Here is a 62,589-nt window from a genome sequence, read left to right as displayed (position 1 = left end):
TGGTGCCCCAGCCGTGCACCCAGGTGTCCCTGGTGTGTCCCAGGGGTGCCCCAGGTGTGCCCAGGTGTGCCCAGGTGCCCCCAGGTGTGCCCCCAGGTGTGCTCAGGTGTCCCCAGGTGTGCCCCCAGGTGTGCCCCCAGGTGTGCCCAGGTGTGCCCAGGTGTGTCCCTGTCCCCAGGTGGTGCTCCCAGCCTTGGCCTCCCTGCGCGTGGCCGCCTACGAGGAGGGCGGGCGGCTCCTGGGCCAGAGGGTGCTGCCCGTGGCCACGCTGCGCTCAGGTGAGACACGGGGACAGGTGAGGGGACAGGTGAGGGGACAGGTGAGGGGACAGGTGAGGGGGTGGGGGCTTGGGGGGGTCCTGGGGGGGTCCCAGTCCCAAATTCGATCCATCCAGGGTTCCACTTTTTGGGGGGGGTCTCTGATTTGAGGAGGGGGCTCTGATTGATTTGGGGAGGGGTCCCCAATTCGGGGAGGGGTCCCCAATTCGGGGAGGGGTCCCCAATTCGGGGAGGGGTCTCTCTGTCCCCAGGGTACCACTACGTGCCCCTGCGCAGCGACAGCAACCAACCCCTGCTGCTGCCGGCGCTGCTGCTGCTGACCCGGGCCGGGGACCACGTACCTGCGGGGCACCAAGGTAACACCTGGGCAGGGAACACACCTGGGGGGTTAAACACACCTGGGGGGTTAAACAAACACACCTGGGGGTTAAACACGGGGTTAAACACACCTGGGGGGTTAAACACACCTGGGGGTCAAACACACCTGGGGGCTAACACACCTGGGGTTAAACCCCTGGCGGCTGCTCACCTGGGGGGTTAAACACACCTGGGGGTTATCACGCACCTGGGGGGTAAAACACCAAGGGGTTAACCAGCACACCTGGGCGGTAAACACACCTGGGGGACACACACCTGGGGGAACACACCTGGGGTTAAACTCACCATTTGGGGGTTATTCTCCCTGTTTCTTTGTGGTTTAAAAACACATTTTTTGGGGTTTTTTTCCCCATTTTGGGGTTTTAAACACCCATTTTTGGGGGTTTAAACACACCTCTCCGTTTTTGGGTTTTTTTCTCCTCCGGTCCTGGGGGTCCCCATTCTTGGGGGTCCCCATTTTTGGGTTTTACCCCATTTTGGGGGTATCACACCGCTTGGGGGGCCACTTGTTTTTCTCCCCGTTTCTGGGGGTTTTTCCCCTGTTTTTTGGGGTTTTCCCCCATTTTTGGGGTTTTTCCCCCCCATTTTTGGGGGTTTTTCCCCGTTTTTGGGTTTTTTTCTCCTCCGTTTTTGGGGGTTTTTTTTCCCCATTTTTGGGGTTTTTCCCCCATTTTTGGGGTTTTTTCCCCAATTTTTGGGGTTTTTCCCCCCCATTTTTGGGGGGGTTTCTCTCCGTTTTTGGGTTTTTTTCTCCCCGTTTCTGGGGGTTTTTCCCCCATTTTTGGGGGTTTTTTTCTCCCCATTTTTTTGGGGGGGTTTCTTTCCCGTTTTCTGGGGGTCTCCCCCCATTCCGTGTTGCCCCCCCCGAGCCCGTTTTGCCCCCAGACGTGGCCGAGGCCCTGAGCAATCCCATCCGGCACCTGACGCTGCTGGACCGGCGGCAGCGGCACCTGCGGGCGCTGCTGGGGGACCCCGAGGTGAGACCCCCAATTGGGGGGGTCCCCGAAATCCGGGTGGGGGGCTCTGAAATCTTGGGGTTCCCAAAATCTGGGGGTTTGGGGAGGATTTTGGGGCGTTCTGGGGAGGATTTGGGGGATTTTGGGGTTTCCAAGGGGATTTAGGAGCTCCCAGGTGGTTTTGGGGGGTCCCAGGTGAATTTTGGGGGTTCCCAGGTGATTTTGGGGGTTCCCAGGTGAATTTTGGGGGTTCCCAGGTGGTTTTGGGGGTTCCCAGGTGATTTTGGGGGTTCTCAGGTGAATTTTGGGGGTTCCCAGGTGGTTTTGGGGGGTCCCAGGTGTTTTTTGGGGGTTCCCAGGTGGTTTTGGGGGGTCCCAGGTGATTTTTGGGGGTTCCCAGGTGTTTTTGGGGGTTCCCAGGTGAATTTTGGGGGGGTTGCCCGGTGGTTTTGGGGGTCCCAGGTGATTTTGGGGGTCCCCCCCAGGGGCCCCGAGCGTCCCGGCCGGCCCCTGTCCCCCAGGACTGGGGCGCCAGCCGACCTGGGGGCCCCCCCCCGAGCCCCGCGCCCCTCCCCCGGCCCCGCCCCCTCCCCCGGCCCAGGTAAGTTTGGGGGGGGGGGGAGGGGTCGGGCGACCCCAAATTTGGGGGGGAAACCCCAAAATCCGCTGAGTTTTGGTGTCGTCCCCCCCCCCCAGGGCAGCGTGGGGACCTCATCGCCTCCGTCCTCACAGGTAGCCCCAAACCCGCGGGGATTCACCCCAAAATCGCCCCAAACCCTCCGGGGGTCCTCACAGCCGGGGGGGGGGGTTGGGGTGTCCCCTGAAACCCCAAAATCCCCAAAACCACAAAAAATCCCCCCAAATCCCCAGGCCGGGCTCACCTGGGCCAGGTGCCCTCCCCGGGTTTGGGTTTTTTGGGGTTTTTTTTTGGGGTTTTTGGGTTTTTTGGGGTTTTTGGGGCCCCCGGTGATTTCGGGGTGCCCAGAGGTGGCCCCGGAGCCGCTGGAGGCGCTGAGGCAGCACCGGGGGTACCTGAAGCTGCTGCAGAGGCACCGCAGCGACCTGGAGAGGCTCAGGAAGAAACACCTGCGGGGGCTCCTGGCGCTGCACAGGAAAAGGTGGGACCCCAAATCCCCCAAAATCCCCCAAAATCCCCCAAAAATCCCCCAAAATCACCTGCGGGGGCTCCTGGCGCTGCACAGGAAAAGGTGGGACCCCAAATCCCCCCAAATCCCCCAAAATCCCCCAAAAATCCCCCAAAATCACCTGCAGGGGGCTCCTGGCGCCACAGGAAAAAGGTGGGACCCAAAATCCCCCCAAATCCCCCCAAAACCCCCCAAAAATCCCCCAAAATCACCCCAAAATCACCTGCGGGGGCTCCTGGCGCTGCACAGGAAAAGGTGGGACCCAAAATCCCCCAAAATCCCCCCAAAAATCCCCCAAAATCACCTGCGGGGGCTCCTGGCGCTGCACAGGAAAAGGTGGGACCCAAAATCCCCCAAAATCCCCCAAAATCACCCCCAAATCCCCCAAAATCACCCCAAAATCACCTGCGGGGGCTCCTGGCGCTGCACAGGAAAAGGTGGGACCCAAAATCCCCCAAAATCACCCCAAATCCCCCAAAATCACCCCAAAATCACCTGCGGGGGCTCCTGGCGCTGCACAGGAAAAGGTGGGACCCAAAATCCCCCCAAATCCCCCCAAAATCCCCCAAAAAATCCCCCAAAATCACCCCAAAATCACCTGCGGGGGCTCCTGGCGCTGCACAGGAAAAGGTGGGACCCAAAATCCCCCCCAAATCCCCCAAAATCCCCCCAAATCCCCCAAAATCCCCCAAAATCACCCCAAAATCACCCCAAAATCACCCCAAAAATCCCCAAAACTGCCCCAGACATCCCAAAACTGCCCCGGGATTTGGAGATGTCCCAGATTTTGGGTTTTTCTCTGAATTTTGGGTTTTTTTCCCAAATTTGGGGTTTTTTCCCCCAGCAGAGGCTCGGACGTGGCGCTGCTGCTGGAATTGGGGGATTTTGGGTTTTTTCCCAAATTTTGGGGTTTTTACCCCATTTTTCCCCCAGCAGGGGCTCGGAGGGGGCGCGCTGCTGGGATTGGGGGATTTGGGGTTTTTTCCCAAATTTGGGGTTTTACCCCATTTTTCCCCCAGCAGGGGCTCGGAGGGGGCGCTGCTGGGATTGGGGATTTTGGGTTTTTTCCCAAATTTGGGGTTTTTACCCCATTTTTCCCCCAGCAGGGGCTCGGACGGGCGGCGCTGCTGGGATTGGGGGATTTTGGGTTTTTTCCCAAATTTTGGGGTTTTACCCCATTTTTCCCCCAGCAGGGGCTCGGAGGGGGCGGCGCTGCTGGAATTGGGGGATTTTGGGGTTTTTTCCCAAATTTTGGGGTTTTTACCCCATTTTTCCCCCAGCAGGGGCTCGGACGGGGCGGCGCTGCTGGGATTGGGGGATTTTGGGTTTTTTCCCAAATTTTGGGGTTTTTACCCCATTTTTCCCCCAGCAGGGGCTCGGAGGGGGCGGCGCCGCTGCTGCAGCTGCGGGAGGAGCAGCAGCAGCTGGAGCTGCGCAGGAGACGGGAGCAGCTGCGGGAGGTGCGGGGCAAAGCCGGCGGGTTTGGTGCAAAAAACGGCAAAAGTGGCACAAAAATGGCACTGGGGGGACTGGGGGGGACTGGGGGGAAAAAGCGCGGCAGTTTTGGTGCAAAAAACGGCAAAAATGGGACAAAAATTGGCCCTGAGAGGGACTGGGATGGACTGGGATAAAATGGGATAAACTGGGAGGGTCTGTACTGGTTTATACTGGTTTATACTGGTTTATACTGGTTTATACTGGTCCATACCAGTCCATACTGGTCCATACTGATTTATACCGGTCTGTACTGGTCCTTATTGGTTTACACTGGTCTGTACTGGTCATTACCAGTCCATACTGTCCCTTACTGGTTTACACTGGTCTATACTGGTTTGTACTGGTTTACACTGGTTTGTACTGGTCTGTACCGGTCCATACTGGTTTATACCGTCCGTACTGGTCCGTACTGGTCCGTACTGGTCCGTACTGGTCCGTACTGGTCCGTACTGGTCTGTACTGGTTTATACTGGTCCATACTGGTCTATACTGGTTTATACTGGTCCGTACTGGTCCATACTGGTTTATACTGGTCTGTACTGGTCCATACTGGTTTATACTGGTCCGTACTGGTCCATACTGGTTTATACTGGTCCATACTGGTCCATACTGGTTTATACTGGTCCGTACTGGTCCATACTGGTTTATACTGGTCTGTACTGGTGCAGGCGCAGCAGCGGCTGCGGGAAGTGGCGCTCGAGGCTCAGCAGGCCCAGCTCAAACGGCTGCGCCAGACCAGTGAGAGGTACTGGGGAAACTGGGGAAACTGGGGGGACTGGGGGGACTGGGGGGACTGGGGGGAAACTGGGGAAACTGGGGGGACTGGGGGGACTGGGGGGGGAAACTGGGGAAACTGGGGCGGGGAAACTGGGGAAACTGGGGAAACTGGGGAAACTGGGGGGAACTGGGGGGGGAAACTGGGGAAACTGGGGGGGGAAACTGGGGAAACTGGGGGAAACTGGGGGAAACTGGGGGAAACTGGGGAAACTGGGGGGACTGGGGGGACTGGGGGGGACTGGGGGGGGGGATTGGGGAATTGGGGTGGGGGTTTGGGGTTGGTTTTCTGTTTTGGGGTTGTTTTCTGTTTGGGGTTGGTTTTGGGGTGGGATTTGGGAAACTTGGGATTTTGGGGTTTTGGGTTGGTTTTGCTGTTTTGGGTTGGTTTTGCTGGTTTTGGGTTGGTTTTGCTGTTTTTGGGTTGGTTTTTGCCGTTTTGGGTTGGTTTTGCTGTTTTGGGGTTGGTTTTGCTGTTTCTGGGTTGATTTTGCTGTTTCTGGGTTGGTTTTTGGCCGTTTTGGGTCGCAGGGAGAAGAAGGAGCTGCAGAAGATTCTGGAGCGGAAGCGCCACAGCAGCATCAGCGAGGCCCGGGGGGGGCGCCAGGGGGGGTACGGGGGGACTGGGGGGGATTTGGGGAATTTGGGGGATTTTATGGGGAATTTTGGGGGGATCTGGGGGGGTTTGGGGGGGATTTGGGGCAATTTTTGGGAGAATTTTGGGGGATTTTGAGGTGGATTTGGAGGGGGGATATAGGGGGGAATTCTGGAGGGATTTGGGGGGGATTTTGGGGGGATTTTGAGGGGATTTTTGGGGAATTGGGCAGTTTGGGTGGATTTGTGGGATTTTGGGGGAATTCAGGGGAATTTTTGGGAGAATTTGGGGGGATTTTGGTGGTGGATTTGGAGGGGGAATACAGGGGGGAATTCTGGGGGGATTTTGGGGAGATTTTGGGAGGGATTTTGGGGGGGACCCCAAATTGTCCTCTCCCCTCCCCAGGGAGCTGCCCGAGATCAACCGGCGCCACATCAACGAGTCGGTGACGTCCATCCGCAGGGTGAGGGACCAAAGCTCCCTGAAATGCCCCAAAACAGCCCCAAAACGCCCTGAAATGCCCCAAAACAGCCCCAAAACGCCCTGAAATGCCCCAAAACAGCCCCAAAACGCCCTGAAATGCCCCAAAATACCCTAAAGCAGCCCCAAAGTCCCCTGAAACAGCCCCAAAAAGACACCAAACCCGCCCTGAAACGCCCCAAAACCAGCCCGGAACGCCCTGAAACACCCAAATGTCACCCAAAACCAGCCTGGGCTGCGTTTCAGGCTCCCTGACCTGTTTTTGGGGTCAATAACTCCATTTTTGGGGTGAATAATGCCGTTTTTGGGGTCAATAACTCCATTTTTGGGGTGAATAATGCCATTTTTGGGGTCAATAACTCCAGTTTTGGGGTTCAGTTACAGGAAGCCCAGCACTACCGGGGGCTGATTTTCTGGTTTTGGGGTCCATAACCCATTTTTGGGGTCAATAATTCATGTTTTGGGCTGAATAATGCCATTTTTGGGGTGAATAACCCATTTTTGGGGTGAATAATTCATTTTTTGGGGTCCATAACCCATTTTGGGGCCTATAATTCATGTTTTGGGGTGAATAATGCCATTTTTGGGGTCCACAGCCCATTTTTGGGGTGAATAATGCCATTTTGGGGTCAATAATTCATGTTTTGGGGTGAATAACCCATTTTTAGGGTGAATAATGCCATTTTTGGGGTCCATAATTCATTTTTTTGGGTCCATAACCCATTTTGGGGTCTATAATTCATGTTTTGGGGTGAATAATGCCATTTTTGGGGTCCATAACCCATTTTTGGGGTGAATAATTTATGTTTTGGGGTCAATAACCCATTTTGGGGTCCATAACTTTCCATTTTTGGGGTCAATAATTCATGTTTTGGGGTCCATAACCCATTTTTGGGGTGAATAATGCCATTTTTGGGGTGAATAATTCATGTTTTGGGGTCAATAACCCATTTTGGGGTCTATAATTCATGTTTTGTGGTGAATAACCCATTTTTGGGGTGAATAATGCCATTTTTGGGGTGAATAATGCCGTTTTTGGGGTGAATAATGCCGTTTTTGGGGTCCATAACCCATTTTGGGGTCTATAATTTATGTTTTGGGGTCCATAACCCATTTTTGGGGTGAATAATTCATTTTTTGGGGTCCATAACCCATTTTGGGGTCTATAATTCATGTTTTGGGGTGAATAATGCCAATTTTGGGGTGAATAATTCATTTTTTGGGGTCCATAACCCATTTTTGGGGTGAATAATTCATGTTTTGGGGTCCATAACCCATGTTTTGGGGTGAATAATTCATGTTTTGGGGTTCATAACCCATGTTTTGGGGTGAATAATGCCGTTTTTGGGGTGAATAATGCCGTTTTTGGGGTCCATAACCCATTTTTGGGGTGAATGTTTTGGGGTGAATAATGCGTTTTTGGGGTATACCATTTGGGGGAATAATCCTTTTGGGGTGAATAATGCCGTTTTTGGGGTCCATAACCCATGTTTTGGGGTGAATAATGCCATTTTTGGGGTCAATAATGCCGGTTTTGGGGTCCATAACCCATTTTTGGGGTGAATAATGCCGTTTCCGGGTGCAGCTGCAGGAGGCCCAGCGCTGCGGAGGCCTTGGGGGCGGGGAGGAGCCCCGGGGTCCTGGAGCAGAGGGGGGAGCGGGGGGGACCCCAAAAACGGGGGGGACCCCAAAAGGGACCCCAAAAATGGGGATGGGGGAGTCCAAAGGGGGCTGGGGGGGGCACCAAAAGGGACCTCACAAATGGGGCTGGGGGTCTGGAGGGGTTGGGTGTCCCCAGTGGGTTTGGGGAAAAATTTGGGGGCCCCCGGGGGTCTGGGGAGATTTGGGAGCTCTGGGGGTTCCAGGGGGGATTTGGGGGATTTTGGGGGTCCTGGGGTGGGGGGGGATCCCAGAGGGGATTTGGGGATTGGGGGGGTTTGGGGGATCCCAGAGGGGGGGGGGGGTCCTGGGGGATTGGGGGGACCCCAGAGGGAATTTGGGGGATTTTGGGGGTCCTGGGGGGATTTGGAGCACCCCAGAGGGAATTTGGGGGATTTTGGGGGGTCCTGGGGGGAATTTGGGGGACCCCAGAGGGAATTTGGGGGATTTTGGGGGTCCTGGGGGGATTTGGGGCACCCCAGAGGGAATTTGGGGGATTTTGGGGGTCCTGGGGGATTTGGGGGATCCCAGAGGGAATTTGGGGGATTTTGGGGGTCCCCGTCTCTCGCTGATTTTGGGGTCTCCCCCCCCCCTTTGCAGCTGCTGCAGGAGCTGGAGCAGGAGCTGGGGGGGCCCCGGGACCCCCAAACCCCCCCGGGGCCCCCCCCGGGGCCCCCCCCGGGCGGCTCCACCCCGCTCTGACCGGGGGGAACCCAAACCCCCCCCAAAATCCCCCCTGCAAGATTTGGGGGGCCTCTGAATGGGGGGTCCTCGATGCCTTTTGGGGGATTTTGGGGGTCCCCCCAAATTTCAAGCCCCCCTTCCTGTGGCATTTTTGGGGGGGTCCCGGTGATTCAGGACCCCCAAAATTTGGGGGGAGGAGGGAGAAACCGCCAAGGGCTCCCCCGAAATTTGGGGACCCCCCCCCTCATTTTTGGGACCACTAAAGGGGGGGATCACTCCCTTCCCCCCCCCCAGATTTTGGGGTTTTTTGGGTTTTTTTGGGGGGGGGTCGCTGCCTCACGACACTAAAATCACTCCTGGCCACGCTTCTGCCCCCAAATTTGGGGGGGGGGCTCCCCAAAATCCCCCTCCCCACATTTTGGGAGGGGAGGGGCTCCTCCCAAGGGCTTTGTTTGTTTGTTTTTTGGGGTTTTTTTTTTTTTTTTTCCCCAATTTTGGGGAGGGGTCTCGGGGGGTCCTGCCTGTCCTGCTCTGCTGTTGGGGCCCCCCCGAAACTGGGGGGGCCCCCCTGGAATTTGTACAATAAGAGAAATTTATTCTTCCATGGAGACGCCTCTGCTGGGGGTTTGGGGGAACTTCGGGAGGTTTTGGGGTTCGGGGGCGTTTTGGGGAGATTTTGGGCCATTTTGGGGTCGCCCAAGATTTGGGGAGGGGGTGCCCAAATCCACCCCGACCCCCCCATTTTGGGGGCTCTTTTAGTTCGGGGACATTTTTTGGGACACCCCCCTCATTTTTGGGGGATTGGGGTTTAATTTGGGGGGGGGGGAGCATTGATTTTGGGGGATTTGGTTTGATTGTAGAGGATTTTCTTTAATTCCGGGGGATTTTGTTTAATTTTGGGGGTTTTCTTTAATTCTGGGCCAATTCCTCCTCTTTTTGTGACCCCCTCTCATTTTTTGGGGGGGGGGGTCTCATTCCAGCCCCCCAGGATTTTGGGGGCCGCTCCCATCACCCCCCAAGAAAACCCTAAATTCTCATTTTTTTTTACAAACCCCCACACTTTATTGCCCCCCCCGCCCCGAATGGATTTGCTGTGGTTGGGGGGGGGGCTCAGGGCGGGGCCGCGGGGGGGGCGGGGCGGGGCCGCCGGGAGCCCCCCCCCCACCAGGCCCGGAGGGTCTCGCGCCAGCCGCCCCCCCCCGGGGGGGCCCCCCCGAGGCTGCGGGGCCGCGGCAGCACCTGGGGGAGGGGCGGGGCGCAGGGTCACCGCGGGGTCACCGAGCCCCCCCCAATGTCCCACCTGTCCCCATGACCCCAATGACCCCAATGACCCCGATGTCCCCAGGTGTGCCCAGGTGTGGCTGTGTCCTCCAGGTGTCCCCGATGTCCCCAATGTCCCCAATCCCCCTGAGGTCCCCAATGTCCCAGGTGTGTCCCAGCTGTGTCACCTGCAGCTGGAACTCGTCGCTCATCCGCCCGAGTCTCCGCCCGTCCCTGTGTCCCCAGTGTCCCTGGTACCCCAATAACCCAAATCGCCCTGATCCCCCCGATGTCCCCAATGTCCCCAGGTGTGTCCCAGGTGTGCCAGGCTCTCACCTGCAGCTGGAACTCATTGCTCATCCTGCACAGCCACCGCCCGTACCTGTGTCCCCAGTGTCCCAGCTGTCCCCATGACCCCAATCACCCCAATGTCCCAGGTGTGTCCCCAGGTGTGTCCCAGGTGTGTCCCCAGGTGTGTCCCAGGTGTGTCCCAGGTGTCCCCAGGTGTCCCCCCAGCTGACGTGTCCCAGGTGTGCCCCCCGCCCGTACCGTGTCCCCAGGTGTGTCCCCAATATCCCTGGTACCCCAATAACCCCGATGCCCCCGATCCCCCCAATGTCCCCAGGTGTGTCCCAAGTGTCCCCAGGTGTCCCCGTGTCCCACCTGCAGCTGGAACTCGTCGCTCATCCTGCGCAGTCTCCGCCCGTAGCGCTGCGCCGCCCAGAGCACGGGCGGGGCCGAGCGGGAGCGGCCGCGGGGCGGGGGCGGGGCCGGGGGGGCGGGCCCGGGGGCTGGCCCCGCCCCCCCGCGCTCCGAGAGCAGCCGGGGCCGCGCCTCTGGGGGGGGAGGGGCGTCAGGGGACCCCGGAATGGGGGGAGGGGCAAAATGGGGGGGGAGGGGCAAAACGGGGGGAGGGAGCCCACAGACCCAGCCCAGCCCCCACCCCCGCCCCCCCAGGGGGGTTTTGGGGTTTCTGGGGGGAGGTTTGGGGGTGTTGGGGAGGGGTTCGGTTTTTGGGGAGGGTTCTGGGGGGGTTCCGGGGCTCTCACTGACCTGGGGAGGGGGTCCCGGGCTGGCTGGGGGCGGGGGAGCCCCCCCAGGGCGAGGGGGGAGGGGAGCCGCGATCCTCGGGGGTCTCGTCCAGGCGGAACATGGGGGGGTCAGGCCATGGGCTGGGGGAGGGGCGGGGGGCTGAGCCCGAAACAACCCCCGGGGACCCCAAACCCACCTCAGGGACCCCAAATCCCCCCGGGGACCCCAGACCCCCCAAAAGGAGCCCAAATTCCCACCCAGAGACCCCAAACCCGACCCCAGGGACCCCAATTCCCCCCCCTCGCCCCCGCCCACGGAACAGCCCCGCATTCCAAGGCCCCCCGCTAATTGGGATCCCCGCTAATTGGGATCCCCGCTAATTGGGATCCCCGCTAATCGGGATCCCCGCTAATTGGGATCCCCGCTAATTGGGATCCCCGCTAATTGGCCCCTCCCCCTGCCCAATTAATGACCCCAAGCTCCGCCCCCCTGACCTTTGCTACCCGGAAGTGCCCCCTGGGTACCCCAAAACCGCCCCCCCCCCAACCCAGGGCACCCCAAAAATGCCGAGACCCCCCAGAACCGGATCCGCCCCTCCCCCACCGGGGGCACCCCAAACCCCCCCTCCCCCACCCCGGGGCACCCCAGAACCGCCCCCCCTCCCCCCACCCGCATCTCCGCCCCTCCCCCCGCGCCCCCTCCCCCTTCCCCCCCACGGGGATCCCCCCCCGGCCCCTCCCCCCCCTCCGGGGACCCCCAAATCCGCCCCTCCCCCCCCCCAACCTCGGCTCCGCCGCGCTCCGGCCCGGCCGCGTCACCCGCGTGATTGACAGCGGAGCGGACCAATCAGCGCCGGGGCTCCCCGCGGCGTCACAAGCCAGGCCGCGCCCTTGGCCACGCCCCCGATCGGCCCCGGAGTGGGCGGGGCCTCGCGCGCCCGCGGCCAAGATGGCGGCGGCGGGAAAGAGGGGGCGGAGCCACCGGGGGGGCACAAAAATCCCCGAAATTGAACCCAAAATGATCGGGTTTGCCCCAGAATCACCGCGGGGCCCCCCAAATGCCTCAAAATCCCTCAAGATCCTTTAAAACTCCCCCAAATCCCTCGAAATGCCCTCAAAATCATTTAAATCCCCCCCAAATACCCCAAACCTCCCTAAAATCCCCCAAACCCCCTCAAAAGCCCCCCAAAATGCCCCGAAATCTCTCAAAACCCACAAAAATCCCTGAAACCCCTCAAAATCTCTCAAAATTAATCAAAATCTCTGAAACCCCCCTGGAAGCCCTCAGAATCTCCCAAAATCCCTGAGACTCCCCCCAAAATCTCTCACCCCCCAAAATCCCTCAAAACCCCCCGAAATCCACCCCTGTACCCCCAAAATCCCTGAAAATCCCTGAAATCTCTCCAAATCCCCCCCGGAATCCAGAATGGTTCGGTCCCCCCTGGCCCCCCCCTGCGGCTGCTGCCTCATGGAAAAGCCCCGGGGCAGCGCTGGGACCCGCCCAGTGTGGACTGGGACACGCCCAGTGTGGACTGGGACCCGCCCAGTGTGATGGGACCCGCCCAGTATGGACTGGGACACGCCCAGTATGGACTGGGACCCGCCCAGTATGGACTGGGACACGCCCAGTATGGACTGGGACCCGCCCAGTGTGGATGGGACCCGCCCAGTGTGGACTGGGACCCGCCCAGTGTGGACTGGGACCCGCCCAGTGTGTGTGGGACCCGCCCAGTATGGATGGGACCCGCCCAGTGTGGACTGGGACCCGCCCAGTGTGGACTGGGACCCGCCCAGTATGGCTGGGACCCGCCCAGTATGGACTGGGACCCGCCCAGTGTGGATGGGACCCGCCCAGTATGGACTGGGACCCGCCCAGTATGGCTGGGACCCGCCCAGTGTGGACTGGGACCCGCCCAGTATGGACTGGGATCGACTGGGATCGACTGGGAGCGACCGCGGCGCCCTTGGCCCGGCTGGGGGAGGGGCGGTGAGGGGACAGCGGCGACACCAGTGACACCAGTATGGACACCAGTGAGACCAGTATAACCAGTACAACCAGTATAGATACCAGTGACACCAGTGATACCAGTGTGACCAGTACACACCCCAGTATAACCAGTATAACCAGTACAGGGACAGTGACCACATCAGTGGCACCAGTACAGGGACACCAGTGACACCAGTATAACCAGTACAGGGACACCAGTGCGACCAGTGTCCCCAGCGCATCGATCCCAGTGTCCCCAGTTCCATCCCAGTGTCCCCAGTTCCATCCCAGTGTCCCCAGTTCCATCCCAGTCCCGTGGGGGAGGGGGAGGGGGGTGTCACGTGATCCGGTGATGCGCTCGGGCCGCTACAAAGAGCCGGACCGGGACCCGGACCGAACCGAACCGGACCGAACCGAGACAGGACCGCATCGGGAGCGGACCAGAACCAGGACCGGCCATCGGCACAGCCCGAACCGGAGAGGGAGCTGGATCGGAACCGGATCAAGACCCGGAGCTGGATTAGACCCGAACCGGATCGGAGCGGGACCGGAGCAAAGACCGGAACTGGATCGGGACCGGATCCGGGTTAGGGACCAGAACCGCACCAAGACCCGGCGGTGGATCTGACCGGAACCGGAGCAGCGAGCAGAACCGGATCCGACCCGAACCGGACCGGAGCCGGCTCCAAGCCTGGAATCGGATCAGTGACCGGAGCCGGAGCGGGAACCGGAACCGGGCCGGGCTCGGATCAAAGCCTGGAACTGGATTAGCCCCGAACCGGAGCCGGCTGCCGGGCGGGGGCGGTCCCGGTGGTCCCGGGGGGTCCCGGATGAGCGCTCGGGCCCCTCGGGGGTCGCCGCTGCGGCCCCGCCCCCCCCGGCGGGCGGGGGTCGTTCCGGGGGGGTCGCCGGTGCCCCCGGGGAAGCTGCAGCTCCTCGAGCGCTTCTTCACCCCCCCGGGACCCCCCGGCTCCCCCCCATCCTCGCCCTCCCCCTCCCCCTGCTCCTCCTCCTCCTCCTCCTCCTCCGGGGGCCCCGGGCCGCCCCCTCCCCCGCCGCGACCCCCGGGGAGGCTTCGGGGACCCCCCCGGGGGGGGGCGGGGGCGGAGCCGGAGCCGCGAGGGGCTGGGCCCGCGGGACCCCCCCAGGGACCCCCGGGGACCCCCGAGCCCCGGCGCGGGGGCGGGGGCAGCGCCGCGGCCCCGGGGAGCCCCCCGAGCTCGGGGACCCCCGGGCCCGCCCCTCCCCACTCGGGGGGCGGCGCGGGGGTCGCGGGGGGCGGAGCCGGAGCCACGAGGGGCTGGGCCCGCGGGACCCCCCGCGCGGGACCCCCGGGCCGCCCCCCGACCGCCGGGGGGCTGAGCCGGAGCCAGGAGGGGCTGGGGGCGGCCGGGGGGCCCCGCCCCCCTGCCCCCGGCGCTGGCGCTCGCTGGAGGCGCTGGGGGCGCCCCGGGGGGGGGCCCGGGGCGGGGGGCGCGGTTCTCGCGGTTCCTGGACGAGCTGACCCGGAGCGTGCTCAGCCCCGCGCAGCTGCGGGCGCTCGGGTGGCCCCCCCGGGAACCCCCTCGGGACCCCCGGGAACCCCCGGGAACCCCCCCGGGAACCCCCCCGGGAACCCCCCCGGGTCCGGCCGGGCTCGGGGGGCCGCTCTGTGATGGAGGAAGAAGAGAGGAGGAGGAGGAGGAGGAGGAGGTGGAAGAGGAGGGGGAAGAGGAGGGGGAACAGGTGGGGACACGGCTGGGGGGGGGGGGCTGGGGTGGGGGGCCACACCTGGGGGCTCCTTTTGGGGGGGGGGGGGGGACACGTCTTGGTCACCTGTGGGGGGAGGGGCGCACCGGGGTGACTTTGGGGGGGGGGCGCACCTGTCTCACCTGCGCTGTCCCCGCAGGAGCCGCGAGCGGCCGGAGCAGCGCGGGGGTGAGTGCGGGGGCGCTTCTGGGGCGGTTTGGGGCGGTTTGAGGTGTTTCGGGGCGGTTTGGGGGTTTTGGGTATTTCGGGGCGGTTTGGGCTCAGTTTTGGGGTTTTGGGGCAGTTTTGAGTATTTTGGGTTCAGTTTTGGGTTTTTGGGTTCAGTTTGGGGGCATCTGGGCTCAATTTGGGTATTTTGGGTTCAGTTCTGGAGGTTCTGGGGCAGCTTTGGGGTTCTGGGCTCAGCTTTGGGGTTTTGGGCTCAGCTTTGGGGTTCTGGGCTCAGGTTTGGGGTTTTGGGCTCAGTTTCAGTTTCAGTTTTTGGGTCCCTCTTCCCCCCAGACCCCCCCCAGATCGGGCAGAGCTGAGAGCTGGGAGGTGCTGCGGGAGCAGACGGACAGGTGAGGGATGGACAGACGGACAGGTGAGGGATGGACAGACCGACAGGTGAGGATGGACAGACGGACAGGTGAGGATGGACGGACAGACGGACAGGTGAGGATGGACAGAGGGACAGGGGAGGGACGGACAGACGGACAGGGGAGGGGGGAGGGAGCATCGGGTGTTCCCAACTGGGGCCGTCCCAGTGCTCCCAGTTCATTCCTAGTTCCCCCCAGTTTCCCCAGTTTGCCCAGTTTGGTTCCCAGTTCGTTCCCAGTTCGTTCCCAGTTTGGTTCCAAGTTCATTCCCAGTTCCCCCCAGTTTGCCCAGTTTCCCCAGTTTGCCCAGTTTGGTTCCCAGTTCGTTCCCAGTTCGTTCCCAGTTTGGTTCCCTGTTCGTTCCCAGTTCATTCCCAGTTTCCCCAGTTTGCCCAGTTCGTTCCCAGTTCGTTCCCAGTTTGCCCAGTTTCCCCAGTTTGCCCAGTTTGGTTCCCAGTTCTCCCCAGTTTGCCCAGTTCCCCCAGTTTGCCCAGTTTGGTTCCCAGTTGGGTTCCCAGTTCGGTTCCCAGTTCGTTCCCAGTTTGTTCCCAGTCCCCCCAGTTTGCCCAGTTTGTTTCCCAGTTCCCCCCGTTTGCCCAGTTTGCCCAGTTCCCCCCAGTTCCCCCAGTTTGTTCCCAGTTCCCCCAGTTTGTTCCCAGTTCCCCAGTTTGCCCAGTTTGCCCAGTTCCCCCCAGTTTGCCCAGTTTGGTTCCCAGTTTGGTTCCCAGTTCCCCCCAATTCCCCCAGTTTGCCCAGTTCCCCCCAGTTTGCCCAGTTCCCCCCAGTTTGCCCAGTTTGGTTCCCAGTTTGGTCCCCAGTTTGCCCAGTTCCCCCAGTTTGCCCAGTTTGGTTCCCAGTTTGGTTCCCAGTCTCCCCCCAGGCCCCAGTTTGTTCCCAGTTCCCCCAGTCCCCAGTAGTCCGCAATCCCCCAGTTTGCCGAGTTGGGTGCCCAGTTTGCCAGTTGGCGAGGTGCGGCGCAGGGTTGTGCCCAGTGCCCCCAGTGTGCCCAGTTTGGGGTCCGTTTCCGGAGTTTGCCCAGTTCCGCAGTTGGCCGAGTTTGGTTCCCAGTTTGTTCCCCAGTTCCCGCAGTTTTGGCCCTGATTTCTCCCCCAGGGTGACTCCTGGCCCGGTTTGGGGTCACAGGAGCGGGCTGGTTTTGGGGTGAATTTTGGGGTGAATTTTGGGGCGGTTTTGGGGGGTTTTGGGGCTGCATGTGCAGGCTGATTTTGGGGCTGTTTGCGGGGTGAATTCTGGCCGGTTTGGGGCCGATTTTGGGGCCGGTTTTGGGGCGGTTTTTGGGGCCGATTTTGGGGCCGATTTTGGGGCCAATTTTGGGGCCGGTTTTGGGGCCGGGTTTTGGGGCCGGTTTTGGGGCCGGTTTTGGGGCGGGTTTTGGGGCGGGTTTTGGGGCGGGTTTTGGGGCGGGTTTTGGGGCGGGTTTTGGGGCGAGTTTTGGGGCCGGTTTTGGGGCGGGTTTTGGGGCGGATTTTGGGGCCGGTTTTGGGGCGGGTTTTGGGGCGGGTTTTGGGGCCGGTTTTGGGGCTGGTTTTGGGGCCGGTTTTGGGGCTGATTTTGGGGCCGGTTTTGGGGCCGGTTTTGGGGCCGATTTTGGGGCCGATTTTGGGGTCGGTTTTGGGGCCGGATTTTGGGGCGGGTTTTGGGGCTGATTTTGGGGTGAACTGCGGCTGCTTTGGGGCTGATTTTGGGGTGAATTCCGTCGGTTTTGGGTCCCAGGCTCAGTCCGTGGCGCTGGAAAGAGCCGCCCTGAGCCGCCACGTGGCCGAGGTGCTGCAGAGGGTCCTGGGGACCCCCCCCGGGCCCGGGACCCCCCCCCGGGACACGGTGAGGGGGGGAGGGGCACCGGGGGGGGGAGGGGCACGGGGGGGCTGGGGGGGTTTAATGGGGGGAGGGGCGTTCTGGAAGGGGGGAGGGGTGTGACCTTTGGGGGGAGGGCAGGGGGGAGTGACCCCCCGTGTGACCCCTCCGTGACCCCGCCCCCCCCCCCAGGTGTCCGCGTGGGGCGGGGCCGAGGATGAGGAGGGGGGAGGGGCCGCTGCTGCCCCCCCCCGCCTTCAGGGACCCCCCGGGGGGGGGGGGGCCGCTGCCCTGCGCCCCTCCCCCCGCCCATCCCCCACCCCTCAATAAAGGATGGAGACCCCTCCCCCACCCCTGAGTGGTTGTGAATGCCCCAAAAATGCCCAGAATGGACCCAAAATGGCCCCGAATTGACTCAAACGGCCCCAGGAGCCCCAAACTGCCCCGGACCCCGCAGGATTCCTCCCCCTCCCCCTCCCCCACTCGAGGCACCCCCAGGTTCCATCGACCCCAAATTTATTGGCACCGGGGGGAGGGGCCGGGACCCCTCCCCCACCCGCGGGGTTGGGGGGTCAGTGCAGGGGTCAGTCTCGGGTCACTGCGGTCACTCAGTGGTCACTCTGGAGTGTCAGTCTGGGGTCAATGGTCACTGCGGTCACTGTGGTCACTGTGGTCACTGTGGTCACTGCGGTCACTCAGTGGTCACTCAGCGGTCACTCAGTGGTCAGTCTATGGGGCAGAGCCGGGCCCCGATGTCGTCCAGCAGCCAGTCCAGGCCGGGCAGGAGGGCACTGTGGGGTCAGTCCGGGGTCAGTCCGGGGTCAGTCAGGGGTGGGTCACTCAGTGGTCACTGTGGTCACTCAGGGTCAGTGTGGTGGTCACTGTGGTCACTGCGGTCACTCAGTGGTCAATCAGTGGTCAGTCTGGTCACTGTGGTCACTCAGTGGTCACTCAGTGGTCACTGTGGTCACTCAGGGTCAGTGTGGTGGTCACTGTGGTCACTCAGTGGTCACTCAGTGGTCACTGTGGTCACTCAGGGTCAGTGTGGTGGTCACTGTGGTCACTCAGTGGTCACTCAGTGGTCACTGTGGTCACTCAGGGTCAGTGTGGTGGTCACTGTGGTCACTGCAGTCACTCAGTGGTCACTCAGTGGTCACTGTGGTCACTGCGGTCACTCAGTGGTCACTCAGTGGTCACTCAGTGGTCAGTCTATGGGGCAGAGCCGGGCCCCGATGTCGTCCAGCAGCCAGTCCAGGCCGGGCAGGAGGTCGCGCCCGGTGAAGGCCGAGCAGCCCTGGAGGCGCCAGCGGTGGCTGCGGATGGAGTCCAGCTCCAGGGCCTGGGGAGGGGTCACACAGGGGTCAGGGGTCGCCATGGGGTCGCGCGGGGGTCACGCGGGGGTCACGCGGGGGTCAGGGTACCTGTCGGATGTCCGCGGCCGGCAGCGCCCCGGGCAGGTCCTGTTTGTTGGCGAACACGAGCAGGGAGGCCCCGGCCAGGCGCTGGGGGGGGTGGGGGCGGGGTCACCCGGGAAAGGCCCCCGCCCCCGTGTCCCCTCCCCCCCCCCCGGGCCTGTCCCCGTGTCACCCCCGTGTCCCCACGGCCCTGTGTCCCCCCACATCTTTGCCAGCCCCCGTCCCCACGGAGCCCCCGTGTCCCTGTCAGTGTCCCCAGGGTGTCCCCAGGCGTCACCTCCTCCCTGAGCAGGGCTCTCAGCTCCCTGGCACACAGCCGGAGCCGCTCGTGGTCACTGCTGTCCACCACCCAGACCAGCCCGTCCGTGCTCTCGAAGTAATTGCGCCAATAGGAGCGGAGGGAGCTCTGCCCGCCCACGTCCCACACGTGCAGCTGGAACCTGGGGGGTCACAGGGTCACACAGGGGTCACACAGGGGTCACACAGGGGTCACAGGGTCACACAGAGGTCAGCACAGAGAGCTCTGCCCGCCCACATCCCACACGTGCAGCTGGAACCTGGGGGGTCACAGGGTCACACAGGGGTCACAGGGGTCAGCATGGGGTCAGCGAGGTCACTGGGGTCAACACAGGGTCACCAGGGTGACCAGCTAGGCCCCGTGCACACCCAGTAGCCCGTCCCACCTAAGCCCCTCCCTCCCAGTTGCCCCTCCCCCACTCAGTGGCCCCTCCCCATCCATTAGCCACTCCCCCCACCCTACCCCAGTAGCCCCGCCCCGTTCTGGCCCCGCCCCCGGCCCCGCCCCTGACCCGCGGTGCTCCAGGGTTTTGATGTTGAAGCCCAGGGTGGGGGAGGTGCCGCCCACGTCCTCCCCGTTCAGCCGCTTCAGCAGCGTCGTCTTCCCGGCATTGTCCAATCCGCTGCGAGGGGCGGGGCCTCAGGGCACGCCCACACACGGACACGCCCCCAGAGCCCCGCCCTGCCCATGACCCCATCTCATTATTTAGGCCACGCCCTCCCAGCCACGCCCTGCCTTCATGGGCACCATTAACCCCGCCCTCACACCTGACCACGCCCCCTTTCCAGGCCCCACCCATTTTAAACCACACCCATGGACTCCACCCTAAATGGCCCCCCCCCCCTGGCCCCTCCACACTGACCCCACCCCAAGCCACACCCCCAGTGACTCCTCCCCCCACCGTGCCCCTCCCTCCCAAGCCCCGCCCTTGCCGCCCCACCCCCGGAAGTCCCGCAAGCCCCGCCCCCACCACGCGGCCTCCCCATCCCCCACACCCCCGCGCGCCCCCCGCACCGGCCCCGCCCCCTCCCCAGCTCCGCCCCCTTTGCCCCGCCCCCCGAAGCCCCGCCCACAGCACGAGCAGCCGCAGCTCTCGCTCCTTCTCGCGCATTTTCTTCAGGATCGTCAGGAGCCCCATGGCGGCCGAGCAAGGCCCCGCCCCCTCCGGCCCCGCCCCCGGCTCCCATTGGCCCGCGCCCCGCCAAGCCCCGCCCCCGCCTCCCATTGGCCAGCGCGCCGCCGCTCCCGCCGCCATTTCCGGGTTCCCGCTGCCGGCGCCGGGCGCCCCCTGGCGGCCCGGGGGAACGGGGGGGGGCCGGGCGGGGTTTGGGGGGCCCGGGGGGGTCCCGGGGGGTCCCGGATCCGCCATGGCCGCCCGGAGCCTCTTCCTCCTCCTCCTCCTCTCGCTGCCGCCCCCGGCCCCGACCGAGCCCGCCGGGCCGGGCTGCCGCCTGCGCCGTAAGCGCGGGGGGACCCCGCGACCCCCGAGAACCCCCCGAACAACCCCGGGACCCCCAGAATTCCCTCGGGACCCCGAAATCCCCTCAGAGACCCCCCGAACTCACCCCGGGACCTCCAAACCCCTCCGGGACCCCCAAACCCCCTCGGGACCCCTCCCCCCCCCCGTGCGAGCCCCGCCCACACCTGCACGGCCCCGCCCCTCTTGGCCCCTCCCCTTCCCTCCGGACCCCGCCCCTTTCTGACCCCTCCCCCCTTTTCCAGGGGTCCCGCTGCCCCTTCCGCGGGGGGCGGGGCGCTGCCGCCCGGGGGGCGTGGCCTGGCTGGGCGCATGCGCGGGGCACTGCGAGTCGCGCGCCGGCCCCGCCCCCCTCGCGCTGCTGGAGGCCGGAGGGCGGAGCCTGCTGGCGCAGGCGCGGTGCTGCACCATGGAGCACGTGACACGGGTGGGCGGGGCCTCCGAGCGCGGGGCGGGGTCAGGGGGTGTGGGCGGGGCAGGGAGGGGAGTGGCAGGGCATGGGCGGGGCCATTGAGCGTGTGGGCGGGGCCTGTGGCGTGCGAGGAGGCTGTGGGTGGAGCTTGGGTGGGGTGGGTGTGGCTGAACAGGTGTGGGCGTGGCCTGGAAGGACGTCACGGGGCACATAAAGGGGTGGGCGTGGCCTCAGAAGGTGTGGCAGGGTATGGGCAAGTGTGGGCGTGGCCTGCAAGGGTGTGGCAGGGAGTGTCCAGGTGTGGGCGGGGTTGGGCACACAGGTGTGGGCGTGGCTTGAAAGGGTGTGTCCAGGTGTGTCCAAGCATGGGCGTGGCACACTCAGGTGCGTCCGGGCGTGTCCCTGGGCGTGTCCGGCCCTGGCCCCGCCCCTGACCCCGCCCCCCGCAGGTGCAGCTCACCTTGCGCTGCCCGGGTGGGTCCCGGCGGTTCCGGACGGTCTCGGCCGAGTCCTGCAGGTGCGACCTGTGCCGGGGGGGCCGCTACTGACCGGAGTGACCGGAACCGACCCGGGAGTGACCGGAACCGACCCGGAACCGACCCGGGACTGCCCCCCAAAAATCCTTTATTGACACAATAATCTTTTATGGTCCCTAAAAATCCTTTATTGCCCCCAAGATTCCTTTATTGTCCCCAAAACCGCCCTGGGGGACTGCGGCCTTTCCCTCCCATCCCCCCCGTCAGCGCCCCCGGCGCTTCCCACTTCCGGGAACCTCTTTTCGCCACTTCCGGCAGAGGCCCCGCCTCTCGTCCTCCTCCCGGGTCCTTCTCCCCGCCCTCCCCTTGTCACCATTGGCCGGAGCGCTCGCGCACGCTGCCTGCCGCGCTCCCATTGGCCGGCGCCGCGCCGCTCCCGCTGACTGACGGGGCACGCGCCGTCCATCAAACCCTCGGCAGCCAATGGGGCGCCGCGGATCCAGAGCAGAGCGGAAGTTCGTGGGCGGGGCCGGAAGCGGCGCTCTGTGGCGGTGCCGGTGCCGGTGCCGGGGTCGCTCCCGGAGCCGCTCCCGGTTCGGGCCCGATCGCGGCGCCGGAGCCGCTCCCGGTGCTGGTGCCGGTCCCGGGGCCGGTCCCGGTGCGGGTTCCGGTGCGGGTCCCGCTCCCGGTCCCGCTCCGGTGCCCTCCCGGTGCCGCGGCCATGCCGCGCTGGGCGCGGGGCTGGCCCGAGGCGCTCAAGGCCCGCGCCGCCCGGTACGCGCTGCAGCGCTGGCTCGGGCCCTTCCTGGAGGAGCCGCTGCGGCTCGAGCAGCTCGGGCTGGACCTGCGGGGAGGCACCGGGAGCCTGCGGGAGCTGCGGCTGCGGGCGGCGGTCAGCGGGGCCTGGGGAACGGGGACGGGGATACCGGGGATACCGGGGATACCGGGGATAACGGGGATAACGGGGATACCGGGGATACCGGGGATACCGGGGATACCGGGGGATAACGGGGATACCGGGGATACCGGGGATAACGGGGATACCGGGGATACCGGGGGATACCGGGGATACCGGGGATAACGGGGATAACGGGGATAACGGGGATACCGGGGGATAACGGGGATACCGGGGGTGCGGGCTCGGTTTTTGGGGGATTTTGCGGGGTTTGGGGGCGCCTTGGAGAACCCGCGGGGAGTTTGGGGCGGTTTGGGGAAGGATTTTGGGGCGGTTCCGGGAGGGGCTCTGGGGCCGTTCCGGGGCTGATTTGGGGGTAATTTCGGAACCGATTTCGGGGAGATTCCGGGGCTGGTTTCGGGGGTGATTGGAGGGTTATTCCGGGGCGGATTTTGGCGGTTCCGGGCCGGTTCTGGCGGTTGTTTCGGGCTGATTTCTCACCCCCTGACCCCCCCGGTGCCCCCAGGCCGTGGACGAGCTGCTGGCGGGGGCGGCGGCGCCGCTGGAGCTGCGCGAGGGCGGCCTCGGGGCCGTGACGGTGTCGGTGCCCTGGGCCCAGCTGGGCTCCGAGCCCGTGCGGCTGCGGCTGCAGCGCCTGCGCCTCGTGCTGCGGCCCCGTGAGTCACCGGGGCCCCCCCGACCCCCCCGGGGCACCCCCCGGCCCCTCGGTGACCCCCCCTGTCCCCCCAGGCCCGCCGGGGTCCCCGGGGCCGGGGTCGCCCCCCCCGGGGGGGTCACAGCAGGGCCGGGACCCCCCCCCAGAGCCGCCCCCGCTGGAGGGGCTGGAGGCGCTGGCGGTGACCATCGACACAGGTGGGACACTGGGGGGACACTGGGGGGACACTGGGGACACTGGGGACACTGGGGACACTGGGGGGACATTGGGGGGACACTGGGGGACACTGGGGACACTGGGGGACACTGGGGGGACATTGGGGGGACACTGGGGGGACATTGGGGACATTGGGGACACTGGGGGACACTGGGGGGGACATTGGGGGGGGACACTGGGGACACTGGGGACACTGGGGGGACATTGGGGGGACACTGGGGACATTGGGGACATTGGGGACACTGGGGGGACATTGGGGGGACACTGGGGGACACTGGGGGGACACTGGGGACGGGGGACACTGGGGACACGGGGGGACATTGGGGGACATTGGGGGGACATTGGGGACACTGGGGGACACTGGGGGGACACTGGGGGGACACTGGGGACACTGGGGACACTGGGGGGACATTGGGGGGACATTGGGGACACTGGGGGGACATTGGGGGGACACTGGGGACACAGGGGGGACACTGGGGACACTGGGGGGACATTGGGGACATTGGGGACACTGGGGGGACATTGGGGATATGGGGGGGACATTGGGGGGACAGGTGACACTGGGGGACACTGGGGACACTGAGGGACAGAGGGGACAGGGACAGGGGGGACCCTGGGGACCCAGTGTTCTCAATGTCCCCGCTGTCCCCGTGTCCCCCGCAGTGCTGCGGCGGCTGCACGTGCTGCTGGAGGACACCGAGCTGCGCCTGGAGCTGCCCGCTCAGCCCGGGGGGGGCCCGGGGGGGGCCCTGGAGCTGCACCTGCCCAGGTGAGGGGGGAGGGGCTGGGGAGCACCCGGGTGTGCGTGGGGGGCCCTCGGGTGTCCCCAGCTGTCCCCAGCTGTCCCCAGGTGTCTCAGGTGTGTCCCCAGCTGTCCCCAGGTGTCTCAGGTGTACCTCAGGTGTGTTTGTGTCCCCAGGGTGGAGTACGAGGACTCTGGGGGGGGCGGGGGCCCCCCGGCCGTGCTGCACAAGGGGCTGCGGCTGCGCGACCTGAGGCTGCTGTGGCAGGAGCTGCCCCCGCCCTGGGCACAGGTACGGCTGTGCCACACCTGTGCCACCCCTGTGCCACACCTGTGACACCCCCTGTGCCACCCCTGTGACACCCCTGTGCCACACCTGTGACACTCCTGGACACCCCTGTGACACCCCTGTGACACCCCTGTGCCACCCCTGTGACACTCCTGTGACACCCCTGTGACACCCCTGTGCCACCCCTGTGACACTCCTGGACACCCCTGTGCCACACCTGTGACACACCTGTGACACCCCTGTGCCACCCCTGTGCCACCCCTGTGCCACACCTGTGCCACCCCTGTGCCACACCTGTGACACCCCTGTGACACACCTGTGACACCCCTGTGCCACACCTGTGACACACCTGTGACACGCCTGTGACACTCCTGGACACCCCTGTGACACACCTGTGACACACCTGTGCCACCCCTGTGACACCCCTGTGCCACCCCTGTGACACCCCTGGACACCCCTGTGCCACACCTGTGACACACCTGTGACACCCCTGTGCCACCCCTGTGCCACCCCTGTGCCACACCTGTGCCACCCCTGTGCCACACCTGTGACACCCCTGTGACACACCTGTGACACCCCTGTGCCACCCCTGTGACACTCCTGTGACACGCCTGTGACACGCCTGTGCCACCCCTGTGCCACCCCTGTGCCACGCCTGTGACACACCTGTGACACCCCTGTGACACACCTGTGACACCCCTGTGCCACCCCTGTGCCACCCCTGTGCCACACCTGTGACACCCCTGTGCCACCCCTGTGACACACCTGTGACACTCCTGGACACCCCTGTGCCACCCCTGTGCCACCCCTGTGCCACACCTGTGACACCCCTGTGCCACACCTGTGACACCCCTGTGCCAGCCCTGTGCCACCCCTGCATCCCTCTGTGTCCCTGTGCCACATTGATGTCACCCCTGACCTCTGTGCCTGTGCCACCTGTGCGTCACCATCGTGTCCCCCCCGTGTCCCTCTGTGTCACCCCTGCCCTGGGCACAGGCACAGGACACCTGGAGCCCACCTGTGTCACGGTGTCCCCTCAGTGTCCCCTCTGTGCCCCCAGGTGGCCGTGCCCCCCCCCGTGCTGGCCGCTCTCCTGCCGGGCCCCGCGGAGCTGTGGCTGCGCCTGAAGCAGAACGAGAACGTGCCGGGCCCGGGGGTGGGGCTGGGGGCACTGGGGGATTGGGGGGCACTGGGAGGATTGGGGGGCACTGGGGGCGGGGGGATTGGGGGGCACTGGGGGCACTGGGGGGGGGATTGGGGGGCACTGGGGGCACTGGGGGCACTGGGGGCACTGGGGGGCACTGGGGGGATTGGGGGGGATTGGGGGCACTGGGGGCACTGGGGGCACTGGGAGGATTGGGGGGCACTGGGGGGGCACTGGGGGCACTGGGGGGGGATTGGGGGGATTGGGGGGGCACTGGGGGCACTGGGAGGATTGGGGGGCACTGGGAGGATTGGGGGGCACTGGGGGGGGATTGGGGGCACTGGGGGCACTGGGGGGACTGGGAGGGATGGGGGGGACTGGGAATGGATTGGGTTATACTGGGATGGACTGGGAACGGACTGGGACGGACTGGGGAGGACTGGAGGGGGGTGGGAGCTCAGTTTTGGGGTTTTGGGGGTTTTTGGTGGTTTTGGTGTTTTTGGGGTCTGCTTTTGGGGAGTTTGGGATTTTGGTGTTTTTGGGGGCTGATTCCGGGGCATTTCGGGGTTTTTGGAGCGTGGTATTGGGGATTTGGGGATTGTTGGGATTTTTGGTGTTTTGGGGATTTTTGGTGTTTTTGGGGATTTGGGGATTTTTGGGATTTTGATGTATTTGGGGATTGTTGGGATTTTGGTGTATTTGGGATTTTTGGGATTTTGGTGTTTTTGGGGATTGTTGGGATTTTGGTGTTTTTGGGGATTTGGGGATTTTTGGGATTTTTGGTGTTTTTGGGGATTTGGGGGTTTTTGGGATTTTGGTGTATTTGGGATTTTTGGGATTTTGGTGTTTTTGGGGGCTGATTCCGGGGGATTTCGGGGTTTTTGGAGCATAGTATTGGGGATTTGGGGATTGTTGGGATTTTTGGTGTTTTTGGGGATTTGGGGATTTTTGGGATTTTGGTGTATTTGGGGATTGTTGGGATTTTGGTGTATTTGGGGATTTGGGGATTTTTGGTGTATTTGGGATTTTTGGGATTTTGGTGTTTTTGGGGATTGTTGGGATTTTGGTGTTTTGGGGATTTGGGGATTTTTGGGATTTTTGGTGTTTTGTTTGGTGGATTTGGATTTTTGGGATTTTGGTGTTGGGATTTTGGGATTTTGGTTTTTTGGGGTGATTCGGGGATTGGGTTTGGAATGGTATTGGGATTTGGGGATTGTTGGGATTTTGGTGTATTTGGGGATTTGGGGATTTTTGGGATTTTTGGTGTTTTTGCTGATTTGGGGATTTTGGTGGTTTTGGGGATTGTTGGGATTTTGCTGTATTTGGGATTTTGGTGTATTTGGGATTTTTGGTGTTTTTGGGGATTTGGGGGTTTTTGGGGATTGTTGGGATTTTGGTGTTTTTGGGATTTTTGGCGTTTTTTGGCGTTCTGTGCGTGACCGTGGCGTGCCCAGGTGGAGCTGGAGGGGAAGGTGGGGGCCCTGCACCTGCTGCTGCCCCCCCCCCTGCTGGGGATCCTGCGGGGGCTGCTGGGGGCCCTCGACCCCCCCGGTGAGTGACCCCCAACCCCGGGGGGCTGGGCTGGGGGGCTCCCCGAGCACCTGAGCTCCTTTTGGGGGGGCAGGGGGGGTTGGGGGGCAGCGTGGTATTTTGGGGGTAATTTTTGAGGGGGCTGTGGGGTATCTTGGGGGGTTTTAGGGGGCTGAGTGTTATTTTAGGGGCTGTTTGAGGCAGTTTGTTTTTTGGGGGCAGTTTTTGGGGTGCAGCGTGTTGATTTGCGGTGATTTTTGGGGTGCAGTGTATCATTTTGGGGGGCAGTGTGTTATTTTGGGGAGGGTGCTTGGGGTGCACTGTGTTATTTCGGGGGTTTTTTTTTAGGGTGCAGTGTGTTATTTCAGGGGCGGTTTTTTGGGGTGCAGTGTGTTATTTCAGGGGCGGTTTTCGGGGTGCAGTGTGTCATTTCAGGGTGCAGTGTGTTATTTCGGGGTGCAGTGTGTTATTTTGGGGTGCAGTGTGTCATTTCGGGGTGCAGTGTGTCATTTCGGGGTGCAGTGTGTTATTTTGGGGTGCAGTAAGCTATTTTGGGGTGATTTTTGGGTGCACGGTGTCATTTCGGGGTGCACTGTGTCATTTGGGGGTGCACTGTGTTATTTCGGGGTGCAGTGTGTTATTTCGGGGTGCAGTGTGTCATTTTGGGGTGCAGTGTGTTATTTCGGGGTGCAGTGTGTCATTTCGGGGTGCAGTAAGCTATTTTGGGGTGATTTTTGGGTGCACGGTGTCATTTCGGGGTGCACTGTGTCATTTGGGGGTGCACTGTGTTATTTCGGGGTGCAGTGTGTTATTTTGGGGTGCAGTGTGTTATTTCGGGGTGCAGTGTGTCATTTCGGGGTGCAGTGTGTCATTTCGGGGTGCAGTAAGCTATTTTGGGGTGATTTTTGGGTGCACGGTGTCATTTGGGGCTCTGCCCCCCCCCGTCCCCCCAGTGTCGCCCCCCCGTGGCCGCAGCCGCCCCCTGGGCCCGCAGGACCTGGCGCTGATCGAGCGGGAGCTGAGCCGGGGGCTGGGGGGGGGGCGCGACCCCCCGAGCCCCCCCGGCAGCGGTGAGGGGGGGAGGGGCTGGGGGGGCTCGGGGGTGGATTTTGGGGGGGGTTTGGGGGGGCTGGGGGAGGGGTTGGGGGGCTCTGGGGTGGATTTTGGGGGGGGCTTGGGGGGCTGGGGGGGCTTGGGGGTTTTGGGGGAGGAATTGGGGGGGTCCCAAGGGTTTTGGGGGGTCTGGGGGGATTTTGGGGTTTTTTTGGGGGGATTTTGGGGTTTTTGGGGGGGGATTTAGGGGGTGTTTTTGGGGATTTTGGGGGTGGTTTTGGGGATTTTGGGGGTGTTTTTGGGGTTTCTCACCTCTTTCCCCCCCCCCCCCAGAGCTGTTCTACTCCATGACGGGGTCCCTGGGCGGGGGACAGCGCTGCCCCCCCCGAGGAGACCCCCACGGGCAGCCCCTCCCCCAGCCCTGCCGTGAGTCTGGGGGGCTTTGGGGGGTTTGGGGTCCTCAGGGAGGATCCTGGGGGGTTTATTTGGGGTGTTTGGGGGAGGGGTTGGGGGTTTATTTGGGGTTTTTGGGGAGGGATTCTGGGGGGAATTTTTGGGGGTCCTGGAAGGGGAATGGGGTCTTATTTTGGGGGGGGGATATGGGGGGCTGATTGGGGCTGGGGGGGATTTTTGGGGGTTGAATTGGGGGATGCAGACAGGGGAATTTGGGATCATTTTTGGGGAAAATTTTGGGGTTTGACCCCGTCCCGTGCACCCCTCCCCCACCAGCAGGGCAGCCCCCGGTGCCGCCGCCCCTCCCCCCACAGCGGCGCCCCCCCAGGTGAGTCCGGGGGGGGTTCCCCAGCCCTGGGGGATTCCCTGGGGGATTCCCTGGGGGGTTCCCCAGGCCCAGGGGGTTCCCTGGGGGGTCCGGGGGGTTCCCTGCACCCCCCCAGCCCCTGACCCCCTGCCCAGGCCGGGGTCCCCCCTCCCGGGGGGGGTCTCTGCGGCTGCAGGTGACCCTGGGCACCGTCACCGCCCTCCTGCCCGAGCTGGGAGGGGCTCCCAGCCCCGCCCACCAGCGCCTGTGGGCGGAGCTCTGCGATGGCCACGCCCACCCAGCCTGGGACCACGCCCTGCCCTTCCCCCACCTCAGGTGAGGCCACACCCCTTGTGCCCCCCCCCACTCGGGTGTCCCCAAATCCCCTCATCGCCTCCCATCCGTGTCCCCCCCTGTGCCTGTGCTCTTTCATCCCTGTTTTGTCCCCAAATTTGTCCCCCCAGGACCCCTCCCATTGTCCTCTCCTTGTCCCCCCCACTGTCCCCTCCCCTGTCCCCCGGTCTGTCCCTCACCGTCCGTCTGTCCCCAGGCTGTGTGCGGGGGGGGCCCAGCTGTGTCCGTCTGTCTGTCCCTCACTGTCCGTCCGTCCATCTGTCCCCAGTCTCTGTGCCAGGGGGGAGGCCCAGCTCTGTCTGTCCGTCTGTCCCTCACTGTCCGTCCGTCTGTCCCCAGGCTGTGTGCGGGGGGGGCCCAGCTGTGGCTGTCCCGGGGGGGCGCGGGGGGGCCCCGGGGGGGGCTCTCTCTCGCCCGCCTGGAGCTGCAGGAGGAGCTGCCGGGGGCGGAGCCTGACCGGATACAGGTGGGCGGGGCCGGGGGCGGAGCCTGACCGGATACAGGTGGGCGGGGCTGGGGGTGTGGTCAGACCACATCCAGATGGGTGGGGCCAGGGTGTGGCCGGGGCAGGTGGGGCCAGGAGGGTGTGGCTAAAGGTGGGTGGGGCTTGGAGAGGGCGGGGCTGTGGGGCTAGGCCTAGAGAGAGGTGGGGCTGGTGGGTGTGGCCTGGAAGTGGGCATGGCCTGGCTGCTGCAGGCAGCTGTGGGGTGGAGCCTGAGGGAGGGGGTGTGGCCAGCAGGGAGGTGGGAAATGGGCGTGGCTATGGGGGGCAGGATGCACGGGGCCTGTCTGGGTGTGGCCACCCCACCCATCCCTGTCCCCTGCCCCCAGGTCCTGCATTTCCCTGCCCCCCCGGACGCCAGCCCCGCCCCCGCCCAGCCCGTGCTCCGCCTCCGCTGGGGCCCCCCCGGCCCCGCCCCCCCCGGGGCCCCGCCCCTGCCCAAGGTGAGTGGGGGAGGGGGGGCCCCTCTGCCCCCCCAGGCGGGATTTGGGGAGGGGGCGGGGCTCCGGGGGGGCTCTGGGGGGGTCGGGTCCAACCCCACCCCCCAGCCCCCCCACGCCCCCCCTGACCCCGGCGCCCCCCAGGGCCCCCCGCTGGAGCTGGGGGTGCAGCTGAGCCCCCCCGAGGCCGAGCTGGACCTGGGGCTGCTCGAGCGCCTCGGCCCCGCCCTCCAGGCCCTGCTGGGCCACGCCCACCGCGGCACGGACACGCCCACAGAGCGGGACACGCCCCCCGAGGAGGTGGGTGGGACTGGGAAGGGGCGGGGCAATGGGGAGGGGCTTAATGGGTGGGGCCAATGTGGGCTTGGGATGGGAGGGGCCTGAAGTGGGAGGAGCTCTGGAGGTGGGAGGAGCTTGGTTGGTGGGTGTGACTGTGGGGCGTGGCATAATTAATGGGTGTGATTGATGGTAGGGGCTTCACTAATGGGTGTGGCTGAAGGGAGGGGCTTGCTGTGGGTGTGGCTTCATCACAATTCCCAGGCATGTCTTGATGCTGCCCCGCCCCCCAGGTGCGGTGGGCGTGGCCCCTGGTGCGGTGGGCGGTGCCGGGGGCGGGGCTGCGGCTGTGGCTGCCCCTGACCGACCTTCGCCCCGCCCCCCTGCGCACCCCTCCCCCCCGGCCCCGAGAGCCTCCGGGTGGGGCTGGGCGGGGCCAGGGGATGGGCGGGGCCGGGGGGCGGGGCCATGGCCTGCGACCACCTGGAGGGTGAGTGGGGGGGGGAATCAGGGGGGACAGGGGGAGGGGCCAGGAGGGGATGGGGGGGCACATGGGGGGGGATATGGGGGGGGACATGAGACAGGGTGGGGGGGCGTGGGGGATGGGACAGGGGTGGGAGGGGGGTTTGGCGGGGCACGGGGGGGTGTTGGGGGGGCAGGGGGGAGGGGACAGCAGGGACATTGCTGGGGGGTTGGTGGGGACAGAACCAGGTACGGCTGGGGGGCGGGGCTGTGATACGGGGGGGGCGCGGGGGGGGCGCACGAGGTCACAGCCGTGTCCCCCTGCTGTCCCCCCGCCCCCAGTGACGTACGAGGCCGAGGACATGGGGACCCTGCCCTGCCTGAGAGCCGAGCCCGGGCCCGGCCCGGGGGGCGCCCCCAGCCTGCCCACGTGAGCGGGGGGGCCCCGGGGTCGGTACTTGGGGGGTTCCAGGGGGTCCATTTTGGGCTGGGGGGTCCTCGGGTTCCCTTTTTGGGGGGCTCCCTGGGGGTCCGGGGGGTTGGGAGGGTCTCTGGGATCTATTTTTGGGCTGGGGGGTCCTCGGATCCCTTTTTGGGGGTCCCAAGGGTCAATTTTGGGGTGGGGAGGCGTCCCTGGGGTCCATTTTTGGGGTCTCCTTGGACCCTGGGTGCTGGGGGATTTGGGGCTCCCCCATGACTGACCCCCCGTGTTCCTCCCCCAGGCTGGAGGTGACGCTGAACGCGACCCCCCCAGGGCCCCCCCCCAGGGCCCCCCCCGACCCCGTTCTCCGCCCGGCGCAGCATCTACGAGAGCCACGAGGTGCAGACCCCTCCCCAAAATATCGGGGGGGGCTCTGGGGGTTCCTGAGCCCCCTCCCCAAAATCCTGAGGTCCCTGAGCCCCCCCCCACCTGTCCCCCCCCAGCTGGTGCTGCCCGGGACCCCCGAGGAGTTGGGGGCGTTCGTGGGCGGGGCCCTGGGCGGGGCCCCCTGGAGCCTGCAGGTGACGCTGCCGCGGGCGCACCTGAGCCTGAGCCCCCCCGAGCTGCTGCAGCGCCTCTACAACAGGTGAGGGACACGGGGGCGGGACGCGGGGGACAGGTGAGGGGGTGGCAGGTGAGGGGGTGCCCCACCCTGAGGGGGATCCCCGAAACCTGGGGACAAACCCCAAACCCCAAACCCCGGGCACACCTGGGGGGCTCCTGAACGGCCGCAGGTGAGGGGGGCGGGGCACACCTGGGCCTGGGGGACCCCTGAGGTTGGGGGAGGGGAGGAGCCCCCCAAGCCCCTCCTGACCCCCGGACCCCCCCAGGATCAACAACGACCTCCTGCTCTGGGAGCCGGCCGGCCCCGCCCCCCCGGCAGGCCCTGCCCCCTGCGGAGACCACGCCCCCTCGGAGGACTGCGCCTCTTTGGAAGACTCCACCCATTCAGAAGGCCCCGCCCCCTTCAGGCCCTGCAGGTCCGGGCTGGGCACAGGTGAGACCCTGGGACCCCCCCAAATCCTGAGTGTCCCCCGGGTGTGCCCTGGCTGTGGGTGTCACCTGGCTGTCCCCAGGGGTCCCCAGTGTCCCCCTCAGTGTCCCCCCGTCTCTGGTGCCCCCTGACCCCCCGCTGTCCCCCAGACTCGGAGGACGATGACGATGAGGATGAGGACGATGAAGGCCGCGGGGGGTCCCCGCAGGACCCTGGGGACATCGGGGACCCCCCCGGGCCCCCCCGGAGCGGCGGCGCCATCCTGGTCACCGTGCCCTGGGGCCGTGTCACCGCCGAGTGTCCCCCCGAGGTGAGGGGGGTCCCTGACTGTCCCCTTGTGTCCCCAACTGTCACCCTGTGTCACCCTGGGTCACCCTGGGTCACCCTGGGTCACTCTGGGTCACCCTGGGTCACTCTGGGTCACTCCTCTGCGTCCTGGGGGGCTCTCCCGGGCTGTGGGGGAGGGGCAGTATGCAATGCTGTTTTTGGGGTCCCCTCCAGGGGAGGGACAGGCTGTGGGGGCGGGGCAGGCTGTGGGGGAGGGGCAGTATGCAATGCTGTTTTTGGGGTCCCCTCCAGGGGGGCTCTCCCGGGCTCGCGGCTGGAGCTGGAGCTGGGGGAGGGGCGGCTCTGTGTCCTCCCCCGCCCGGGGGGGGTGCGGGGGCTGTCCCGGGCCTGCGCCGACGCCCGGAGCCTGCGCCTGCTGCACGGTACCGGAACGCCCCGAAAACACCGCGAAAACACCGTGAAAACACCCCGAAAACACTGCGAACACACACCGAAAACACCGCAAAAACACCGCGAAAACACCCGAAAATACCCCAAAAACACCCCGAAAACACCCTGAAAATACCCCGAAAATACCCCAAAAACACCCTGAAAATACCCCAAAAACACCCTGAAAACACCCTGAAAATACCCCAAAAATACCCCAAAAATACCCCCAAAACGCCCCAAAAACACCCTGAAAATACTCTGAAAACACCCCGAAAACACACCGAAAATATCCTGAAAATACCCCGAAAATACCCCGAAAACACCGCGAAAGCACCCTGAAAATACCCCAAAAATGCCCCAAAAACACCCTGAAAATACCCCGAAAATACCTCGAAATGGGGGCTGCACGGTACTGAAACACCCCGAAAACACCCCAAAAATAACCCAAAATGGGGGGGGCTGCACGGGATGCCAAAACCGGGGGGCGTGGGGGTGGAAATGGGGGAGGGGCCCAACCGTGGGGGGAGTTCCTAAGATGGCGGGGGGGTGAGGGAGGGGGTGTCAGAAATGGGGGGGATACCCTGAAAATTGGGGGCGGGCATGAAGGGTCCTGCTTTGGGGGTGTCCCTGATTTTTGGGGGGGGTTCGTTGTTTCTGGGGGGGCTCGTGCCCCATTTGGGGTCCCCAGCCCCTCCCCCACCATGTGCCCCCTCCCCCCCAGGCCCGGTGCCCGCGGAGGGGGAGGGGCCGGGGCCGCCCCCCCCCCTGCTCCCCACCCTGGTGCCCTGGGAGGAGCCCGCGCCCCCCCCCGGCACCCCCCCGGCCCCGCGGATGATGGCGCTGGCCATGAGCGGGAAACTGAGCCCCCAGGGAGATACCAAGGTGGGACGGGGGGGGACAGACGGACACGGGGACATGGGGACAGCAGGGGGCTGGCAATGAGCGGGAAACTGAGCCCCGGTGGGGACACAAAGGTGGGACAGACAGGGGGACGCGGGGGGACAGACGGACACAGTGGGGACATGGGGACGGGGACTGGGGACAGGGGGACACAGAGGCGCTGGCAATGAGCGGGAAACTGAGCCCCAGGGGGACAGCAAGGTGGGACAGGCAGGGGGACAGATGGAAATGGGGGGACAGGGGGACACAGGGGGACAGACGGACACGGGGATGGGGGACAGCAAGGTGGGGACAGCAGGGGATCACAGGACAGGAGAACACGGGGGGGACACGAACGGGGGGGCTTTGGGGACCCTGGGGGGGCTTTGGGGACCCCGGCGGGGGGGGGTGGCACCTCCCGTGCCCCCCCCGATGTCCCCCCCGATGTCCCCCCCGTGCCCAGGAGCTGGAGGTGGCGCTGGCCCTGGAGGGGCTGATGCTGAGACAGCGGCCCGACCCCCCCGGGACCCCCTGGTACCAGCAGGTGAGGGGGGACCCCAAAGGGGGAACCCTGGGGGGGAATTTGGGGTTCTCGTGTTTGGGGTTTTCACTTTTGGGGTTCTCATTTTTGGGGGGTTCCGTTTCTGGGGCTGCCGTGCTCGTTCCCATTTTTGGAGATTTTTGGGACTCCTGGGGGGTCAGGGTTTTTCTTGGAGGTTTCCTGGTTTTGGGGGTTTTTGGGAGGTTTCCTGGTTTGAGGTTTTTTTTGTTTTTCCTGGTTTGGGGTTTTTTGGGGGCTTTCACGTTTTGGCACTCTTTTGCTGTTCCCGTTTTGGGAGGGTTTTGGAAGATTTCCTATTTTTGGGGTTTTTTTCCGGTGTTTTCCCATTTCTGGGTTTTCCCCGGCATTTTCTCATTTTGGGGTTCCCGGGCTCCCCCTTTCCCCGTTCCCCAGCTGCTGGCCCTGCTGGCCCTGGAGGACGAGCCGGTTTTGGGGTACACGGCCCCCACCCCCCTGACCCAGCTGCACCTGCACCTGCAGCGCTGCGGCCTCGACTACAGGTGGGCTCCCCAAATTGGGGGCGCCAAAAATGGGGGGGCACCCCAAAATGGGGGGCCAAAAACGGGGGGTGGGCCCAAAAACAGAGTGGGACATCAAAAATGGGATCCCAAAATGGAGGGAGACCCTGAAATGGGGGGGTGACCCCAAAATGGGGGTTGTGAGAGGGGAGTCACCCCAAACTGGGGGTGCTTTTGGGGGGGACATCAGTCCCTTTTTGGGGGGGGTGCTGATTTTGGGGTCCCCTGAGTGGGACACCCCAAACCAGGGCGGGGAATGGGGTGGGGGAGGGGTCTGACCCCAGTCTGCGGTGTTTGGGGAGGGGGGAGCCCCCCGAGCCCCCCATCCCCTCGGGGGGGCTGACCCGGGTGTGCCCCCCAGGCCGCCGCTGCCGCTGCGGGTGCTGCTGGCGGCCGAGACGCTGAGCGTGACCTGCGGGAGCGGCCCCGACCCCCGCCCGGGGGGGCTCAGGTGCGACCGGGGGGGGCCGGGGGTTTGGGGGTCCGGGGGGTGGGGGTTTTTTTTTGTTTTTTAGGGGGTCTGGGAGGGGGTTTGGGTTTTTTTGGGTGATTTTTTGGGGATCTGGGGGGATTTTGGGATTTTTTGGGGGGTTTTTGGGGATGCGGGGGGTGTTTGGGGCCGCTGACCCCCCCGTGCCCCCCCCCCAGGCTGTTGGTCGATGACGGCTCCGTGTTCCGCTGAGGGCTGGACCTGCAGAGGGGAGGGGCCCCAAAACGGACCTGCAGAGGAACCCCAAAATGGGACCCCAAAATGGGACCCCAAAGGGACCCCAAAACCCCCAAAACGGACCCCCAAAGCAGGACCCCCAAAACGGGACCCCAAAACGGGACCCCCAAAACGGACCCCAAACGGGAACCCCAAAATGGGACCCCCAAAACGGACCCCAAACGGGAACCCCCAAAATGGGACCCCAAACGGGACCCCCAAAACGGACCCCAAACGGGAACCCCCTAAAATGGGACCCCCAAAACGGACCCCAAGGAAAAACCCCCAAATGGGACCCCCAAACGGGACCCCAAACGGGAACCCCAAAATGGGACCCCCAAAATGGGACCCCAGAATGGGACTCCCCATGGTCCAAGCCATTTCCCGGGCCGGGCGATCGCTGGGGGTCACTGGGGGGTCACTGGGGGTCACTGGGGGGGTCACTGGGGGTCACTGGGGGGGGGGGTCACTGGGGGTCACTGGGGGTCACTGGGGGGGTCACTGGGGGGTCACTGGGGGGTCACTGGGGGTCACTGGGGGGTCACTGGGGGTCACTGGGGGGTCACTGGGGGTCACTGGGGGTCACTGGGGGTCACTGGGGGTCACTGGGGGTCACTGCGGGGGTCACTGGGGGTCACTGGGGGGTCACGGGGGTCACCTGGGGGTCACTGGGGGTCACTGGGGTCACTGGGGGTCACTGGGGGTCACTGGGGGGTCACTGGGGGTCCTCCGGGGGTCACTGGGGGGGTCACTCTGGGGGCTCTGGGGGTGGGGGGTCACTGGGGGTCACTGGGGGGATCACTGGGGGTCACTGCGGGGGGGTCACTGCGGGGGGTCACTGCGGGTCCCTCATTGCCCCCCCAGATTTCATCTCCGTTCTGGACATCGATTTCCTGGAGCTGCTGCTGAGCCCCGGGAGTGGGGGGGACAGCGAGGGGGGGGCGGTGAGTGGGGCTGGGGGGGCTGGGGGGGGGCTCGGGAGGGGTCGCTGGGATTTGGGGTGACCCCCGCCCCCAGGAGCTGCTGAGGCTGGGGGGTTCGGGGGCTCGGGGGTTTGGGGGCTCAGGGGGTTGGGGGCTCGGGGGTTCAGGGCGGTTCGGGGGCTCACAGTGCCCCCTCTCTCACAGGCCCCCCCCTGGGAGCTGCTGGTGGCCCCCGCCCGGCTGCGGGGCCGCACCTGCGCCGACAGCGCCGCCGCCCTCGCGCGGCTGCTGCAGCACCTGGGGACCCCCCCGCGGGCCGCGGCCCCCCCGCGACCCCCGCCCGGGACCCCCCCGGCCCCGGAGAGACCCCCGGGGCAGGAGGAGCCCCCGCCGGGGGGGGAGCAGGTGGGGCTGGGGGGGAATGGGAACCAGAATGGGGCTGGGGGGTAAAACATGGGGGTGGGGGTAAAACATGGGGGTGGGGGGGGCAAAAATGGGGTGGGGGGTAAAACATGGGGGTGGGGAGCTAAAAAATGGGACCCAAAATGGGGCTGGGGGGGTAAAAAATGGGTCTGGGGGGGAAATGGTCGGGGGTAAAAGGGGACCCGAAATGGGTCTGGGGGAGCCCCCAGTGCCCCCCCCACCTCTGCCCCCCCCCAGGCCGCCCCCGCCCCCATCAACCAGCAGGACCTGACGGACGCGCTGAGGGACCCCCCCGGGACCCCCCCCGGGGACCCCCGGACCCCCGGTGAGGGGGGGGAATTGAGGGGTGGAGCCGGGGCTGGGGGGTTTGTTTTGGGTCTGGGGGGGCTGTTCAGGGGCTGGGAGGTTTGTTTTGGGTCTGGGGGGGTTATTTTGGTTATTTTGGGTCTGGGGGGTTATTTTGAGGTCCGGGGGGGCTATTTTGGGTCCGGGGGGTTTATTTTGGTCATTTTGGGTCTGGGGGGGCTATTTTGGTTATTTTGGGTCTGGGGGGGCTCTAACCCCTCCCCCTGTCCCCCCAGGCCAGGCCCCGCCCCCCCCGCCCCCCCCCGTGTCCCTGTACCTGTTCCCGGGGGAGGGGGGGGGCTCTGCCCGGGCCCCCCCCGAGCCCCCCCGGGGGGGCGGCGCCGGCCCCGCCCCCGAGGCTGGCCCCGCCCCCGAGGCTGGCCCCGCCCCCGAGGCCGACCCCGAGGGGTTCTGCGTCCTGGAGGCCCCGGAGAGCCCCGAGCCCGTGAGTGGGGGGGGCTGGGGGGGCAGTGGGGGGGCTGGGGGCTTTGGGGTGTCCGTGGGTGACATTTGGGTGTCCCCAGGTGACACCGGGCTGTCCTCGAGTGCAGGTGACGTTGGGCTGAGTGTGGGTGACACTGGGGGGGGTTCCCACGTGTCACCTGTCTGTCCCTGTCCCCAGGTGACATTGGGGTGTCCCTGTCCCAGGTGTGTCCCCGTATCTGCTGGCTGTGCCCCGGGTGACACTGGGGTGTCCGTGGGTGACACTGGGGTGTCCCCAGGTGACATTGCTGACACAGGGGGGTGTGTCATCTGTGTGTCCCTGTCCCAGGTGTGTCCCTGTCCCAGGTGTGTCCCCATATCTGCTGGCTGTCCCCTGGGTGACACTGGGGTGTCCCCAGGTGACATTGCTGACGTGGGGGGGTTCCCAGGTGTCACCAGGCTGTTCCCAGGTGTCACCTGTGTGTCCCTGTCCCCAGGTGTGTCCCCGTATCCGCTGGCTGGCCCCCGGGCCCCTGCGCATCCTCCCCGGCCATTTCGGGGTCCCGCGGGGGGGGCGGGACCGGCTGCGCCCCCCCCCGGGGCTCCCCCCCCCGCTCCCGCCTGCTGCTGCGCGACCTCAGCCTCACCTGGGCCCTGCACGGGGGGCGGGACTTCGGCAACGGCCACGCCCCCGACAGGTGGGACAGGGACCCGGGGGCGGAGCTTGTGGGGACTCGCATATGGGAGGGGCTTTGTGGGGGCACGCCCATGGGTGGAGCTTGTCAGGACACATCCGTGGGTGGGGCTGGAGGGGACACACCTATGAGTGGGACACGCCCATGGGCGGGGCAGAGGACATGCCCCATGGTGGGACACGCCCCAAGCAGGGAGGGGCTCTGGTGGGTGTGGCTGTGGGATGGACACGCCCCCCCAGACGACAGGGGTGGGGCTGATGGGTGTGGCCTGGACGGACCGTGGGTGTGTCCTGACTCCGCCCCTCGCAGGCCCCGCCCCCGGCAGCTCAGGCCCCGCCCCCCCACGGTGGCGCTGCCGGGGGGGCCCCGGGAGGGTCCAGGAGGAGCTGATGGAGCTGTACCTGGGCAAGGTGAGCTGGGGGCTGGGGGGGGGATTTTGGGGTAGGGGGGAGCCGGGGGTTGTTTTGGGGCAGGGTGATTTTGGGGGTCCTGGGGGCTGTGTGGGGGGGGTGGTTGGGGGTCCGGGGTTGTTGGGCTGCGGGGGATTTTGGGGTCCCGGGGGTTTTTGGGGGTGTGGGGGGGATCCCGGGGGTTGTTTTGGGCTGCAGGGTGGATTTTGGGGGTCCCGGGGGCTGTGTTGGGGTGCGGGTGGATTTTGGGGGTCCCGGGGGCTGTGTTGGGGTGCGGGGTGGATTTTGGGGGTCCCGGGGGCTGTGTCGGGGTGCGGGGTGGATTTTGGGGCTCCGTGGGCGCCCATGGCCCCCGCTCCCCCCCAGGTGTGCCTGCAGCACGAGTCGTACCTGGCTGAGCCCGGGGGGTGCGCGTGGGGGCCCGGGGGGTCCTGGGCCCGGGGGAGGCCCCCACGTCCCGCCTGGTGCTGCTGGTGCCCGAGCTGGAGCTGCGCGACCGCCTGGGCGGGGGCGGCGCCCCCCCGTTCCTGAGCCGGCACCCGCTGGGGGCGCCGCCCCCGCAGCCGCCCACGGTACCGGCCCCAAAACGGGAACCCCCAAAATGGGAACCCCCAAATACGGGAACCCCCAAAATGGGACCCCAAAATGGGAACCACAAATGGGAACCACAAAATGGGAACCCACAAATGGGAACCCCAAAATGGGAACCCCCAAATACGGGAACCCCCAAAATGGGAACCCCCAAAATGGGAACCCCAAAATGGGACCCCAAAATGGGAACCACAAATGGGAACCCCCAAAACGGGACCCCAATACGGAACCCCCAAAATGGGAACCCCAAAATGGGACCCCCAAAATGGGAACCCCAAAATGGGAACCACAAAATGGGAACCCCAAAATGGGAACTACAAATGGGAACCCCCAAAATGGGAACCCCAAAATGGGAACCCCAAAATGGGAACCACAAAATGGGAACACAAATGGGAACCCCCAAAATGGGAACCCCAAAATGGGAACCCCCACAATGGGAACCCCAAAATGGGAACCCCAAAATGGAACCCCAAAATGGGAACCCCAAATGGGAACCCCAAAACGGGAACCCCCAAATGAGCACTACAAAATGGAACCTTAAATGGGACCCCAAACCTGGGACACCCCAAATCTGGGACCCAAAGGGAGCACGGAGATGGGAACCCTAAATCTGGGATACCCCAAAAGGGGACACCCCAAATCTGAGACCACAGGGATGGGACACCCCCAGTCTGGGACCCCAAAATGGGACCTTAAAAGTGGCACCCCCAATGCCTGAGACCCCAAATCTGGGACATCAAATGGGACCCTGAATGTGACTCCAAATCTGAGGCCCCAGATCCCTGAAATTTGCCCCCCCCAACCATGCCCCCCCCGCCCTGACACCTGACCCCACACCTGACCCCAAACCTTCCCCCCGCCTCTGTTCACCCCCCGTTGTTGCCCCTGCCCCCCATTTTCTGCCCCCCCCCCAGCTGTGGCTCAAGGCCCTGCGGGTTCTGCCCCACCCGCCCCCCCCCGGGGGGGTCCCCGAGTGCTGCCTCAGGGTGACCCTGACCCCGCTGCGCCTGCACATCGACCAGGTGGGCAGGGGAGGGGGCTTGGGGGGTCCTGGGGGGGCTTTGGGGGGGTTTGGGGGAGTTTGGGGGCTTTGGGGGTTTGGGGGGCTTTGGGGGGCTTTGGGGGTTTGGGGGGCTTTGGGGGGGTTTGGGGGTGTTTTCGGGTAGGTTTTGGGGGGGTTTTGGGAGCATGGGAGTTTTGGGGGGGTTTGGGTGGTTTTGGGGGTTTTTTAGGAGCTTAGGGGTGTTCTGGGGTTTCGGGGTGTCGTTGGGATGTTTTTGGGGTGTTTTTAGGGGGCTCACGCTGCCCTTGCCCCCCCCCAGGACCCGCTGATTTTCCTCAGGGATTTCGCCGGCGCCTTCCTCGCCCACCTGAGCCCCGCCCCGGGCCCCGCCCCGGGCCCCGCGCCCGGTACCGCCCCCAGGGGGAGGGGCTGGGGGCGGGGCCGGCCTGGGGAGGGGCTGGGGCCTGGGGCCGGCCTGGGGAGGGGCCAGCCCGGGGGAGGGGCTGGGGCAGGGGGAGGGGCTGGGGGAGGGGCCGGCCCGGGGGAGGGGGGGGGGCCCGGGGGAGGGGCCGGCCCGGGGAGGGGCTGGGGGGGGCCGGCCCGGGGGGAGGGGCTGGGGGAGGGGCCGGCCCGGGGGGAGGGGCTGGGGGAGGGGCCAGCCCGGGGGGAGGGGCTGGGGGAGGGGCTGGCCGGGGGGGGGAGGGGCTCCGGGGCTTTGGGGGTCCCCTGACTGTGCCCCCCCCCTGCAGCCCCCCCCGGGGTCGGGGACCCCCCCAGGCCGGAGCCGCCCCCGGAGCCGGAGCCAGAGCCAGAGACCCCCCCGATCTACTTCCGGTGGGACTGGGACAGACTGGGGGGGGCCGGGGCGTCCCTGTGTCCCGGGGATGTCCCCGAGCCGTCCCCGGGCTGACTGAGCTGTCCCCGTGCCTGTCCCCAGCGAGTTCCGTTTCACGGCCGATGTCCCCGTCTGGCTGGATTACCGCGGCAAGCGCGTCACCATGGAGCAGGTGACACGGGGGACACGGGTGACACGGGGGACACGGGGGACACGGGGGGGGGCCAGCCCAGCGCTGCAGCCCCGGGGCTGCTGTCCCCCAGCGGCGCCGCGCCTGTCCCCGGCTGCGCTGCCCCGTGCTGTCCCTGCACTGTCCCCTGCTGCGCTGTCCCCACGCCCTGGCGACACCGTCACCCCATCCCTCACTGTCCCCCGTGTCCCCCGTGTCCCCATTGCCCCACTGACTCTGTCCCCCGTGTCCCCTGTGTCCCTAGGGCGCCCTGGCCGGGATCCTGATCGGGCTGGCGCGGCTGAACTGCTCCCAACTGCGCCTGAAACGGCTCTGCCACCGCCAGGGGTGGGACACTGGGGACATTGGGGACACTGGGGACACTGGGGACATTGGGGAGGACATGGGGGGACAATGGAGGGACATTGGGGACAATGGGGATGGGGGACAGGGGGGACGCGGGGGTTCCCAGTGACCCCAAACTCACCATTCCCGTGTCCCCCCCGTGTCCCCCCCGTGTCCCCCCCGGCCCCGTTGTCCCCTCAGGCTGCTGGGGCTCAGCCGGGTCGTGTCCTACGCGGTGACCGAGTGGCTCCGGGACATTCGGTGTCACCAGCTGCCGGGGCTGCTGGGGGGGGTGGCGCCGGTGCACGCCGTGCTGCGCCTCTGTGAGTGTCCCCAATGCCCCCGTGTCCCCCCCGTGTCCCCTGACTGTCCCCTGACTGTCCCCTGTCCCCCCAGGGCGCGCTCTCCGGGACCTGCTGCTGCTGCCGCTGCAGGGGGGGGGTCCCGGGGGGGTGACCCGGGGGGTGACCCGGGGGGTGACCCGGGGGGTGACACGCTCGGGGCCGCCGGGGCCAGCGCGGCGCTGGGGCTGGGAGCGAGGCTGCTGAGGGCGCTGCAGGTGAGACCCTGAAGTACCCCGAAATCACCCCAAAAATACCCCAAAATCACCCCAAAAATACCCCAAAAGCCCCCCCAAAATCACCCCAAAAATCACCCCAAAATCACCCCCAAATCACCCCAAAAATACCCCAAAAATACCGCAAAAATCACCCCAAAATCACCCCCGAAATCACCCCAAAATCACCCCAAAAAAACCCCCAAAAACCCCCGCGGGGGGGGGGGGGGGGGGGGCGGGGGGGGCTGCAGGTGAGACCCCAAAAAAAATCACCCCAAAATCACCCCAAAATCACCCCGAAATCACCCCAAAAATACCCCAAAATCACCCCCAAAATCACCCCAGAATCACCCCAAAAATACCCCAAAAATACCCCAAAAATACCCCAAAAATCACCCTAAAATCACCCCAAAAATACCCAAAAATACCCCAAAATCACCCCCAAAATCACCCCAAAATCACCCCAAAAATACCCCAAAATCACCCCAAAAGGCCGCTGAAAGCACCCGCAGGTGAGACCCCAAAGTACCCCAAAATCACCCCAAAATCACCCCGAAATCACCCCAAAAATACCCCAAAATCACCCCAGAATCACCCCAAATCCCCAAACCCCCCCCAGCCCCCCCAAGGGGTCCCTTTGGGCAAGGGGGGGGGTGGTCCCAGCTGTGACCTTTGACCCCAGGCCCTGGCCGAGGCTCTGTTCGGACTCGTGGCCCCCCCGGGCCCCCCCCACGAGCGGCTCCCAGCACGGACCAGCACGGACCAGTACAGACCGGTACGGACCAGTGGGGACCAGTGTGGGACTGGGGGAGCTCCCAGTATGGCCCAGTTGGGGTCAGGGGGTCCCCGTATGGCCCAGTTTGGGGTTGAGGGGTCCCAGTTCACTCCGGCGGGGCTGGGGGGTGCTCGTGCCCCCCAGTCCCCCCCAGTAACCCCAGTTCCCCCCCCGTTCTCTCCCCAGCGCCCCCCCGGCTCGAGGAGCGGCCCCGCCCCCACCGAGGGACTGCGGGGGCCCCGCCCCCCCCTGCGGCCCCGCCCCCAATAAACTGGTTTTTACTGGTTCTTACTGGGACTGGCACTGCTTCTTACTGGGACTGGCACTGGTTTTTACTGGGATTGTTTTTTCCTGGTTTTTCCTGGTTTTTACTGATTTTTACTGGTTTTACTGTTGTTTTCTAGTTTTCACTGGGATTGGTTTTTCCTGGGACTGGTTTTCACTGGTTTTTTACTGGTTTTTACTATTTTTACGGGTTTTTACTGGTTTTTACTGGGGGAGCCCGGTGGGAGGGGCTCGGGCGCCGCGCGGGAGGGGGCGTGGCTCGCGCGCCGTGACTCCGCCCCGTCGCAGACGTCACATCCTGCGCGCACGTGACGCCACCGCTGTGCGCCGCGGGAGGAGCGCGCGGGACGGCGCCGGTCGGTGGGGGAGGGGCCGGGGGTGGGGGCTGGGGGAGGGGCCCGGGGGTGGGGGAGGGGCCCGGGGGGTGGGGGAGGGGCCGGGGCTGCCCCGGGGGGGGGCGGCTCCCAGTGCGGCCCAGTTTGGGGGAGGGGGTTCCCAGTTTGGGGTCAGCGTGTCCCTGTCAGCAGCTCTGGGGACGTCTGGGGACATTTTGTGACATTTGGGGCCATTTTGGTCCCTCAGCCATGAGCAGTGACCTGGACGTGTTCGTGGGGAACACGACGCTGATCGACGAGGAGGTGTACAGGCTGTGGCTGGATGGACACTCGGGTACGGGCACAGCTGGGCACAGCTGGGCACAGCTGGGCAACGTTTACTGTCCCGGTGTCCCCAGTGTGTCCCGGTGGCCGAGGCCGTGTCCCATGCCTGTCTGTCTGTCTGTCTGTCTGTCTGTCCCGGTGGCCGAGGCCGTGTCCCATGCCTGTCTGTCTGTCTGTCTGTTTGTCTGTCTGTCTGTGGGCCCCCCCGTGTCTGCTTGCTGTCTGTCTGTCTGTCCCGGTGGCCATGTCCCATGCCTGTCTGTCTGTCTGTCTGTCTCTGTCAGTGGCCGAGGCCGTGTCCCATGCCTGTCTGTCTGTCTTCTGTTCTGTCCCGGTGGCCATGCCCGTGTCCCATGCCTGTCTGTCTGTCTGTTTGTCTGTCTGTCTGTCTGTCCCAGTGGCCGAGGCCGTGTCCCATGCCTGTCTGTCTGTCTGTCTGTCTGTCCCAGTGGCCATGCCCGCGTCCCATGCCTGTCTGTCTGTCTGTTTGTCTGTCTGTCTGTCTGTCCCGGTGGCCGGCCCGTGTCCCATGCCTGTCTGTCTGTCTGTCTGTCTGTCCCAGTGGCCAGGCCGTGTCCCATGCCTGTCTGTCTGTCTGTCTGTCTGTCCAGTGGCCGAGGCCGTGTCCCATGCCTGTCTGTCTGTCTGTCTGTCTGTCTGTCTGTCCCAGTGGCCATGCCCGTGTCCCATGCCTGTCTGTCTGTCTGTCTGTCTCGTCCCAGTGGCCGAGGCCGTGTCCCATGCCTGTCTGTCTGTCTGTCTGTCCCGTGGCCATGCCCGTGTCCCATGCCTGTCTGTCTGTCTGTCTGTCTGTCCAGTGGCCGAGGCCGTGTCCCATGCCTGTCTGTCTGTCTGTCTGTCTGTCCAGTGGCCGAGGCCGTGTCCCATGTCTGTCTGTCTGTCTGTCTGTCCAGTGGCCGAGGCCGTGGCCCGGCGGCTCCGCGTGGGGGTCCTGGAGCGCGAGGGCACCTCGGTGGCCGTGCTGCAGAGCGACACCCGCGACCACTACAGAACGTTCCAGATGCTGGAGCGGCTCCTGCACGCGCCCCCCCGGCTGCTGCAGCAGCTGCTGTTCCAGATCCCGCCCGAGAGACAGGCCCTGCTGGTGCAGAGGTGCGGGCGGGGGGCTGGGGGGAACTGGGGGGGGCTGGGGGGGACTGATGGTTTTCCCTCATTTTTGGTTTTCTCCCTATTTTTGGGGTTTTCTCCCCATTTTTGTGTTTTTTTCCCTCATTTCTTCCCCATTTTTTGGGTTTCCCCTCATTTTTGGGTTTCCCCCCCCCATTTTTGGGGTTTTTTCCTCATTTTTGGGTTTTTTTCCCCATTTTTTGCCCCCGCCCCCCAGGTACTACGCCTTCGACGAGGCGCTGGCCCGGGAGCTGCTGGGCAAGAAACTCTCCAAGGGCACCAAGAAGGAGCTGGACGAGGTCAGCGCCCGCACGGGGTGGGGATCCGCAGCTGCCGCCGCCAGGTGCGACCCAAACACGGGGAAAAACACCCCAGAAATGGGGGGAAATCCCGAAAAAATGGGGAGCCCTGAAATGGGGGGGAAACCGTAAAAAACTGGGAGGAAAACCCCGAAAACTGGGGGATGGAAACCCCAAAAACTGGGGGGGGAAACCCCAAAAACTGGGAGGGGAAACCCCAAAACTGGGGGAAACCCCAAAATCTGGGAGGGGAAACCCCAAAAACTGGGGAAACCCCAAAAACTGGGAGGGAGCCCTGAAATGGGGGGGAAAAAGGACCCGCGGAACCCTGAAATGGAGGAAAAATCCAAACCCAGGAGGGGAAACCCCAAAAACTTGGGGAAAGACCCCAAAAACTTGGGGGAAAACCCTAAAATGGAAGGGAGCCCAGAAATGGGGGGGAAACCCCAAAAACTGGGAGGGAAACGCCAGTTTGGGATCTGGGGGGGCTTTGGGGCGCTGACCCCCCTGCCCCCCCAGTTTGACAACTTCAAGAGGGTGTTCAAGGCGGTCGAGGAGCTGCGGGGGCCCCTGGCCGAGAACATCCAGCAGCTCTTCCTGCTGCCCCCCGCCCTGGCCCGGTGAGGGGGCACTCTGGGGGTCCGGGGGGGGCACTCTGGGGGTCCGGGGGGGCCCTGGGCTGGGGGGGGGGTTCAGGGCCCAGCACACGCTCTCCTGGCTGGGGGGGTTTGGGGGCATTTTGGGGGGCTTAGGGGGTCGGGGGAGAGTTGGGGGATATTTGGGGTTTAGGGGATGTTTAGGGGGTCTGGGGGTGTTTAGGGGATGTTTTGGGGTCCCCTAGGAGGCCAGGGCCCCCCCGACCCCCCCGGCCCCCCTGTGACTCCCCCAGGGACTACGCCCTTGTGTTCTTTGGGATTTGGGGGATATTTAGGGTTTCAGGGGTTTGGGGGGTGCTTAGGGGATGTTTGGGGATGTTTGAGGTTTTGGGGGGGTTCAGGGGGTTTGGGGGTGTTTAGGGGATGTTTTGGGCTCCCCTGACCCCCTGTCCCCCCCAGGGACTACGCCGCCATCGTGTTCTTCGCCAACAGCCGCTTCGAGACGGGCAAGAGGCGCCTGCAGTTCCTGAGCTTCGGGGACTTCGCAGCCTGCGCCCAGAGCATGATGGCCCACTGGAGCCAGGGGGCCCTGGGTACCCAAAAACCCCAAAAAACCCCAAAATCCCCAGAGCCAGGGGGCCCTGGGTACCCCAAAACCCCCCAAAATCCCCAGAGCCAGGGGGCCCTGGGTACCCAAAAACCCCAAAAACCCCAAAATCCCCAGAGCCAGGGGGCCCTGGGTACCCAAAAACCCCAAAAACCAAAATCCCCAGAGCCAGGGGGCCCTGGGTACCCAAAACCCCCGTGACCCCGATGACCCCGTTGTCCCTGTCCCCCCCCGGGGCGGCCGAGCCGGACGGGTCCTGCCCTGACCCCGGTGTCCCCATGACCCCAATGACCCCGCGGTCACTGTCCCCGTGCCCCCTGTCCCTGCTGTCCCCACAGCCCCCGAGGCGGCCGAGCCCGACGGGGACCTGCCCAAGTCGTTCCTGCAGGACCTGAAGGAGCTGAAGGTGCTGGTGAGCGACAAGGACCTGCTGGACCAGCACAAGAGGTGGCACCGGGGCCGGGACGGGGACACCCTGGGGACACCCTGGGATGGGGACAGGGACACCCCCAGAATGGGGACAGGCCTGGGAGGGGGGACAGGGACACCCAGGGATGGGGATGGGGACAACCCTGCAATGGGGGTCCCGGTTTTGGGGGTCCCTGGAGGGGGGGTCCTGGTTCCAGGGGGTCCCTGGGGGCGGATCCTGGCTCTGGGGGGGTCCCTGGGGGGGGGTCCCGGTTTTGGGGGGTCCCCAGCCCCCCCGCCAACCTCCCCCTCCCCCAGCCTGGTGTGCGCAGCCCTGCGGGGGAAGATCTCGGTCTACAATGAGCTCGAGGCCAATTTCAAGGTGAATCCCCCCAAAAACGGGGTGTCCTCGCTGGGGGGAGGGGTCCCCAAAATCCCCGGGGGCTGCTTGGAGGGGGAGGGGCTCCCCCAAAATCCTGGGAACCCCCAAATCCCCGTGCACGTTTGTGGGAGGAGATTGGGTGGGGGGAATTTTGGGGGTCCCCAACGCCCCCCCGTGCCCCCGGGTTTGGGGTCCCTGACCCCCGTGCCCCCGGGTTTGGGGGTCCCTGACCCCCCCGTGCCCCCCGGGTTTGGGGGTCCCCAACGCCCCCCCCGTGCCCCCCCCCGGGTTTGGGGGTCCCTGACCCCCCCGTGCCCCCCAGGCGCTGTCTCGGGCTCTGGTGAACGTGGGCGGGAAGCTGACCCACGCCCGCGACGTGCGGGATTTCTTCGTGGACCTGGTGGAGAAGGTGAGGGGCACCCCAAAATCGGCACCCCAAATTCAGCACCCAGAACCCCCTCGGGCCCCCCCTGGAGTGGGACCCCCCCAAATCCAGGTGGGTTTTTGGGGTCCCCCCAGGTGATCGAGCCGTGCCGCTCTGACAAGTGGAGCCCGGGGGACCTGAGGCTCTTCCTGACGCACTACACGGCAGCACCCCGAAACCTGCCGGGGTTCAGGTGAGCCCCAAACCCAGGAACCCCCCCAAACCCCCCCCTAAAGCACCCCCAAATTCCCCCAAAACCTGCCGGGGTTCAGGTGAGCCCCAAAGCCCGGAACCCCCCAAATCTCCCCCCGGGAGCCTTTAGGGGAACCCCAGAACGGGGCTGAGGGGGGGATGGAGCACCCGGGGGGTTCCCCAAAAGTGAGGGACACCTCCCCCAAAATCCCGTGTCCCCCAAAAACCCCAAAATCTCAAAGTTCTGCCCCATTCCGCAGGCACCAGGCGCTGTGGGAGCGTTACATGGCCGCCATCAGCGCCTGCCTGCTGCGCATGTACCACGAGTGAGCCCAGACTGCGCCCCAAAAACCGCGCCCCAAAAACCCCGCCCCAAAAACGGACATGGCCCCAAAAACAGCGCCCCAAAAACGGACATGGCCCCAAAAACGGACATGGCCCCAAAAACAGCGCCCCAAAAACGGACATGGCCCCAAAAACGGACATGGCCCCAAAAACGGACATGGCCCCAGAACCGCACCCCAAAAACGGACATGGCCCCAAAAACAGCGCCCCAAAAACGGACATGGCCCCAAAAACAGCGCCCCGAGGATGCGGCACCCCTGGGAAATCAAAGGATCCGGAACCTGCAGTGACCTGAAATGAGAATAATTTGGGATACCCCAAAAGTTTGGGATACCCCGGAAGTTGGAGATACCCCAAAACTTGGGCAGCCTCCAAATACAAGACCCCCCGAAGGAGACGATACCCGAAAACCCAACGGGCCAAGGATGGAGCATCAGCACCCCAAAATTTGGGTGTTTGGGGAACCCCCCAGGAAGGGACCCCGAGCACCAGGACACCCCAAACCTGAGACACCCCAAATCCGGAGGAGCAGCAGCGCTGCAAAAATCGGGACGTTGGGAATGGGGGACCCCAAAAAGGGGGGGATGCCCAAACCGGGACACCCCAAACCCGGGGGGCCCCTCCCGTGTGACCCCAAAATTGGGGTGGGGGTGCAATAAAGAGCCGGAATCGGAGCTGAGCTGGGGCCGTTTGTGGGGGGGGGGGGTTCCCCAAATTTTGGGGTTAGGGTGGGAGGGGCAGAGTTGGGGGGGTCCCCAAAATCTGAAAATGGGGAGAGGGACGGGAGGAGCTCTTGGGGGCGGGGCATCGGGGGTGGAGGAGGGGCGGAGGGGGAGGGGGCGGGGCAGCGGGGGGGGGAGGAGGGCGGGGAGGGGCGGGGCAGCGGGGGTGGGGGGGCGGAGGGGGGGGCGGGGCAGCGGGGGTGGAGGAGGGGCGGAGGGGGAGGGGGCGGGGCAGCGGGGGTGGAGGAGGGGCGGAGGGGAGGGAGCGGGGCAGCGGGGGTGGGGGAGGGGCTTTCCCGCGCTCCGGGGCCGATTTGGGAGGGGGGAGGAGCTTTTGAGCCTGGGGGCGGGGCCGGAGCTGAGCGGGGTGAGTGAGGCCGCGGGGGGTTTTGGGGAGGGGTCCGGGGGGCGCGCCCCCCCCCCCCACTGCCCTCTGCGGGGACCCCCCCAGGACGCCCCTCCCCCGGACCCCGGAGGGGGCTTTGGCGGGGGGAGGGGCCCCGGACCTCTCGGGGGGGTCGCGCAGTGTGGGGTGACCCCCGTGCCCCCCCCCCAGCGCCATGGGCCCCCCCTCGCTGCTCTTCCTCCTCCTCCTCCTCTTCCTCGGCGCCAGCGTGGCCCCCGCGGCCCCCCCGGACCTGGAGGAGCCCGAGGATTACGCGGTGGGGAAGGGGAGATTTGGGGGGGGGGGCGTGGGGGGATCCTGACCCCCCTCCCCAAACCTTCCTGCCCCTCCCCCAACCTGCCCTTCCCCCAACACCCGAGACCGCCCCCCCAAAACCTCCTTGGCCCCTCCCCCATTCCCAAACTTCGGGAGCCGCTGTGGGGGAGGGGCTGGGGAGGGTGGGGGCGGGGCGGGGGAGTTTGGGGGGGGCCGGGGGATGGTTGGGGGGGTGACCCCTTCTCGCCCCCCCTTCCCCCAGGAGTGCAGCGATGGTTACGAGTGGGACCCCGAGACCGAGCACTGCAAAGGTGGGGGAGGGGGCCCGGTCAGGGGGGGCTTGGGGGGGTCCGCACCCGGGGAGGGGGGGTCCGTGGGGTTTGGGGGTCCCGGGGTCCGTGGGAGGCGCTCGGGGATGATTTGGGGGGGTTTGGGGGCTCTCTGGGTGTTTTGGGGGGTCCCGGGCTGAGTTTTGGGGGTGGGTTCCCCTCTGGGGATGTATTTGGGTCGGGGGTTCCGGGGCCCCTCTCGGGCAGTGTTTTGGGTCGGGGGGCTCCCCCCTGACGCCCCCCCCGACCCCCAGACGTGGACGAGTGCGCGCTCGGGTCCCCGCCGCCCTGCCGGGGCTCCATGAAGTGCCTGAACCATTTCGGGGGGTACCTGTGCCTGCCCCGCTCGGCCGCGCTGCTCAGCCCCGGCCCGGGCCCCGCCCCCGCCCCGCCCCCGCCCCCGCCCCCGCCGCGCCCCGCCCCGCCCCCCGACGGACGCTGCCCGCCCGGCTTCGGCCCCGCCCCCGACGGCACCTGCGCAGGTAAAGGGGGCGGGGCCTGCGGGGTGGCGGGGAGGAGGGGCGGGGTAGGGTGGATGCAAATTGGTGGGTGAGGTCGAGGGGCGTGGTTATGTGGGTGCAAATCGGTGGGCGGGGAGGAAAGGGGCGTGGTTTTGTGGATGCAAATAGGTAGGCGGGGCTGTGGAAAGAGGCGGTGTCTGTTTGTGGGCGTGGTCTGGAAGGGTGGGACTGCCCGGGGGATTGCGGGGGGGTCCCACCGGGGCAGGGAGGTGCCCCTGATCAGGGGTCCCCATTTCGGGCGGGAGTTCCCCATTGCAGGGGGGGATTCCCCATTTCGGGGGTCCCTGTCCCTCCCCTCCCCCTGTGCCCCCGCCTCCAGACGTGGACGAGTGCGCGGGGCGCCCCCCGTGCCGGCCCAGCCAGGAGTGCATCAACGTCCGGGGGGGCTTCGAGTGCCGCTGCCCCCCCGGGTACCGGCACCGGGACACCGAGTGCGTGGGTCAGTGCGGGGGGGCTGGGGGGGTTGGGGTGGGGGTCTCGGCTGAAGGGGGCTGTGGCTCCCAGGGGTATTCACAGGGTGGTTTTGGGTTGGTTTTGGGGTGAATTTGGGCATTTTTGGCGCAGACGAGGACGAGTGCCAGTTCCGCTGGTGCCAGCACAGCTGCGCCAACTCCCCCGGCGCCTTCTCCTGCCGCTGCCACCCCGGCTTCAGCCTCGGCCCCGACGGCCGCTCCTGCCTCGGTCAGAGCCCCCCAGCCCCGTGGGACCCCTCCCGGCCCTCCCGGGGGTCTGGGGGCGGGTGAGGCCCCCCGGACCCCTCCCTAAGCCCTGGCGTGTCCCTGTGCCCCCCAGATGTGGACGAGTGCTCGATGGGCGCCCGCTGCTCCCAGCGCTGCCTCAACACCTTCGGCTCCTTCCGCTGCCGCTGCCGCCCCGGCTTCGCCCTGGGCCCCGACGGGCACCGGTGCCTCGGTAAGCCACGCCCACCGCGCCTGGGACACGCCCATTGGGGAAATGGGCACGCCCACCGCGGCGGGGACACACCCACCGGGGCTGGGGCACGCCCACCCGGGTCGGGACACGCCCACCCGGGTCGGGACACGCCCACCCGGGTCGGGACACGCCCAGCTGGTACGGACACTCCGCCCCCCCGGGGTCTCACGGGGTCTCACGGGGGTCTGTCATTCTCTCTCTCTCTCTCTCTCTCTCTCTCCCCGCCCGGGGTCTCCCCAGACGTGGACGAGTGCCGGGGGGGGGTCCGGTGCCAGCACCGCTGCCAGAACCTCCCGGGGGGCTTCAGCTGCGTCTGCCCCCCCGGCTACACCGAGGAGGGGGGGCGGTGCAAGGGTAGGGGGCGCTGGGGGGATGTTGGGGGGGTTTGGGGTGATGGGGGACGTATGGGATCTTGGGGGGGCTCGGAGGCCGTTTGGGGGGCTCTGCCGGGGTAGGGGGCGCTGGGGGGGGGTTTGGGGGATGTGGGGGATGATGGGGGTCTCTGGGGCTGTTTGAGGGGGGTTAGGGTGGGTTCTGGAGGTTTTGGCCGGCTGGGGTGGGTTGGGGGGGCTCTGGGAGAGTTTGAGAGGATTTGAGGGGGGGTTTGGGAGTTTTGGGGGGGCTGTGGGGCCGTATGGGGACTGAGGGGGCACCAGGGTAGCGGGGGAGCCGTTTGTGGGGGGTGGGGGGGCTCTGGGGGGCTCTGGGCACTGGGGTCGGTTTGTGGGGGGGCTGGAGGGCACTGGGGGGTCTCAGCCTCCCCCAAGCCCCCCCCCCTTTCCCCCCAGACCGGGACGAATGCTCCGAGGGCTCCCACGGCTGCGGGGGGGCTCAGAGCTGCCTCAACACCTTCGGGGGGCACCTCTGCGCCCCCCGCGAGGTCTGCCGGGGGCCCTACGTCCCCCACCCCCGAAACAACGGGTACGGACCCCTCCCACACCCCCAAAATCCGGGGGGGCTCCTCCTCACCCACCCTGGGGGTCCCTGGGCAGTTTTGGGGCTCTCAGCTTTGGGGACCCCCCTCAATTCTCCATTTTGGGCCCCCCAGGACCTGCGTTTGCCCCGGGGGGGTTCCGGGCTGCGCCCCCCGCCCCCGCTGGCTCCTGCACCGGTTCCTGGCGCTGCCCCAGACCCCCGAGGTGCCCACCGGGATCTTCCAGCTCCGGCACCCCCCGGGGGACCCCCAACGGCTGCGGCTGCGGGGGGGCCCCCCCGGGACCTTCCGGCTGCGGGTACCGAGGGCTCTGGGGGCGTCTGGGGCCTTTGGTGTCTCTGGCTGTATTTGGGGGGGGGTGCGGTGAGAATTTGGGGTTAATTCGGGGGGAATTGATGTCTCAGTGCGTGGCCCCGCCCCCCCACAGGCGCTGACCAATCACAGCTCGCTGCTGGAGCTCGCGCGCCCCCTGGCGGGCCCGCGGCAGCTGCTGCTGGAGGTGGAGCTTCTGCGTCCGGGGCCACGCCCCCCGCCCGAGGCCCCGCCCCTCACCACGGACGGACCGCCCCCCGCCACAGAGGGACCGCCCCCCGGCGCCTGGGACCCGCCCCCTCCCACTGGGCGGGGCCTGGCTTTGCTCCGCCTCCATCTGTCAGTGGGGGCCCACCCGTTCTAGGTGGGGGGAGACCCCCAAAAAGCCACTGGGACCCCAAAAACTCCCCAGGACGCCCAAACTGTGCCCTGGGACCCCCAAAGAAGCCCCAGGAACCCCATAAAACCGACTGGGACCCCCAATTTGGGGGCAAAGAATGAATGTGCTGAGCAGTTTGGTGTGCAGGGAACTGGGAGGGAACTGGGACAAACTGGGGGGGAACTTGTGCCCCGAAGAACCACACGGACGCTTCTGCCTCCCCTTCCACAAGGGGGCGCCCTTTATTTGCCTCGCCCCCCGTGGAAGACCCGCCCCCCTCGGGGGCGTGGTCAGTGCCCCACCCGCACGTGGGGGTTGTTGAGCGGTTCGAGGGCGGGGTCGGCGTCGGCCACGCCCCTGGCCAGGCTGGCCAATAGGAGCAGGAGCAGCGCGAAGGCCGCGGCCCCGCCCAGGCACAGCGCCAGCAGGGGGCGCTGCGAGAGCGCGCGGGGGCGGCACCTGCGGGGGGGCACAGAGTGGGGGGGGGGGCACAGAGGGACCCCCGAGAGATCCCCCCCAAAGGGACCCCAGAGATCCGCACAGGGAACCCCAACTGGTGCCCAAAGGGACCCCCCAAAAGGGACCCCATGACATCCCCAGGAGGACCCTGAATGACCCCCCAAAGTGCCCCCCAGAAGGATCCCATGACCCCCCCAAAGTGCCCCCCGACCTCCACAACTGACCCCCACAAAGGGACCCCTGGCCCCCCAGCCCCCCCAGGGAAACCCCAAACCGCAGCCGGAAAGCCCCCAGACCCACCCCAGCCCCCCCAGGAAGCCCCGAGCCCCACCTCAGCCCGGGGGGCAGCCCCCAGCCCCCCATTGCAGCCCCCAGCCCCCCACTGCAGCCCCCAGACCCACCTGAACCCTGGGGGCAGCCATGCCCGGGGTCTCCTCCGATATTTTTTCTCCTCCTCGTGGTCGGGGGGGCTCCAGGGCTCGCGACCCCCCAGGGGCTTGCGGGGGGCGGAGCCTGGGGAGGGGGCGGAGCGACCCTAAAGCCCCGCCCCCAGGTCTGGGGGGCCCCGCCCCCCCAATTCCAGCGCGGGGGGGCAACCCTAACCCTGCAGCCCCCGAAGCCCCCAGACTCACCCAGCCCCCCCCCAAAGCCCCCAGACTCACCCAGCCCCCCCCCAAGGCCCCAGACTCACCCGCGTGCAGCGTCGGGGTCTCCCCTGCCCCCATGTGCACCACGGCGTGGGGGCTGGGGGGGCTCGGGGGGGGCTCCGGGGGGGTCACAGGGGCTGCGGGGGCAGAATTTGGGTTGGGGGCTGCACGGAGGATTTTGGGGGCTGCCCTGGGGGTGTTTTGGGGTCCCTGGGGGTGTTCTGGGGGTCTCTGGGGTGGTTTTGGGGGGCGCCCTGGGGATGTTTTGGGGTCCCTGGGATATTTCTGGGGCCATGGGGGTGATTCTGGGAGTCCTGGGGTGGTTTTGGGGCCCTGGGGGTGTTTTGGGGGCCCAGGGGCTGTTCCTGGGGGGGGTTTTGGGGTCTCCCCTCACCGTGCCAGCCCCCGTCTGGCTCCGGGCACGTCTCAGGCTCTGGCAGCGCCTCCGAGTCCTCGACCTGGGGGGAAATCGGGGGGATTTGGGCAGTCGGGGCTCGGGGGGGTTCAGGGCACTCGGGGGCTCTCGGGTCACTCACCAGGGGCAGTCCCAGGCCGGGCCGGGCCCAGGCCGCCGTCCGGAGCCGCGCGCGCAGCGCCTCGGCCACGGGGCCCTGCAGGTTGGGCGGGGGGAAGAGCGCCCCCCCGCACTGGGGGCAGCGGTGCCCGGCGGGCGCCGTGCGGGGCGGCAGCGCCCGGGCCCAGCCCGACAGGCACGGCCAGTGGAACACGTCTGGGGGGCAAAGAGCGGCTCAGGGCGGCCCCAGGAGCCCCTGGAACGCCCCCAGGTCACTCCCAGCCTCCCTGGAGCCCCCCAAAGCCCCCCAAAACCCCCCAGACCCCCCAAATCCCAGCGCAGCAGAGCAGGCGCACGGCGTCCCTGTGCCCCAGCGGCGCCTGGCACAGCGGGCACTGCGGGCGGCCAGAGCCCCCCACACTCCCCCCAAAGCCCCCCCAGATCCCCCCAAGTCCCCACCCACCGTAGCAGAGTAGGCGCACGGTGTCGCGCTCCCCCAGCGGCGCCTGGCACAGCGGGCACTGCGGGCTGTAGTCGCTGTCCTGCAGCCACTGCAGGTACGAGCGCACGATGCACTGCGGGGACGCGGGGGTCAGCGCTGAGGAGCCCCCCCGGAGCTCCCCAGGACCCCCCAGAGCCCCCCAGCCCCACCTTGGGGTGGGCGCTGACCAGGCAGCTCTCGCAGACGTTGACGCGGTGCTCGAAGCAGAAGAGCGTGGTGACGCGGCGCTTGGGGCACTTGCACAGCCCCATGGCGGCCTGGGGGGCAGCCCGGAACTGGGGGGCTCAGGGGGTCCTGGGGGGCTCAGGGGGTCCTGGGGGCAGCCTGGAATTGGACGGGGGGGAGTGTCCCGGGGGGCCGGGGCCCTCCTCGGCCACGAGAACATCCAGGACCCCTCCCCAGAAGAAGCTCCCAAGACCCCTCCCCAGGAGAAGCCCCCAGGATCCCCTTCGCCCTCTCCCGCTGCCCGAGACCCCTCAGGACCCCCCGGGACTCCCCAGAGCCCCCCGCACACCAAGGGGACACCGCAAAGCCGCGCCCAGCGCTCCCCAGGATCCCCCAGTCCCTCCTGGAGCCCCCAGACCCTCCAGGAGCCCCCCAGACCCCCCCAAATTTCGCCCCCCCGCCCCCCACTCACACGTTCCTATGGCGACGCGCTGCCCCGCTGGCGCTTCCGGGTGCGTCGCTCCCTGTTGGCGTCACCGGCCGCCGCCGCGCCGGAAGTGCAGCCTGGCCCCGCCGCGGCGCCACTCCCAACATGGCCACTCCCCGTGCCTGCCTTGGCGCGCGGCGCGGGGCGATGACGCCACTTCCGGCCTTTCGAACCGCCATGGCGGGAGCGGGTGGCGGGCGGCGCTCGGCGGGGGCGACCCCGACGGGTGAGGGGGGGTCCTGGGGGGGTCTGGGGTGTCCAGGGGTTCTCGGGGGGGTCCCGGGGGGGTCCCAGGGGGTTCTGGGGTGTCCTGGCGGGTCCTGGGGGAGTCCCGAGGGGGGTCTGAGGGGGTCCTGTGGGGTCTGGGGGTCCTGGGAGGGGTCTGGGGGGGTCCTGGGAGGGTCCTGGGGGTCCCGGGGGGGTCTGTGGGCTCTGGGGGGTTTCTAGGGGGTTCGAGGGGGTCCCGGGGGTCGCGCCCTCCCCCGTCACCCCCTCCCATCTCCCCCTCCTCAATTGCCAGGGACTCGGGGCAGCTCCCTGCGCTCGGCGGTCTCGGAACCGCGGGGGGGCCGGAACCCCCGGAACCGCAGCCCCGTGAGTGGGGGGCCGGGGGGGCCGGTGGGGTCACCAAGGGGTGGGGGAGGGTCCCGGGGGGGTCCAGAGAGCGTGAGGAGCCCCAGGAGTTGAGGGGGGGGCCGGGGGGGTCACCAAGGGGGTGGAGGAGGGTCCCGGGGGGGTCCTGGGGCTGGGGGGGCCCTGGGGGGTCCCAGGCAGGGGTTGGGGGGGGTCTCGGGGCTGGGGGGCAACTCTCAGACCCTTCCCCTCCCCACAGGACTTTGAGCGACCCCGACGGAGCCCCCGGGTGAGTTGGGGGAGGGGCGAGGGGGTGGTGAGGGGGGGTCCTGGTGATCCCGGGACCCCTCCCCACACTGACCCCCTTCCCCCCGCCCCTCCTCCACAGCTGCAGAGCCAGAAGGAGAACGGCCCCTCCCCCTCCTGTGCCCCCTCCCCCTCCTGTGCTGCCCCCCCCTGCCCCTCCCCCCCACCCTCCCCCCTCCCCTCCCCCCTCCCCCGTGTCCGTCGCTCCTACAGCCGCCTGGAGGGGGGGGCGGGGGGGCTCAGCCCGCGGGGGGCTCCCCCTGAGCCCCCTTCCCCTCAATGTGCCCCTCCCCCGAGCCCCTCCCCCTGCCACCCCCCCAGATCCCCCCCCTCGGCCTCCCTGGCATCGGCCCCGCCCCCCCCGAGCGCAGGAGGAAGAGGAAGGTGACGCCCATTGACGTGAGTGACCCCCGCGGGACCCCCAGGGACCCCCCAGGGACCCCTACTGCCCCCTCTGACCCCTTCTGATCCCCACTGCCCCCCACAGACCCCCCCTTTTCTCCCACTGACCCCCCATTCCCCTCGCCCCTGCTGCTCCCTGCACCCCCATTGGCCCCCCTGACCCCCATTGCCCCCCTGACCCCCCATTGTCCCCCATTGACCCCCCTGACCCCCATTGCCCCCTGACCCCCATTGTCCCCCCTGACCCCCCGACCCCCCATTGCCCCCTGACCCCCATTGCCCCCGTGCCCCCCCAGGTGTCGGAGCTCGAGGCCTGGGCCGCCTCCATGAACGCGCTGTTCGAGGAGGCCGAGCGCTTCCACCTGGTCGTGGAGTGACCAGAGAGACCCCCAGAGACCCCCGGGAGAGCCCCCCAAGACACCTGGGGACCCTCAGAGACCCTCAGGAAACCCCAAGGGACACCTGGAGACCCCCAAGAGCTCAGGAGAAACCTGGGGACCCTCATGGGACCCCCGGACCCCCCATAATGTGTGGGACACCCCCCCCCCCGATTTTTGGGACCCCACCCCCGTTTTTTCCTCAATAAACTCGGTTTCTGCCGCGGCCTCGCTGTGCAATGACGCAGTTTGTGGCGTCACACACCCGCAGAATTGGGTCACTGTCTCTTTAAGAGCGGGGGCGTGGCCTTGCAGCCAATCACCGTGCGGCGCGATGACATCACCCGCCGAAGGGGCGTGGTTCCTGCCAAGCCACGCCCCCGGGGCGCCCAGGTCCCCCCAAAAAACTTCCCCGGCTCCCCCCGGCCATGGAGCCCCCCCGAGCGGCGCCCCCTCCCCCCGAGATGGAATTTGGGGGGCCCTGGGGTGAGGGGGGGCGGGGGGGGCGCGGCCGGGGCCCTTTTTGGGGAGGGGGAGGGGGGTTGGGGAGGGGCGTCCTGAGCCCTGGGTCCCCTTTTGGGGGGGCGGGGTCTCTTTTTGGGTCTGGGGTCCCTTGGGGAGGGGTGGGGAGTGATCCCTGTCCTGTTTTTGGGTCTGGGGTCTCACCTCGGGGTCCCCGGGTCCCTTTTTTGGGTCTGGGGTCTCACCTGGGGGTTGGGGTCCCCGTTTTGGGTCTCGGTCTCCATTTTGGGTCTGGGGTCCGCAATTTGGGTCTGGGGTCCGCAATTTGGATCTGGGGTCCGCAATTTGGATCTGGGGTCTCTCTCCCCTGCCCCAGGCGCGGGGGCTCTGTCGCTGCTCCTCCCTTTGGGGCTCGTGGGGGTCGTGAGCGCCACGGTGGGGGAGGGCGGGGGGCTGGGGGCCCCTCCCCCCGCCCTGGCCGTGCCCACCCCCCCCGCGCTCGCGCTGGTGCTGGCCTGGGTGGGGGCGCTCGGAATGGGGGGCTGGAGACCCCCGAGGGTGAGGGGGGCTGGGGGGTTGGGGGCATTTGGGGGAGTTTGGGGGGTTCTGGGGCAATGTGGGGGTCTGGGGGGATTTGGGGGTCTGGGGGATCTGGGGCAATGGGGGTCTGGGGGGATTTGGGGGGTCTGGGGGGGATCTGGGGAGGTTTGGGGGAAATTTGGGGATCTGGGGGGGATTTGGGGGGCTTTGGGGGCTGGAGACCCCCGGGGGTGAGGGGGGGCTGGGGGGTTGGGGGCATTTGGGGGGAGTTTAGGGGGGTTCTGGGGCAATGTGGGGGTCTGGGGGGGATTTGGGGGGGTCTGGGGGGATCTGGGGAGGTTTGGGGAAATTTGGGGATCTGGGGGGATTTGGGGGGGCTTTGGGGGCTGGAGACCCCCGGGGGTGAGGGAGGGGTTATTTGGGGGGTGGGGGAATTGGCGGTTTGGGGGGATTTGGGGGGCTTTGGGGGCTCAGGGGCTGTTGGGGGGGCTCCGGGGGGTTCCATGGGGGGTCTCAGGGTGACGCCGCTGTCCCCCCAGAGCCCCGGTGACCCCCCAGGACCCCTCCGGGACCTCGGCTGTGAGTGGGGGGCGCTCGGGGGGGCTGGGGACCCCTCGGGGAGTCTCTGGGGGGGGCTTCGAGCTCAGGGTCCCTCGGGGGGGTCCTGGGGGGGTCCAGGGTCCGTTCGGGTCCTTTGGGGGGTTTGGGTGCGGGCGGGGGGGCTCGGGGGTCCCCTCGGGAGTCGCGGGGTCTGGGGGGGGTCTCGGGGGTCTCCGGGGTCCCTCGGGGGTCGCGGCCCTCACTGGGGGGGTCCGTTTGGGGGTCTGGGGGGGTCTCGGGGGTCTCCGGGGTCCCCCCGGGGTCGCCCCCTCACGGCCGCTGTCCCAGGGCTGCTGTTGCTGGGGGGGGCCCTGGGGGGGTCCCTGGCCCTGGGGGTCCCCCTGCCCCCCCTGTGCCCCCTCCTCCCCCCGCTGGCCGCGGCCGCCTCCAGCGTCGCCTTCGGCCTCGCCCTCCTCATCCTCGCGCGGCGGCGGCTGCGGGCGGGGGGCACCGGTGAGTGGGGGGCTGGGGGGAAATTGGGGTCTGGGGGGGGAATGGGGAGGGATGGGGGGGGAATTGGGGTCTGGGGGGGGAATGGGGAGGGATGGGGGGGGAATTGGGGTCTGGGGGGTGGTTGGGGGGCGGGGGGATAATTGGGGTCCGGGGGGGGTCCTGGGGAGCTGGGGGGTCCTGGGGAGGGGATTGGGGGGAATGGGGGTCTGAGGGGGGTCCTGGGGGAGTCCTGAGGAGGGACTGGGGGGGAATTGGGGTCTGGGGAGGGATTGGGGGATAATTGGGGTCCGGGGGGGGTCCTGGGGAGGGATTGGGGAGGAATTGGGGTCTGGGGGGGGCGCTGGGGGGGGTCATGGTGGGCTGGGGGGTCCCGGGGGTGCTGAGGCCGTGCCCCTCCGCCCCCCCCCAGGACACCCCGTGTATGAATTCTTCGTGGGGGGAGGAGCGGGGACCCCCCTGGAGCCCCCCGAGAATCTGAACTGGGAGCGGGTCGGGCTCTGCGCCTGGGTACGGGGGGAGCTGGGGAAACTGGGAGGGACTGGGGGGGACTGGGAGGGAACTGGGGGATTGGGGGGGAACTGGGGGGGACTGGGAGGGACTGGGGGGATTGGGGGGGACTGGGGGGATTGGGGGGGGGACTGGGAGGGGCTGGGGGGATGGGGGGACTGGGAGCACTGGGAGCGCTGGGAGCAGAGCCAGCAGAGCACTGGGTTAACGAGCTCTTCCCCTCTCTGTCCCCCGCAGTTCCTGGTGCTCTCCGCGGCCCTGGGGGAGCAGCAGCGCCTTTGGGGCTCCCCCTCGCTGCCGCTGGCGCTCGTGGCGGCCGCGCAGGGGGGGGCGGTGCTGCGGCGGCTCAGGGTGGGGGGGGCACGGGGGGCGTTTGGGGGATTTGGGGGGGGGGAGCTGTGGGGTCCCCCGGGGGGGCGGTTTGGGGTGTGTTTGGGGGTATTTTGGGGTGTGTTTGGGGGTGGGGGTGTGTTTGGGGTCTCCAGGGGGTTTTTTGGGGTGTGTTTGGGGGTGGGGGGGCAGCGGGGTACCCCTGGGGGGGGTTTGGAGTGTGTTTGGGGGGGTTTTGGGGGCGTCTTTGGGGTGGGGGGTTATGGGGTGTGCTTGGGTCTCCAGAGGATTTTTGGGGTCCCCGGGGGATATTTTGGGGTGTGTTTGTGGGCGGGGGGTCTGTGGGGGTCTGACCTCTTGCCTCTCTCCAGGAGCTGAGCGCGAGTCCTGCCCCCGGCCCCGGGGGGTTCCTGGGGCTCTTTGGGGGTCTCGCCTGGGGCCCTTTCGGGGGTCCCCTCCCAGCGCTGCTGCTGCTGAGGAGACCCCAGCAGGGGCTGGGGGGCGCCGCGGGGGCGGCCTGTGGGGGGCTCTACGGTGGGCACGGGGGCGTACTGGGGGAACTGGGGAGTTCTGGGGGGATTTGGGGGGAATTGGGGGATACTGGGGGGCACTGGGGGGATTTGGGGGCAATTGGGGGAATTGGAGGAGATTTAGGGGGCACTGGAAGAGATTTTGGGGGGAACTGGGGGGATTTGGGGTCAATGGGAGCACCAGGGATTAATTGGGGATTATTTGGGGGAATGGGGGGGGGGAAGGGGCAGGATCCGGGTGGGGCGGGTTTGGGGGAACTGGGGGGATTTGGGGGTCCCAGAGGAGCTCGGGGGGTCTCGGGGCAGTTTGGGGGGCCCCTGACATCCCCCTCCCCTCCCGTTCCCCCCCAGCCCTCGGCTTGTGGATCTTCCACGGCGCCACCACCCAGAGGAGCCTCTTCAACCGCGACCCTCGAGACCCCCGGGTGGCCGGTGAGACCCCCCAGGGCCGGGACACCCAAACGGCCGCGGATCCCCAAATCTGGGACCCCCCAAACCCCTGTTCCACCGCCTCCCCAGGTCTCCCCACGGTCCCCACGGCCACGGGGCAGCTGCTGCTGGCCGGGGGCTGGTGGGGGCTCGTGCGACGCCCCGATGACCTCGGGGAGCTGCTGATGGCCTTGGGCTGGACCCTGCCCTGCGGTGAGACCCCCAAAACCCCGCCAGGGCGCCCCAAAACCCCATGTCCCTCCCAGACGCCTGAGCCCCCCAAAACCCTGCCGGGGCGCTCCTCCTTCGCCGAGGTCCCCCCAAAACCCCGTGTCCCTCCCTCCCATACACCTGAGATCCCCAAAACCCCATCTGTCTGTCCCTCCCAGACGCCTGAGCCCCCCAAAATCCTGTGTCCCACCGTGTCCCCCCTGACCCCCGTGTCCCCCCAGGTCTGTCCCCGCCGCTGTTGCTGCTCTTGGCGGGGGCTGCGCTCCGGGAGCTCCGGGCTCTGGAAGGGGAGCGGCGGCAGCGGCGCCGGTTTGGGGGGGCCTGGGGGGGCCTGTGCCGGCGCGTGCCGCACCGCCTGCTGCCCCTGCTCTACTGAGGGCCCCCCGAGACCCCCCCGGGATCGCCCACCCAAGGCCCCCCAACTCTCATGTGGTTGTTTCTAATTAATGTGGTTGTTTCTAATTAATGGCCAATCACAGTCCGGCTGTCCGGACTGTCTCGGTCAGTCACAAGCCTGTTATCATTCTTTTTCTATTCTTAGCCAGCCTTCTGATGAAATCCTTTCTTCTATTCTTTTAGTACGGTTTTAATGTAATCTATATCATAAAATAATAAATTGAGCCTTCTGAAACATGGAGTCAACGTTCTCGTGTCTTCCCTCCCATCCTGGGACCCCAGCGAGCACCACCACCACCAACTCCCACCCCCAGCATTTACTGGCACTGCCGGGACCCCTCCCATCAACTGAGGGACCCCCTGGGAGCCCCCACACCCGCCGAGAGTGGGGTCGTTCATCAGTCCTGTCCCTTAATGAGCAGCTTTTCTGGAAGTTCATTAGTCCTGTTCCTTTAACGAGCAACTTTCCCGGACGTTAATCAGTCCTGTCCCTTAAGGAGCAGCTTTCCCAGTCCCGGTTCTCTGGACGTTCATCAGTCCTGTCCCTTGACCAGCGGATTCTCTCCCGGGCTGTTTCCTTGCCATCTGCCCATCTCAGTCCAGCTCCTCGATCAGCCGCCGACCCTGCACCCCCTTGTCAGCCGGGGGCGGCCGGGGACCCCCGAAACCCTCCTCAACCCCGTCCCTGAGCAGCCAGGGTCCCCGATCCCCCTGCCCGTCCCTGGGCGGCGGCCGGGGCCCTCCCCAGACCTTCTCCAGCCCCTCCCTGATTTCGGCCACCGCCGCCTCCTCCGCGGCCACCTCGGCGTGGACCGCCCGCGCCTCCCGGGCGAGCTGCGCGAGCTCCTCGGGGGCGCCGCGGCTCCAGCTCAGCAGGAACCCGACCTTCCTGCGCGCCGCTCGGAAGCGGCTCCGCTCGGGGGGCGGCAG

General features: G+C 66.5%; 10 protein-coding genes and 1 long non-coding RNA gene across 14 annotated transcripts in view; 8 read left to right on the top strand and 3 right to left on the bottom strand.

The window, feature by feature from the left end:
* Positions 1–8,522, top strand: part of LOC115916199 (1-phosphatidylinositol 4,5-bisphosphate phosphodiesterase beta-3-like) — a 25,645-nt gene extending 17,123 nt beyond the window's left edge. Inside the window, 11 exon segments of the mRNA XM_030969884.1 lie at positions 179–278; positions 530–634; positions 1,542–1,633; positions 2,284–2,344; positions 2,598–2,730; positions 4,127–4,217; positions 4,923–4,999; positions 5,560–5,640; positions 6,029–6,086; positions 7,689–7,740; positions 8,506–8,522. Coding sequence (XP_030825744.1) covers positions 179–278; positions 530–634; positions 1,542–1,633; positions 2,284–2,344; positions 2,598–2,730; positions 4,127–4,217; positions 4,923–4,999; positions 5,560–5,640; positions 6,029–6,086; positions 7,689–7,740; positions 8,506–8,522 — 867 coding nt within the window.
* A 1,034-nt stretch (positions 8,523–9,556) lies between these two features.
* BAD (BCL2 associated agonist of cell death) lies at positions 9,557–11,845 on the bottom strand. Its single transcript, XM_030969883.1, has 4 exons — positions 11,522–11,845; positions 10,760–10,878; positions 10,370–10,542; positions 9,557–9,685 (listed from the first exon to the last, which is right to left on the bottom strand). Exons 2-4 carry the CDS (start codon positions 10,857–10,859, stop codon positions 9,557–9,559), a joined length of 402 nt encoding a protein of 133 aa, XP_030825743.1. The 5' UTR covers positions 10,860–10,878; positions 11,522–11,845.
* Positions 11,846–17,369: 5,524 nt separating this feature from the next.
* Positions 17,370–19,753, bottom strand: ARL2 (ADP ribosylation factor like GTPase 2). 3 transcript variants are annotated; one of them, XM_030969937.1, is made up of 6 exons: positions 19,653–19,753; positions 19,091–19,201; positions 18,559–18,721; positions 18,288–18,368; positions 18,071–18,205; positions 17,370–17,490 (listed from the first exon to the last, which is right to left on the bottom strand). In XM_030969937.1, the coding sequence occupies exons 1-5, from the start codon at positions 19,715–19,717 to the stop codon at positions 18,071–18,073; spliced, it is 555 nt and encodes a 184-aa protein (XP_030825797.1). In that variant the 5' UTR covers positions 19,718–19,753; the 3' UTR covers positions 17,370–17,490. The 3 variants fall into 3 exon arrangements, with proteins under 3 accessions (XP_030825797.1, XP_030825796.1, XP_030825795.1); XM_030969936.1 differs by lacking the exon at positions 17,370–17,490 and adding an exon at positions 17,939–17,995 and having other exon boundaries at positions 18,036–18,205; XM_030969935.1 differs by lacking the exon at positions 17,370–17,490 and having other exon boundaries at positions 17,949–18,205.
* Positions 19,754–21,469: 1,716 nt separating this feature from the next.
* Positions 21,470–29,506, top strand: LOC115916253 (basic proline-rich protein-like). Its single transcript, XM_030969946.1, has 13 exons — positions 21,470–21,836; positions 22,366–22,516; positions 22,590–22,712; positions 23,395–23,500; positions 23,651–23,765; positions 24,823–24,918; positions 26,361–26,457; positions 27,390–27,506; positions 27,823–27,915; positions 28,222–28,270; positions 28,405–28,585; positions 28,943–29,069; positions 29,435–29,506. The coding sequence occupies exons 1-12, from the start codon at positions 21,666–21,668 to the stop codon at positions 29,057–29,059; spliced, it is 1,416 nt and encodes a 471-aa protein (XP_030825806.1). The 5' UTR covers positions 21,470–21,665; the 3' UTR covers positions 29,060–29,069; positions 29,435–29,506.
* Positions 29,507–35,482: 5,976 nt separating this feature from the next.
* Positions 35,483–42,860, top strand: LOC115916196 (autophagy-related protein 2 homolog A-like). The gene is made up of 15 exons (XM_030969882.1): positions 35,483–35,510; positions 36,005–36,084; positions 36,268–36,468; positions 36,724–36,811; positions 37,752–37,952; positions 38,259–38,359; positions 39,865–39,972; positions 40,273–40,360; positions 40,703–40,787; positions 40,891–40,960; positions 41,223–41,305; positions 41,504–41,625; positions 41,699–41,861; positions 42,541–42,633; positions 42,820–42,860. Exons 1-13 carry the CDS (start codon positions 35,483–35,485, stop codon positions 41,848–41,850), a joined length of 1,407 nt encoding a protein of 468 aa, XP_030825742.1. The 3' UTR covers positions 41,851–41,861; positions 42,541–42,633; positions 42,820–42,860.
* Positions 42,861–43,159: 299 nt separating this feature from the next.
* Positions 43,160–48,625, top strand: FIBP (FGF1 intracellular binding protein). Its single transcript, XM_030969934.1, is given in 13 exon segments — positions 43,160–43,274; positions 43,501–43,587; positions 44,492–44,690; positions 44,923–45,020; positions 45,023–45,048; positions 45,524–45,624; positions 46,060–46,193; positions 46,546–46,654; positions 46,934–46,997; positions 47,320–47,406; positions 47,517–47,614; positions 47,874–48,029; positions 48,116–48,625. Coding segments are annotated over 11 exon segments (1,071 nt in total). The 5' UTR covers positions 43,160–43,274; positions 43,501–43,502; the 3' UTR covers positions 47,944–48,029; positions 48,116–48,625.
* A 375-nt stretch (positions 48,626–49,000) lies between these two features.
* On the top strand, positions 49,001–52,850 carry LOC115916248 (EGF-containing fibulin-like extracellular matrix protein 2). Its single transcript, XM_030969941.1, has 11 exons — positions 49,001–49,047; positions 49,237–49,342; positions 49,604–49,652; positions 49,925–50,152; positions 50,511–50,630; positions 50,756–50,872; positions 50,984–51,103; positions 51,365–51,478; positions 51,913–52,045; positions 52,173–52,356; positions 52,486–52,850. Exons 2-11 carry the CDS (start codon positions 49,241–49,243, stop codon positions 52,732–52,734), a joined length of 1,416 nt encoding a protein of 471 aa, XP_030825801.1. The 5' UTR covers positions 49,001–49,047; positions 49,237–49,240; the 3' UTR covers positions 52,735–52,850.
* A 118-nt stretch (positions 52,851–52,968) lies between these two features.
* ZFPL1 (zinc finger protein like 1) lies at positions 52,969–55,617 on the bottom strand. 2 transcript variants are annotated; one of them, XM_030969939.1, is made up of 8 exons: positions 55,509–55,617; positions 55,021–55,195; positions 54,833–54,944; positions 54,392–54,585; positions 54,250–54,313; positions 53,900–53,992; positions 53,610–53,721; positions 52,969–53,208 (listed from the first exon to the last, which is right to left on the bottom strand). In XM_030969939.1, exons 2-8 carry the CDS (start codon positions 55,120–55,122, stop codon positions 53,040–53,042), a joined length of 846 nt encoding a protein of 281 aa, XP_030825799.1. In that variant the 5' UTR covers positions 55,123–55,195; positions 55,509–55,617; the 3' UTR covers positions 52,969–53,039. The 2 variants fall into 2 exon arrangements, with proteins under 2 accessions (XP_030825799.1, XP_030825800.1); XM_030969940.1 differs by having other exon boundaries at positions 54,833–54,920.
* Positions 55,618–55,674: 57 nt separating this feature from the next.
* Positions 55,675–56,620, top strand: LOC115916195 (CASP-like protein 4A1; the record flags this gene model as incomplete). The annotated part of the gene is made up of 4 exons (XM_030969881.1): positions 55,675–55,749; positions 56,044–56,117; positions 56,356–56,385; positions 56,485–56,620. Coding segments are annotated over 4 exons (315 nt in total), but the record flags the coding sequence as incomplete, so codon positions are not given.
* A 121-nt stretch (positions 56,621–56,741) lies between these two features.
* LOC115916246 lies at positions 56,742–58,057 on the top strand. The gene is made up of 3 exons (XR_004061578.1): positions 56,742–56,801; positions 57,101–57,667; positions 58,020–58,057. It is a non-coding gene; the product is annotated as an uncharacterized LOC115916246 (long non-coding RNA).
* A 38-nt stretch (positions 58,058–58,095) lies between these two features.
* Positions 58,096–61,701, top strand: LOC115916252 (delta(14)-sterol reductase TM7SF2-like). The gene is made up of 9 exons (XM_030969945.1): positions 58,096–58,201; positions 58,723–58,762; positions 59,072–59,236; positions 59,646–59,743; positions 59,981–60,094; positions 60,445–60,607; positions 60,955–61,035; positions 61,123–61,245; positions 61,485–61,701. The coding sequence occupies exons 1-9, from the start codon at positions 58,178–58,180 to the stop codon at positions 61,637–61,639; spliced, it is 963 nt and encodes a 320-aa protein (XP_030825805.1). The 5' UTR covers positions 58,096–58,177; the 3' UTR covers positions 61,640–61,701.
* The last annotated feature ends 888 nt before the right edge of the window (positions 61,702–62,589 follow it).

This window comes from Camarhynchus parvulus, unplaced genomic scaffold (assembly GCF_901933205.1).
Source record: "Camarhynchus parvulus unplaced genomic scaffold, STF_HiC, whole genome shotgun sequence".
NCBI lineage: Eukaryota > Metazoa > Chordata > Aves > Passeriformes > Thraupidae > Camarhynchus > Camarhynchus parvulus.
The sequence above is the reverse complement of the archived record's forward strand: the minus strand, read 5'-3'. Positions and strand labels throughout refer to the sequence as shown.

Excerpts from the sequence above, each read along its gene's own strand:
- BAD (XM_030969883.1), bottom strand. The coding sequence starts at position 10,859 with ATGTTCCGCCTGGACGAGACCCCCGAGGATCGCGGCTCCCCTCCCCCC. Across the intron at positions 10,543-10,759 it reads GCCCGGGACCCCCTCCCCAG|AGGCGCGGCCCCGGCTGCTC; the intron begins GTCAGTGAGAGC and ends CTCCCCCCCCAG. Across the intron at positions 9,686-10,369 it reads GCGACGAGTTCCAGCTGCAG|GTGCTGCCGCGGCCCCGCAG; the intron begins GTGGGACACGGG and ends CCCCTCCCCCAG.
- ARL2 (XM_030969937.1), bottom strand. The coding sequence starts at position 19,717 with ATGGGGCTCCTGACGATCCTGAAGAAAATGCGCGAGAAGGAGCGAGAG. Across the intron at positions 18,369-18,558 it reads GAGCCCTGCTCAGGGAGGAG|CGCCTGGCCGGGGCCTCCCT; the intron begins GTGACGCCTGGG and ends CACCCCCCCCAG. Across the intron at positions 18,206-18,287 it reads CGGCCGCGGACATCCGACAG|GCCCTGGAGCTGGACTCCAT; the intron begins GTACCCTGACCC and ends ACCCCTCCCCAG.
- LOC115916253 (XM_030969946.1), top strand. The coding sequence starts at position 21,666 with ATGCCGCGCTGGGCGCGGGGCTGGCCCGAGGCGCTCAAGGCCCGCGCC. Across the intron at positions 22,517-22,589 it reads GCGCCTCGTGCTGCGGCCCC|GCCCGCCGGGGTCCCCGGGG; the intron begins GTGAGTCACCGG and ends CTGTCCCCCCAG. Across the intron at positions 26,458-27,389 it reads GGGGGCCCTCGACCCCCCCG|TGTCGCCCCCCCGTGGCCGC; the intron begins GTGAGTGACCCC and ends CCGTCCCCCCAG.
- LOC115916196 (XM_030969882.1), top strand. The coding sequence starts at position 35,483 with ATGGGACCCCAGAATGGGACTCCCCATG. Across the intron at positions 36,085-36,267 it reads GGGACAGCGAGGGGGGGGCG|GCCCCCCCCTGGGAGCTGCT; the intron begins GTGAGTGGGGCT and ends CCTCTCTCACAG. Across the intron at positions 40,361-40,702 it reads CGCCCCGGGCCCCGCGCCCG|CCCCCCCCGGGGTCGGGGAC; the intron begins GTACCGCCCCCA and ends CCCCCCCTGCAG.
- LOC115916248 (XM_030969941.1), top strand. The coding sequence starts at position 49,241 with ATGGGCCCCCCCTCGCTGCTCTTCCTCCTCCTCCTCCTCTTCCTCGGC. Across the intron at positions 50,153-50,510 it reads CCCCGACGGCACCTGCGCAG|ACGTGGACGAGTGCGCGGGG; the intron begins GTAAAGGGGGCG and ends CCCCGCCTCCAG. Across the intron at positions 52,046-52,172 it reads CCCCACCCCCGAAACAACGG|GACCTGCGTTTGCCCCGGGG; the intron begins GTACGGACCCCT and ends TGGGCCCCCCAG.
- ZFPL1 (XM_030969939.1), bottom strand. The coding sequence starts at position 55,122 with ATGGGGCTGTGCAAGTGCCCCAAGCGCCGCGTCACCACGCTCTTCTGC. Across the intron at positions 54,945-55,020 it reads TGGTCAGCGCCCACCCCAAG|TGCATCGTGCGCTCGTACCT; the intron begins GTGGGGCTGGGG and ends GCGTCCCCGCAG. Across the intron at positions 53,722-53,899 it reads GACCCCGACGCTGCACGCGG|GCTCCGCCCCCCGCAAGCCC; the intron begins GTGAGTCTGGGG and ends CCCCCTCCCCAG.
- LOC115916252 (XM_030969945.1), top strand. The coding sequence starts at position 58,178 with ATGGGGGGCTGGAGACCCCCGAGG. Across the intron at positions 60,095-60,444 it reads CGGTGCTGCGGCGGCTCAGG|GAGCTGAGCGCGAGTCCTGC; the intron begins GTGGGGGGGGCA and ends GCCTCTCTCCAG. Across the intron at positions 61,246-61,484 it reads GGGCTGGACCCTGCCCTGCG|GTCTGTCCCCGCCGCTGTTG; the intron begins GTGAGACCCCCA and ends GTGTCCCCCCAG.